This window comes from Mesoplodon bidens, assembly GCF_964165515.1.
Source record: "Mesoplodon bidens genome assembly, chromosome: 4".
NCBI classification, from domain to species: Eukaryota; Metazoa; Chordata; class Mammalia; order Artiodactyla; family Ziphiidae; genus Mesoplodon; species Mesoplodon bidens.
In genome coordinates, this window is record NC_138160.1 from 128,720,130 (window position 1) to 128,785,188 (window position 65,059).

Sequence of the window (65,059 nt, forward strand, 5' to 3'; positions counted from 1 at the left end):
CTTTCCCAGCAACAGCCACTGGTACGAATCATGTATATGCTCTACCCTTCCTGACCTTTGTCCACACAGCTATATGCTCATCCATGGATCCATTCATCCATACACTCGGCCATATTGTGTGGTTTTAAAAAACAGTAGTAAATGCTATTTATTGCACTTTGGGGCTTCGGGTTTACCACTTAATCACACATCTTGGAAGTCTTTCCGTGTCGATACATAGAGATTTACCTCAGTTTTTAAATTGCTACATTGTATTCATGAGATGAATGTACTATAATTTTTTTCACCATTCCTCTACAGTATGAACACTTTAGTTACTTGATTTTTCTCCACTGTAAACAACTGTGTGTTGCACAGTCGAGCACCTAAATGATTGTGCATGTGTGCCATCATCTGAGAGGGATCCATTCTGGATTGTTGGGTCTAAGGGCGGGTCCAGTAAAATGTGAGGCACTGTTAAACTGCCCTCCTAAAAAGGCTGTGTAGGGCTTCCCTGGTGGCGCCGGGATTAAGAATCCGCCTTAAAATCTCCCAGGCAGAACAGGTTTTATTGAGGGTCCTCCCTTGAACCATAATTTTAAATCTCTTCCACAAATTCTTATTTTGCAAAATAACTTAGAAAAGCCAGTGGAGGTCAGACGTACCTGCCTACTCTTGATCTCAGGAAAGTTGAGAACCACAGTGCAAGGCAGAGAGCTGACGGGAGAACAGCCAGGAGTCCTTCCTCGAAGGAAAACAAGCACTTAGTGAAGCTGGGCTCTGCAGTTGGCTGACTGGGGTTCCTCCGCTGTAGTGCTCAAGATACTTGACTTCTTAGCCAGCAAAACCCCAGAAGAGGCTGGAACAACTACCGTCACCAAACGCCTGCCGCTTCTTCCCAGCCTTTGTGGTTCAGGCCGCACACCAAGCAGCAGTCTTATCAGAGACTCGAGGTTGCGTAATGCTGCAATACTGGCTGCACCTGGGAAACCTGGGCGTTCACGGGAGATGAAGGAAAGCACCAGGACTTGCCAATCTGTGGCTCCAAACACCCTTTATTCCTTTGTAGGCAGCACCTGGGCACACGGGCCGCTTGTCCCGCCAACTACTCTCCACCTTAGTGCCTGTTCTGAGGGGTTAGCTGGTCCCCCGAGATTGGATGTTTGGGGAGAGAGAGCACGAAAACAAGCAACCCCTATGTCAAAGTCTTAGTCAATATCCCAGGTTTCAAAACCAAGAGCTGAGAACAGTCTATGGACTGCAAATCTCTAAAAAATTACTTTCCCTCAGTCGCCCATAAAAGCCTACGCACCACAAGGAAGAGTAGCCCCGCTCGCCGCAACTAAAGAGCGCCCGTGCAGCAACCAAGACCCGATGCAGCCAAAAAAAATACATAAATAAATACCCTTCACTTACAAAGAAAAAAAAGAATTCCCTGTAGAAGCCACAAAGGAGAATGGAGAGTCTCAAAGATGACCAGCTTGGATTTGAAGGTTCCCTTAGGAAACACTGAAAAGGTTTCCATTAAAGATGGTTGCCAAGCACTGTAGCCTAAACGTCACGCGTGCTGCCTGTCTGCCAAGAAATCTGTCCTGGCAGTTGCGAGACTGTAGCCACGGTGGTCAGAGGCTCCTAAGAGTTTTCCCCCGAGTGCTGAGGGCAGGCGTGCCTATTGCAGAGGGGCCTGGGAGAGCCCAGGCTCTGTCTCACGCACCACCTGGATAAACTTACCTCATGGGGAGGCAGGCGGGGGAAATGACAGGATCCCCTTGAAGAAACCGAAGTGAGGAGGCTGTCTGAGACTCAGAGCTGAATTTGAGAGAGGAATTCAGGAGTATACAGGTTGAAATACCCAAGCCCTGACTTCCTTTGTGGGCATGGTGGGGTTTCATCTTCCAGGTACACGATCGAAACATTTTACCTCCCCAGCAGAAATCAAAGACAAGCTCAGCTCAATGCCTGGGAAATTTCCAGGTAGAATACATTCCGCCCAAGAGCTCCATAGAGCATGTAGCCTTTAGCATCACCACCAATGCTTGTTCCTCTGGCAAACTTTCATAAACACACACACACACACACACACACACACACACACACACATATGCTGAAAAGCATTTCAGTGCTAATTCCCTGCTAGTTTGGCTCATGCAGAAGAGGCTTAAAACTCTCAGTGAGGAAAATGCAAATTGTCCAATTGTATGAAATTCCTTTAACCCAGACACCAGTTACGTTCTTCTGGGGTCGAGACTTACCTGCTTCATGCTCCCTCATTTCCCCTTTACCCTCTCGCCCCTACAAGGTAATCTGGGCTGGTTTAAGAATATATACTTTTTATCAGTACCCCCAGGTAATTATATTAGGCACAGGTGAAAACTCCAGACAGCTCTGTAAGGCAAGCTCTCTAGTCAGGAAGCAATGGCTTTTACCTCCTGGGTCAGAGGACCATCCCCGCCACCCATTAATCCAGGTTTAAGAAAGTTTTGCTATAGTCATCCAAGAAACAACCCCTATTAGCCAATCCTAATAAAGGAAACAGTCAGACATAGGCTAACAAAATGGAATAGGGCTCTAACCCAGGGATTGCGGTTCTAATCTGATTGATCCTTTAGTACCTCAGTGGTTACAAGCTTTTAGAGTGTCTCTCTTAAGGTGGGACTCTAACCCAAAATCCTGATGAGATTATTCAACAATACAGGCACAGGTGCATTTTAAGAAGGTTACTCACCCCCAAAGACATTGGATTTAGGAGCTGTTTCTTCTCTCAAAAGTGAAAGGAGCCCTGAGGGGCCTGGAGGGCCCCAGCGGGGAAGCAGGAACTCGACAGCTGACCCTCTAGATGAATTTGGTGTAGGTGGCCACTCAGGGTCTGTGGTGAGGGCCCACACTCCGCCAGGGGCTACAGTGCCTCAGGCAGGCTCTCACAAGACTGAGCCCCTTCATGGAGTCCAAAATTGTTACTGAGCAAGGGCTCGCTACACAGTGTGCATAAAAGCCAAGACTATGAGACTGGCCTTTGAGAGAAGGAAGAGCTTTATTATGAGTGTGACTGCCAAGGAGTCAGATTTGAGGGCCTTGCCTTGGTTGACCCCACGGATGAGGAGGAACCTTGGATATAGAGGGATGATGGTAAGCAATAGGCGGATGATCACCCACAGTGTTCAAGGGTCAGCTCTACACCAGTTAAAGGACACTGTCATACTGGATACAAAAGCAAAACTGAATATTTGCTTTCTACAGGAAACCCACTTTAGAATGGAAATTGGTGCAGCCACTGTGGAGAACAGTATGGAGGTTCCCTGAAAAACTAAAAATAGAGCTACCTTATGATCCAGCAATCCCACTCCAGGGCATACAACTGGAAAGGACGAAAACTCTAATTTTGTCTTTATTTCTAATAATCAAAAAGATACATCTTCCCCAATGGTCACAGCAGCACTATTCACAACAACCAAGTCATGGAAGCTATCTAAGTGTCCATCAACAGAGGAATGGATAAAGAAGATGTGGCATAGACTCCTGTTGTTTCCCAGAAGCTGTCAGGATTCCCACTTTCCAACAATCCTGCATTCTGGCAGAGCTTGGAGCGAAGAGCAGAGAGAATTATTGGAACAAGCTTGATCTCTCTTGGATGCCAATGAACCATCTCACGGGCTTCTCCATCAGGCTCTGACCTAAGACTCTCCCAGCCTGTTTGCAAGAGGTTAAGGGCCTCTCAACATCCGACATGTCCCTGACCCATCTGAAATGTGCAACACCTGGAGAACTTAACTTTCTAAAAACACACTAGCCTGGAAGGAAGAGCTCAGCCTCTTCTTTCGGGGAGGGACGTTTAGGTGACTATTCTTGAGAGAGCAGAACAGCAAGCTTTGTCCTCAGCATCTTAGCCCTGTGGGGCCCTGGGTTGCTTTAGTTCCTGCCTTTGCTGCTCGGAGATGGGTCAGCTTGATCATACCAATATGGTAATTGAGAAGATGAGAACAGAAGTGATGAACCTGCTGCAGTTTGGCTGGTTGGTATTAGAGCTGATTGAACCCCAGGCCCCCTGTGTCCCACTTCTGCAGATCCCACTGTTAGCAGGAGATGATCAGAATATACAAGTCTCACCACTTAGACCCTCTGTGACCCAGACCCTTTCCTCTCTTCAGCCCCATCTCTCCCTGTGACCCCATGGTCCATACTCTAGTGATAATTTTCTTTTTGTCATTAAAGTATAATTGATTTACAGCATTGTGTTAGTTTCAGGTACACAGCAAAGTGATTTGTTTAAACACATATGTTCTTTTTTTTCAATTCTTTTCTTATAATTAGTTTATTGTAAGATATTGAAAATAGTTCCCGGTGCTGTAACAGTAAATCCTTGTTGTTTATTTTATATATGGTAGTGTGCATCTGTTAATCTCATACTCCTAATTTATCCCTTCCCCCGCTTTGGTGACCATTAATTTGTTCTCTATATCTGTGAGACTCTTTCTGTTCTGTGAATCAGTTCATTTGTGCTGTTTTTTGGATTCCACATGTAAATGATACCATGTAAAAAAACAAAGATGTGAGATATATATACATACATATATAAACACATATAATGGACTATCACTCAGCCACAAAAAAGAATGAACTAATGCCATTTGCAGCAACATACCTACAGATTATCATACTAAGTGAAGTTAGTCACACAGAGAAAGACAATATCATATAGCACTTATATGTGAAATCTAAAATAAAATTATACAAATGAACTTATTTACAAAAGAGGAACAGATTCACAGACATAACAAACAAACTTATGGTTACCAAAGAGGAAGGGGGGGATAAATTAGGAGTTTGGGATTAACAGCTCACACTAATATATATAAAATATATAAACAACAAGGACCTACTTTATAGCACAGGGAACTGCATTCAATATCTTGTAATCACTTATAATGGAAAGGAATCTAAATTATATATATACACATATATAAATATATATATGTGTATATATATACCTGAATCACTTTGCTTTACACCTGAAACTAACACAACCCTGTAAATCAACTTTACTTCAATAACAATGAAAAAAAAAGAAACCACTTTAAATATAAAGACATAGGTAGGATAAAAGTAAAAGGATGGAAAATATATTCCATGTAAACAGTAATCAAAAAACCCAAAAAACCAGCTAGAGTGCTATATTAATATCACACAAAGCAGACATCAGAACAAGGAATATTTCTAGGGATACTGAAGGATATTACATAATGACAAAGAAGTCAATTATCCAAGAATACAACTATCCTAAATGTATATGCACCTTAGAAGAGAGCTTCTAAATACATGAAACAAAACTGAGAACTAAAAGAAGAGATAGACAAATCTCTGGTGACACATCTCTCTCTGGAACAGATGGTACAAGTACAGAGAAAGTAAGAATCTAAAACACCTGAACAGAAGTACAAACCAACTTGACCTGATATTTAGAGAATATTCTACTTAACAATAAGGGAATACAAATTCTTCCCAAGGAAACATGGAACATTCACCAAGATGTACCATATTCTTATGTATATGAAAAACCATTGGAAAATTTAAAAGCATAAAAAGTTTAAACATCTAAATCATACAAAATATTTCTTGTACCATAACAGAATTAAACTTGAAATCATTAACAGGACAATAACTGGGAAATCCAAACATATGGAAACTGAACAACACTCTTATAAACAACCCACGAGTCAAAGAAGAAACCCCAAGGGAAATTAGAAAATGTTTTTAACTGAATGAAAATATAATCAATAATCTGAGTCCTACCTTAAGAAACCAGAAAAGAACAAATTAAACCCATAGCAATTATAAGGAATAAAAGTGGATAACAGCAGAAATGAATGAAGTCCAGAAAATATCAGAGAAAAATCAGTAAAGCCAAAATCCGTTTCACTGGGGAAAAAAATCAATAAAATATTCAAGAAAAACAAAGCAAAACAAGAAAGACACAAGTTACAAATGTCAGGAATCAAAGAGGGGACATCATCCCCAACATCACCCTTTTAGTTTACAGCCACTAAAAGGATAATAAGGGGATACTATAAAATGCTCTAGGTACATCATTTCAACAAGTTAGATAAAATGGTCAAATCTCTGGAGAGAGAAAAGAAGATGCTTCTAGCATCACTGAGCTGGCCTGTCGGTCCTAAGGCGAGGATGAGAAACATGCGAGGCGGAGCTGCACCAGCTAAGGTACCTCTGCTAAGCCCAGCCTGGAGCAGAATCCCCAGTCGCCCTGTAGATGCATGAGTGAACCCTACTGAGTCCAACAAGATTAGCCGCCCGAGGTGTAGATGAGAGAGAAATAAATGTTTCTTTATTATTACTGTAGATTTGTGGGGTTTTATTGGTTTGAATGCTATAGAAGGGAAGCTAACTGGTAATGTATTGATCTGGGATAAATGCCAAGCCTGGGGAAGGTTGGGTTTTGCCAGGCAGAGGCAGGGGAGAAAAAAGAAAGGGCATTTAGAAAGAAATGAACGGCAAAGGCCATTAGCAGAGCAGCTAGCTGGCCACTGGCAGGTACAGAACCCAGGCAGAGAGCAGTAGTGCCAGGAAGCCCTTCCCAGCAGCATGCTATAGTCCTGTTGCCCCACAGTGCTTCCTGCAAGATAGTCATACATACAGAGGGATCTATTCTCCCCCCGGATGGAAGGCCCCCCCCACAAACCCTGCTCCCAATCACAGCCCCTTTCCCAGCAACAGCCACTGGTACGAATCATGTATATGCTCTACCCTTCCTGACCTTTGTCCACACAGCTATATGCTCATCCATGGATCCATTCATCCATACACTCGGCCATATTGTGTGGTTTTAAAAAACAGTAGTAAATGCTATTTATTGCACTTTGGGGCTTCGGGTTTACCACTTAATCACACATCTTGGAAGTCTTTCCGTGTCGATACATAGAGATTTACCTCAGTTTTTAAATTGCTACATTGTATTCATGAGATGAATGTACTATAATTTTTTTCACCATTCCTCTACAGTATGAACACTTTAGTTACTTGATTTTTCTCCACTGTAAACAACTGTGTGTTGCACAGTCGAGCACCTAAATGATTGTGCATGTGTGCCATCATCTGAGAGGGATCCATTCTGGATTGTTGGGTCTAAGGGCGGGTCCAGTAAAATGTGAGGCACTGTTAAACTGCCCTCCTAAAAAGGCTGTGTAGGGCTTCCCTGGTGGCGCCGGGATTAAGAATCCGCCTTAAAATCTCCCAGGCAGAACAGGTTTTATTGAGGGTCCTCCCTTGAACCATAATTTTAAATCTCTTCCACAAATTCTTATTTTGCAAAATAACTTAGAAAAGCCAGTGGAGGTCAGACGTACCTGCCTACTCTTGATCTCAGGAAAGTTGAGAACCACAGTGCAAGGCAGAGAGCTGACGGGAGAACAGCCAGGAGTCCTTCCTCGAAGGAAAACAAGCACTTAGTGAAGCTGGGCTCTGCAGTTGGCTGACTGGGGTTCCTCCGCTGTAGTGCTCAAGATACTTGACTTCTTAGCCAGCAAAACCCCAGAAGAGGCTGGAACAACTACCGTCACCAAACGCCTGCCGCTTCTTCCCAGCCTTTGTGGTTCAGGCCGCACACCAAGCAGCAGTCTTATCAGAGACTCGAGGTTGCGTAATGCTGCAATACTGGCTGCACCTGGGAAACCTGGGCGTTCACGGGAGATGAAGGAAAGCACCAGGACTTGCCAATCTGTGGCTCCAAACACCCTTTATTCCTTTGTAGGCAGCACCTGGGCACACGGGCCGCTTGTCCCGCCAACTACTCTCCACCTTAGTGCCTGTTCTGAGGGGTTAGCTGGTCCCCCGAGATTGGATGTTTGGGGAGAGAGAGCACGAAAACAAGCAACCCCTATGTCAAAGTCTTAGTCAATATCCCAGGTTTCAAAACCAAGAGCTGAGAACAGTCTATGGACTGCAAATCTCTAAAAAATTACTTTCCCTCAGTCGCCCATAAAAGCCTACGCACCACAAGGAAGAGTAGCCCCGCTCGCCGCAACTAAAGAGCGCCCGTGCAGCAACCAAGACCCGATGCAGCCAAAAAAAATACATAAATAAATACCCTTCACTTACAAAGAAAAAAAAGAATTCCCTGTAGAAGCCACAAAGGAGAATGGAGAGTCTCAAAGATGACCAGCTTGGATTTGAAGGTTCCCTTAGGAAACACTGAAAAGGTTTCCATTAAAGATGGTTGCCAAGCACTGTAGCCTAAACGTCACGCGTGCTGCCTGTCTGCCAAGAAATCTGTCCTGGCAGTTGCGAGACTGTAGCCACGGTGGTCAGAGGCTCCTAAGAGTTTTCCCCCGAGTGCTGAGGGCAGGCGTGCCTATTGCAGAGGGGCCTGGGAGAGCCCAGGCTCTGTCTCACGCACCACCTGGATAAATTTACCTCATGCGGAGGCAGGCGGGGGAAATGACAGGATCCCCTTGAAGAAACCGAAGTGAGGAGGCTGTCTGAGACTCAGAGCTGAATTTGAGAGAGGAATTCAGGAGTACACAGGTTGAAATACCAAGCCCTGACTTCCTTTGTGGGCATGGTGGGGTTTCATCTTCCAGGTAGATGATCGAAATATTTTACCTCCCCAGCAGAAATCAAAGACAAGCTCAGCTCAGTGCCTGGGAAATTTTCAGGTAGAATATATTCTGCCCATGATCTCCATAGAGCATATGGCCTTTAGCATCACCACCAATGCTTGTTCCTCTGGCAAACTTTCATAAACACACATACACACACACACACACACACTGAAAGGCATTTCAATACTAACTCCCTGCTAGTTTGGCTCATGCAAAAGAGGGTTAAAACTCTCAGTGAGGAAAACCCAAACTGTCCAACTGTATGAAATTCCTTTAACCCAGACACGGGTTACGTTCTTCTTGGTAGAGACTTACCTGCTTCATGCTCCCTCATTTCCCCTTTACCCTCCCGCCCCTACAAGGTAATCTGGGCTGGTTTAAGAATATACACCTTTATCAATACCCCCAGGTAATTATATTAGGCACAGGTGAAAACTCCCAACAGCTCTGTAAGGCAAGCTCTCTAGTCAGGGAGCAATGGCTTTAACCTCCTGGGGCAGAGAAGTCCCTCTGCCCATTAATCCAGGTTCCAGGAAGTTTTGCCATAATCATCCAACAACCAACCCCTATTAGTGAATCCTAACAAAGGAAACAGTCAGACACAGGAAAAGAAAAAGGCATGGGACTCTAATCCAGGGATTGGGGTTCTAACCTGATTGATCCTTTTGTACCTCAGTGGCTGCAACCTTTTAGAGTGTCTCTCTTAAGGTGGGACTCTAACGCACAATCCTGATGAGATTATTAGACAATACAGGCACTGGTGCATTTTAACAATGTTACTCACCCCCGAAGACATCTGATTTAGGAGCAGTTTCTTCTCTCAAAAGTGAAGGGAGCACTGAGGGGCCTGGAGGGCTCCAGCGGGGAAGCAGGAACTCGATAGCTGACCCTCTAGATGCATTTGGTCTAGGTGGCCACTCAGGGTCTGTGGTGAGGGCTCACACTCCACCAGGGGCTACAGTGCCTCGGGCAGGCTGTCACAAGACTGAGTCCCTTCATGGAGTCCAAAACTGTTACTGAGCCTGGGCTCACTACCCAACGTTCATAAAAGCCAAGACTATGGGACTGGCCTTGGAGAGAAGGAAGAGCTTTATTGTGAGGTTGGCTACCAAGGAGACAGATTTGAGGGCCTTGTCTTGGTTGACCCCACTGATGAGGAGGAACCTTGGATACAGAGGGATGACGATAAGCAATAGGTGGATGATCACCCACAGTGTTCAAAGTCAGCTCTGCACCAGTTAAAGGAGATTGTCATACTGGATACAAAAGCAAAAATGAATATTTGCTTTTTACAAGAAACCACTTTAGAATGTAATTTGGTGCAGCCACTGTGGAGAACAGTATGGAGGTTCCCTGAAAAACTAAAAATAGAGCTGCCATATGATCCAGCAATCCCACTCTAGGGCATATAACTGGAAAAGACAAAAACTCTAATTCAAAAAGATACATGTACCCCAATGTTCATAGCAGCACTATTCACAACAGCCAAGTCATGGAAGCTATCTAAGTGTGCATCAACAGAGGAATGGATAAAGAAGATGTGGCATACATATATATATATGAACTGTGGCATAGATATATAATGAACTAATGCTATTTTGCAGCAACATGACCTACAGATTATCATACTAAGTGAAGTAAATCACACAGAGAAAACAATATCATATATCACTTATATGTGAATTCTAAAATAAAATTATACAAATGAACTTATTTACAAAAGAGGAACAGATTCACAGACATAACAATCAAACTTATGGTTACCAAAGAGGAAGGGCAGGATAAATTAGGAGTTTGGGATTATCAGCTACACATTACTATATATAAAATATATAAACAACAAGGACCTACTTTATAGTACAGGGAACTGCATTCAATATCTTGTAATAATTTATAATGGAAAGGAATCTAAATTATATATATAAATAAATATATATATATATATATCTGAATCACTTTGCTTTACACCTGAAACTAACACAACATTGTAAATCAACTAAACTTCAATAACAATGAAAAAAAACCACTTTAAATATAAAGCCATAGGTAGGATAAAAGTAAAAGGATGGAAAAAGATATTCCCAGAAACAGTAATCAGAAAAAACAAAAAAACAGCCAGAGTGCTATATTAATATCAGACAAAGCAGATATCAGAACAAGGAATATTTCTAGGGATACTGAAGAATATTACATAATGACAAAGAAGTCAATTATCCAAGAATACAACTATCCTAAATGTATGTGCACCTTAGAAGAGAGCTTCTAAATACATGAAACAAAACTGAGAACTGAAAGAACACATAGACAAATCTCTGGTGACACATCTCTCTCTGCAACAGATGGTGGAAGTACAGAGAAAGTAAGAATATAAAAGACCTGAACAAACCAACTTGACCTAATTGATATTTAGGGAATACTCTACTTAACAACAAGAGAATACACATTCTTCCCAAGGACACATGGAACATTCACCAAGATGTACCATATACTTACGTATATGAAAAAACATTAAAAATTTTAAAAGCATAAAAAGTTTAAACATCTAAATCATACAAAATATTTCTTGTACCATAACAGAATTAAACTTGAAATCATTAACAGGACAATAACTGGGAAATCCAAATAAATGGAAATTGAACAATACTCTTATAAACAACCCACGAGTCAAAGAAGAAACCCCAAGGGAAATTAGAAAATGTTTTTAATTGAATGAAAAAATAATCAATAATCTGAGTTCTACCTTAAGAAACCAGAAAAGAACAAATTAAACCCATAGCTACAATAAAGGAGGAAAGAGGATAACAGCAGAAATGAATGAATCCAGAAAATATCAGAGAATAATCAGTAAAGCCATAAGCCGTTTCACTGAAAAAAAAATAATGAATAAAATATTCAAGAAAAACAAAACAAAGCAAGAAAGATACAAGTTACAAATGTCAGGAATTAAAGAGGGGACATCATCACCAACATCACCGTTTTAGCGTACAGCCACTAAAAGGATAAAAAGGGAATACTATAAAATGTTCTAGGTACATCACTTCAACAAGTTAGATAAAATGGACAAATTTCTGGAGAGACACAAGAAGATGCTTCTAGCATCACTGAGCTGGCCTGTTGGTCCTAAGGCGAGGATGAGAAACATGTGAGGCGGAGCTGCACCAGCTAAGGTACCTCTGCTAAGCCCAGCCTGGAGCAGAATCCCCAGTCGCCCTGTAGATGCATGAGTGAACCCTACTGAGTCCAACAAGATCAGCCGCCTGAGGTGTAGATGAGAGAGAAATAAATGTTTCTTTATTATTATTGTAGATTTGTAGGGTTTTATTGGTTCGAATGCTATAGAAGGAAAGCTAACTGGTAATGTATTGATCTGGGATAAATGCCAAGCCTGGGGAGGGCTGGGTTTTGCCAGGCAGAGGCAGGGAAGAAAAGAAGAAGGGCATTTAGAAAGAAATGAACGGCAAAGGCCATTAGCAGAGCAGCTAGCTGGCCACTGGCAGGTACAGAACCCAGGCAGAGAGCAGTAGTGCCAGGAAGCCCTTCCCAGCAGCACGCTATAGTCCTGTTGCCCCACAGTGCTTACTGCAAGATAGTCATACATACAGAGGGATCTATTCTCCCCCCGGATGGAAGTCCCCCACACAAACCCTGCTCCCAACCACAGCCCCTTTCCCAGCAACAGCCACTGGTACGAATCATGTATATGCTCTACCCTTCCTGACCTTTGTCCACACAGCTATACGCTCATCCATGGATCCATTCATCCATCCCCTCAGCCATATTGTGTGGTTTTAAAAAACAGTAGCAAATGCTGTTTATTGCACTGTGGGGCTTTAGGTTTATCACTTAATCACACATCTTAGAAGTCTTTCCATGTCAGTACACAGAGATCTACCTCAGTTTTTAAATTGCTACATTGTATTCATGAGATGAATGTACCATAATTTTTTTCACCATTCCTCTACTGAATGGACACTTTAGTTACTTGATTCTTCTCCACTGTAAACAACGCTGCGGTGCACATCCAAGCACCTAAATGATTGTGCATGTGTGCCATCATCTGAGTGGGATCCATTCCGGATTTTTGGGTCCAAGGGTGGGTCCAGTAAAATGTGGAGGCACTGTTAAACTGTCCTCCAAAAATGGCTGTGTAGGGCTTCCCTGGTGGTGCCGTGGTTAAGAATCTGCTTGCCAATGCAGGGGACACGGGTTCAAGCCCTGTTCCAGGAAGATCCCACATGTCGTGGAGCAACTAAGCCCATGCGCCACAACTACTGAGCCCGCACGCCTTGAGCCTGTGCTCCGCAACAAGACAAGCCACTGCAATGATAAACCCACACACCGCAACGCAGAGTAGCCCCCGCTCGCCACAACTAGAGACAGCCCGTGCTCAGTAATGAAGACCCAACGCAGCCAAAAATAATTAAATTAAAATAAATTTTTTAAAAAAAGACTGTGTAAATGTGCATTCCTATCAACAGTGTGTGGGAAACCAGCTACACTATGTTCTTGTTGACATTGGCTTTTACTGACCTTTATAGATGCTCCCAATCTGATAGAAAAGAAATGTTATTTCATTGAGATTTTAATAGGCATTTGTGAGGTTGATGGTAAAGTGATTGTTTTTTTAACATGTATATTGGCTATTTGGATTTCTTCTACAGATATCCTTGCCTCATTTTCCCGTTTGTTTCTTGTCTTTTATTGAGCTGTTGGCACTATTTATATTCTGTATTATGTCTATTAACCCTATTATCAGATACGTTGAAAATATTCTCCACCAATCCACCACTTCTCTTTCAAGTTTCTTTTCTGGTATCTCTATTTACACAGAAGTTTTACTTTGTTGTTGTCTAATTTGCTGGTCTTTTCATTTCTGGTTTCTGGGTTTTGTGTCTTGCTTAGGAAGGCTGAGCCATTAACTGTTTACAAGGCACTTTCATTTCCATTTTTTCATAGAGGCTTGGGCCACAGGGACTCAGTGAAGTGCATAGTATCTCCACTAGAGATAAGAAAAAGAAAGGTCAGAGTGGGTAAGTGATTTAACTCAGGTCACACAGTCACTTTGGGGAAGACTTAGAGGCAGTACTGGGATTCTCAGGGTCTCAGGCCCAGGATACCCCTCCCGGCTGCCAGGTCAATCGGCCAATACCATTCCCCACACACTCACAGCATTCCTGGAAGGTCACCTGCATACCTCTTGTAGTTAGAAAGCTGTAGCCCATGCTTCCCTACCAGGGAACAGATCTGTCTCCCTGGGGTACTCACCTGTCACTACTGTTCCCTGTCCCCCAACAGGCCTCCAGCTGTGTGGGGGCAGCCCCTGTGGCCCCCGGAGGCACCACGTCTCTAGGTCAAGCACTTCATCCCTTAGTGGTCCTCCTGGGACCTGGTCTCCCAACACATCAGGTCATCCTCACCCTCATCAGATCTTCAACAATATGCAGGGTCAGAAATGTGACATTAACCTTTTCAAGTCCAATATATTTGGAAGGAGACCCTTCGTGTGGTGACAGGGGCACAGTCAGATGGCATGGGGGGATAGGATGGAGAGGCTTCGAGGGTTTCCAGGGCAGTGACTTTGGAGCTGGTCCTTGGAGGAGTCCTCCAGGCAGAAAGAAAACCCAGGAGTGCGACTGGCATGAGGGCAGAGAGGGCGAAAAGTCAGAGCTCCCTGTGGCCAGCCAGAGGAAGGGAGCAGAGGCAGAAGTAGGAAGGGGCGAGGTCTAAGTGCAAAGTGTCCCTGACCATGTGGCTGGGGTTTTAGGCTTTATCCTACAGGCCAGGGTTCTTCATGGGAACTGGAAGAGGGGGGTACCTCCAAGTACAGTCTGGGTCCAAGTACAGTCCAGGGATCCCAGCCTCAGATTCACAGGGGTACCTGTTAAAATGCAGATTCCAGGGCCATCCCAGGCCTGTGGAATTAGAGGTGGGATATGGGAACCTGCACAGGAAACAAGCTCTCTAGGGAATTCTGATGCTTACTTGTGTCTGAGGCCATTGTCCTCCAAAGCCCACGGATGGCCTTGAGGAAAGCTGAGAATCTCTAAGATGTAGGTGAAGTTTGTGTCTGGTCTCAGGACTGGGCGCTCAGCTTCCACAATTCTCACAAAGTCCCTGACCTGGGCTGGCGGGGACCCCTCCCTGGTGGAGGGCATTGAGGTGGAGAAGGGATGTGGCTACCCAGGGGGATGGAGGTCACAGTGACCCTGAGGGGTGACCTAGGCCACCTCAGCAGAACCTGTCTCCGTCCCAGAGATCAGAGGAAGCTGTCACTTCTGTTCACCCAGCTATAACTCCAACAGTTTGGACTCCCTACCTGTCCCTGCCAGGCTGGCAGGGGTTCTCCCTATGCATCCCAAGCCTTCTGGGTTCACACCCGTCTCAGTTCTTTTTTCACTTGCAGGCCTCTGAGGTTTATCAGGTGCTCACCACATGTCAGGCAGCATGCCAAGCTCTCTTTGGAATTTTCTCACTGAATCCTCAACCCTAGAGGTAGGTGTGGTTATTATCCCAAGGCTCAGAGGAGTTAAGTCACTTTCACGAGGTCACACAGCTGGTGAGGGTTTTCCTGCCTCCTGAGCCTGTGGTATACCTGACCATTCTGATCCACTGATTTTAGATGTTTGAAGGATGAATGAATCAACAAACGAATGCTGTGTTCCAAAGCTCTGTGAGCAGGAAGGCACTCTACCCTCCTGGAAATATGGCATTTGGAGGCCTAACATCTTCCACATGTTGTTTATGTGCCAGGCACCATGCCAGGTTCTTTGCATATTTATCTCGTTTAATCCTCTCAACCAGGAGACCTGTTCTATTAATTATCCCCATTTTGCAGATGAGGAAACCAAGGCTCATAGAGGTTAGGCACTTGCCCCAGGTCCCAGAGCCAGCAGGGGACAGAGCTGGCTGCAAAGACTTTGCTAATGACCATCACAATGCACAGGGTGACCCTGGGTCTTTCTCAGATGTGAGGGTGCTGACCACCCATGAATGTGGGTGGGAGTGCCCTGGGCTCATGGGGTGACCCTGACTGGGGAAGCTGCAGTGATGCTGCCGGGAGGGTGATGAACAGGGACCCGAGACTGCCATGACTCCTTCCTGTGGCAGAGGAGTTTTGCAAAGGGTTTGCATGTCAGCCTAAACATTAGGATGTCCTGAAGCAACTGTGTGGGCCTGTCACGCTCCTGCACACACTGAGGGCCTGTACTTATCTCCCTGCCTGGCTCTTGGCTCCTGGCACCTCCGGACCCCATGGCAGGGAGAGCTCGGCCCCCACTCTCCTGACCACTCAACCCCAGCCCAGCCCAGCCCACGCCCTGGGATGCAGGCAGTTTCCCCACCAGGGAGAGGAGGGGCCCAAGCCAGGAGCCAGGGACCCACCATCAGGACACTTGGCTACCAGTCCTGCTTCGACCCCAGGCCAGAGAGGTTCTACTGCACCTCCCTCTAGGACTGAGGATGAAATGAGTTCTAGTATCTGGTTTAGGCTACTATGGGGTATTTGTTCCCATCTACTATTGCAGCCCAGCAGGGCAGATCAAGTCCACACTCTAGCTGAGCTTACAGGAGCCTTTGCGACCCGCCCACATCTGACCTCAGATCCTCCGCTCTCTCTACTCGTTCTCCCCAAGCTTTCAGCCCTGAACCCCAAGCTTTCAGCTCCAGAACTCGCCATGCTCTTTCTTACTGCTCGATGTGCTCCTGCTTCTGTCTGGACTGTGCTCACCCCTCCTCCCTTTGTCTGTCTTATACTCTCTCTGGCGCCCTGAGGTCACAGCACTTCTCAGTGGCAGGATGTTCTCAGTGAGGGAGGCGATTGATATAACGTTGTCCTGACACCCTCCACCTCCATCACAGCTCCCTGGCAGGCCCTGCATCTCTCCTGGTCTCCTTTACACCCTCTGCCCTTGGCCCACGCCTGGCAGATGGTGGGAGCTCAGTCAGTGCCGGATGCATGAATAAATGAGTAAATGTATAAACAAACGAACAGAGGGCAAAAGGAGTCCTCCACTCTCAGAAGCCAATCCATTTGGTGACTACTTCACGTGCCAGGCCCTGTTCTGGGCCCGGGAAGGAGAAGGCTCAGGGCAGTTTCCTGCCTCCAAGGCCCTCCCTGTCCTAAGCGGTGGTACTATAATGCAGGTGATAATACTGACATCAATCTATATTGCTATGATTTATCATCCAAATGAGGACCTTTGAGACCAAAAGTGGTGTCATTAGTAATTGCAGTAAAGTGGTTACTTAAGGAGGGGCTGTCTTGAGTCCCCCCTGTCCACTGGGCACTTTCTTTGTGCCAATCTCTAGACTAAACTCTTTGTACAGGTCATCTCATATGATCCTCACAATCACCTAAGGGGATAGCTGTAATTATTCCATGTTATAGATGAGGAAGGACAGGCTCAGAGATGTGTTCTGCCCAGGGTCACACAGCTGATAAGCGGCAGAGCTGGCTTTGAACTCAGGAACTCAGCCCCAGAGACCATGTTTTTAACGACCTGCCTTCAGCAATGGCTGGGGCTCTCAGAAAGGCCAAGGGTAGAGGGGACTGGCTTGGTTTTTGGAGCCAGACAGACTGGGAATCACATTCCCCACTCATAGCTGTGTGACCACAGCCAGGTCCATGGCCTCTCTGTTTTTTTCACCTGTAAAACAGGGGAAGGGTTACTAACTCAGATCCAGTGAGACAGTAATGCAGGTGAAGCGCATTCAACAAATATTTATCAAGTGTTGACTCTCTGCTTGGCCTTAGGGACAGTGCTGATCATGGCAGGCATGGTCCCTCCCCTTGGGAGCTCACAGCCTGGGGTGAAGATGAACTAGGACATCAGCGGCGTCACAGGACATCCTGGGAGCACTGAAGACAAGGAGGAGTCTGCCTAAACTGAGAAGGAGCTGGGGAGAGGTGCAGGGAGGAGTAGGGAATATTCTAGGAAGGAGAGACAGCATGGTAAAGGCTTGGAGGTGAGAGAGCACATAGGACACCAGGGGACTGAGGGTGTCCGGAAAACATGAGGGCCCATCAGAGGCATAAGCAAAGCACTGGGAAAAGAATCCACTTCCAGCTGAGTATTAGGAAGGCTTCTTGGAAGAGGTGGCTTTGGGCTGGGCTGGAAGTTAGAGCAGGACTTTGCCTTTCAGTCATAGAGGGCTGGGAGTCCTAGGTGGTAAGCACAGCACAGCACCCACAGAGATGCAAAGGTGGGGCTTCTACACAGCAAAAACTAACAATGAAAAGGTAATCTATGAAGTGGGAGAAAATATTGGCAAGTTATATATCTGTTAAGGGGTTAATATCCAAAATATTAGTAACACATACAACTCATAGCAAAAAAAAATCCAATTACAACATGGACAAAGGAACTGAATAGACATTTTTGCAAAGAAGATCTACACACGGCCAGCAGGCACATGAAAAGACGCACATCACTAATCATCAAGAAGTCAAATCAAAACCACAATGAGACATCACCTCACACCTGTTCTATTATCAAAAAGACAAGCAATAGGTGTTGGTAAGGATGTGGAGAAAAGGGAAGCCTTGTGCACTGTTGGAAGGTTGGACAGCTTGTGGCCACACAGGGGTAGACAGGCCTTGAGGGCAGATGTGGGGAGGGAACAGGAGAGGTTGGAGGCAGGTCAGGAAGGGCCTTGAAGACCACATGAGGATGTCTGGACTTTGTTTGTTGGCCTGCGGGGAGCCATCAGAGCTGTTTGAGCAAAGGAGAGCCAAGATCATAGTAGGCTTCAAGAAGATCAGTAACGGAGAAGAAAAACTTTCAGGCGTGGAAGCTGTCATCTTGTCCCTTCAGAAGGGGAACAACCACTCTGAGAATTCTGTGATTTTCCAGAAGCTTTGTTACTTCCCTGTGTTTGTGACTTTCTAGTTCCTTGCAGTGATTACCCACAAAACCCCAAACCAGAAAGAGACTGGAACTGCCCCAACCTTGTTAGGAGGCAAGGAGCCCCAAGCCGGTGGGGTGGAGGCATAGGGAGCTGTTGGAGAGGGCAGACAAGCATGCCAAAGGGGGACCAGAGAGAAGGGCAGGGGCTGAGCCAGTGGGAGGGGGACCACAGAGAGACAGTCTGGCTTCTGTGATGTCCCTGAGTCCCTGCTGGATCCTGAGAAGGGCCACCCCCTGCCCCAGGCTGGGCCCCCTTCATCAGGCCCCCAAAATCATGGCAGGTCATGGCAGATGGTATTCTGAGCTGTGGGAACCCATCACAGCCAGAGAAGCCCCAGAAGCCCCCTCCAAGGAGGAGCCTACCCAGGGAATTCCAGGAGCCTCACCCCGAGTGGACGGTCAGCACCCTGACTCCAAGACTCAGCCTGCTGCCCCCTCTGCGTCCAGGAACTGGACTCAGAGACTCCCTGAGAAAGGCAGTAGCAAGGACACCAGACCGGCAGGCATGAGCCTCCCTGTGTGTGACCTTGGGCCAGCACTTCATGGCTCTGAGCCTCAGCTTCCTCATCTGGATCTTCCCTTGGCATGTCTCCTGGCTGTACTGTGAACATCACATGGGTCCACTGATAGGAACCCACTCTAAAGGGTGAGGGACCGGGACAGAGTCAGGGTCTCAAGGGTCTCTTTTCTATATTACATATTTGGTAATAGATACTTTTTAGTGTAGGCGTATATTATATAAATGCTTTTATAAAAGTAATTTTAAATGACTATGAGGCTGAATGAGAAACTGAAATAGAAGAGGCCTTGTGGAGACAGGGCTCTAATTCAAAGAAGGGGCCTTAATGGGGGTCGTGGGGCCCCTCATCAGCTGAGGGTCAGGGCCCCTCAGCAAAAGCTTTCAGTCTTTCCCTGTTTTTCCAGGAACAAGGACGCTGGCTGTGAATAGGGTGGCGGAAGAATTGTGTAGTCAGTGGCTCATCGTCTGGCAGGAAAATTCCAGCTCACCCGTTCCCGTGGGCCCGCCTGAGTGGCGGGAGCCCGCAGAGGTTGACCTACGGTTCCCCCATCCTCCAGCTCCCGCACCCCTCTGCACGGGGGCCTGTGGGTTCCAAGCCCCCCACCAGACTCTTGTTTATTATGTTCACTTAGCCCTCAGACTCCCTTAGCTCTCTCCTCTCCCCCAGTGCTTTCTCCCGGGGACCCACAGACCCAGAGGTCTGGAGTCAGGAGACCGGGGCTGGGACCCAGGCTTCCCTACTCACCTGCCCTGCAACCCGGCCTGGGCTTCGCCTCCCCTAGGGCTGACCTGGGGGTCGGCCAGGCCCAGGCTCCTATCCCCTCCCTGCCACACCGACCAGATGACCTTGGGCAAGCCACTTCAACCCCCCGTGAACTGGTGTCCCCTTTGTAATATGAAGACAATAGTAGCCCCTGGTTCACAGGGTGGATGTAAGGGCAAATGAGAAAATGTGTGCAGCAACAGGACAGGCCTGGCACAGAGTAACTGTTCAGTAAGTGGGCACCAGCGCTCTACCCTCCTTTATCCCTTTGTGGCATCATTAGCTCCATTTACCTCTGGGGAAATGGAGGCCTAAGGCTGAATAATCCACCCAAGGCCCCATGATGGAGGCTTTTCCCACGGGCAAGGGTAATCCGCATCTGGAATGTGGTCGTTTACTCTCTTTACAGGGCAGATCTGGGTATGGCTTATTCATCTCCTACCACAGCCAGCAGAGACGGGGTCACGGGCTCTAAGGCCAGGACCCCCAGGAGGGTGGGCCCCGCAGCAGGCGGGGTTTCCCTGGGGGTGGCTCAACCGCCCCTGAGTTGGCGGCTGGGCCCGTGAGTCAGAGCTGCCCCACGTCTCTGTTCCTCTCCCCACTGGCAGCCACGGCCCCAGACTTCTGGAGGCAGTCCAGGGAGCCCTGTGGTTCCAAAACCAGGTGCCTGTCCCCAGAAACAAACTGAGAGGCCCCTTCCCCAGTTCAGAGTGAGCAGGGAATGGCCAAGGTCACATAGTGAGGTGTGACAGACCTCAAGCTGAAACCTGGTTCCACCTCAGGTGACCCCTCCCAAAGGGCTCAGGCAGGAGGGCCAGAAAGCCCCAGGCTGGGTCCAGGACCTGTGCACTCTGCCCTCGGCCCCTGGCAGCTCTATTGCCCTGGCCCCCTACTGCTGCCAGGTCTCCCAGGCCTGGCCTGGGCAGTGGAGCTGACATCCAGTACCGAGCCGGCCAGCAGACACCGAGATGCCTGGTTCGTGCCCGCCCCACGCCACCGAGCTGCTGCAGCCGTGGGGGGCCGGTCCGCACCCCTCTCCCAGCCTGGCTAGACTTTTGCTCTCAGAGACCCAGCCGGGCCGCCTTTCCCTCCCCTGGCCTTGTCCTGGTGGCTCTCACCCCACGTCTTCCTCCCTTCCTCTTCCTCTCTCTCCTTCACCCTCTCTCCTCTTTCTTCCTGCTCTCTGGACCCCTTGGGTGCTCTGTCCATCTGCCCTGCTCCTACCTGAGACACGACCACTACTCACCGGGGCCTGGGACCTGGACTTTAGCGGATGCCTCTCATGAGCCACACCAGCATCAATCTGGGCCCATGGGCAGAGTGGAGGGAGGGAGGGGGGTGGCCTGGCTTAACAGCCAAAGCCAAAGCACATGGTGGGGCGGAGTGGGGCTGGCGGGGGAGCGCAGGCTCCCAACCCAGAGCCAGGCACTGCAGAGCCGGAAGAGCCTTCTCCTTTCACAACCTGGAAAACCAAAGCCAGAGGTCCAGGTCACCCGGCAACCAGCGAGGAGGTGGGGGGAGTGTGAAGACCCCCGTCTCACAGATGGAAGCAAGACTTGAGCTGAAGGGCCCTGTGCAGGGATCCTACAGCTGGGCGAGTTCGGCTGCCCTACCCCACTCTTGCCACCTCCCGGGCCCAGGGATCCAAACCTGCGAGACACCACGAGGTCTGTGGGTGAGAAGCACCAGGTTTAATATTAAAATCTTTCTCTTAAAAAAAAAAAAAGTACACAGAGAAGAAAAGTTGATGGCATACAAAATAGCACTTCTGTTGTATAAATGTGAGTTAATGTGAGTCCTAAAAATACTTGTAAACCTAGGGGATTACATCTTTGGTACCGTAGTGAGAACCCACGCCCTCTCCTTGACCAGGCTTCGGGGGTCCTGGGGCGGGGAGGTGCCAACCAACACAGGGGGCTGGTGCCCAGAGGCACTGACCTTCCCTCACCCTCCATCCAGTCCTTCCCCTGCCAGCAGTCTTGGCCACAGCCCTCACGCCCCAGGTCCCTCCAGAGCCCACTGGGCTGGCAGACACAGTGAGGTGAGCATCCCCAGGCAGACAAAGCCATGTTCTTCAGTTTCTGCCTCAGGGTGGGGCAGCTGGCAAGTGGGAAGACACCCCCCAAAGTACCCACCTCTTGCGCCCCTTCCTCAGGTCCCCCATCCAAGGTTTCTTGTCCTTTCACTGTCCTCTAGGTCTGCGGCATAGACCTGGACAGCAGGCTCTGGAGTGGTGGGCTGTGTCAGGTGGTCTGACTTTCCTTCTCGGCCTCCTTTGCCCAGAATAGCTCTGGAGGTCATGTGGGTGCTGAAAGGGGTCCCACGGTCTCCCCATGTCCCTGGGGCAGCTTCTGGGGGCTTTCCAGGACACTGGCTGTCACTCAGAGTCAAGGCCTGGGCAGCTGGCCTTTGGGGACTTGCCAGGGGCCTGGGGAAGGGGCACAGTTCCTGAATGCCCGGAGTGTGCTGTGTAGTCTGGAACCTCCTCAGACCCCAACTAACCCGGGATAGAGATTTGGAGGGTTTATCTTTGCTTCATCTGGGCAAGTGTGCAACCCCTGGAACATTCTAGAATGTTAGTGCTGGCAGGGCACCAGAAGTCAATGAGTCCAACCTGCTCATTTTTCAACAGGGAAAACAGAGGGCGAGGGATTCCTCCAAGGTCTCTTAGCGGGTCCAATGCCACATTGGTCCACACATGTGGACACCTCTTGCAGGCACGTCAACACACTCATCACAGACGTGGGGCCCATCTGGCCCTGGAGACTCTGGTGAGTGGAGTAAGACTGGCAGTGATGAGGAAAAAGACCCCTGGATCCATGGGGCCAGGAAGACACAGACACAGGCATGTTATGGGGAGGTATACCCCAAGTGCCTGGGGCAGGGGCTACAGGCCAGGGTGTCCTGTCCTTGGCTCAGCCCCCAGCATTAATTAAGCTTGGAAGGCCCCAGACCAGCTTGGGCCTGGGAAAGCAAAGACTGGCATGGAGGGGAGGTGGCTTCTGGATGAGGCAACACTGTCCAAGGCCAGGCCCTAGCTCAGCCAGGAGCCAGAGATGCTAGGGTCCCTTCCCCAGCTCTTGGGCAGGAAAAAGTGCAAGGAGAGAGCTGCAGCTCCTTGAGGGGCAGCTGGCTGAACAGAAAAAAAGCTAACCTACCACCTCATGAACCTTGAGTATCTCCTCAGGGATTCCAGCCTCTACATCTGTCAGCCAGGGTGAGAATCCCAGACTGGGGGTTGCCAAGCCCACCTTTCCCATCTTACAGATGGGGAAACTGAGTCCCCTGGGAGAAGCCTGGCTCAGAGTCACATACGCTCTCCAGAGGCAGAGGACCGGTCATGGTCCCTACAGTTCTGTTACCTCCTAAGCCAGCCCCAGGGGTCGGGGTGTGATGTGCCAGGGGCAAAAGCTTTCCAGAGGGGACAGCTGATGGGAACAGCCTGGCTGTTGGGAGGCTGGGCCAGGCCAGGAGGCGCAGGGTGCTGGGAGGTAGAGGGGGAGCTTCGGGTAGGGCAGGGTGGGGGCCAGCCCCTACAGGAAGCTGTCCTCCGCCTCGGCCCGAGGCCCAAGGCAGCTGGAATCCGGCGGCCGCTTGGGCTCTGGCTCCACCTGGGACTCAGGCTGGGGCTCTGGCTCTGGTTCCTCTTGGGGTTCCAGGGGGCTGTCACAGGAGATGGTAGAGGAGGTGTTGACTTCATTCAGGGCGGAGCTAGAGGTGGAAGGCAAGTGAGTGAGAGGCTGGGAGGGAACCACAGTGAAAAAATAACAGCATTAACGTAGAGCTTTCTATCTATCCACCCTTGCAGCATGCACCTTACACATTTTAACTCACTGAATCCTTGTAAAGACTATGCAAGGCAGGCGTTGTGAGGAAAGTGCAGCTCAGAGAGGTTACATCATTGCCTTGCATCACACAGCGGGTAAGTATAGGAGTTGGGACTTCAGAGCAGATCGAGTTGATTGCTCACCCGTCAGTGTCTCTCTCCTGCATGCCTGAATGTATAATGATCTCACTTAATCCCCACAACAACCTCCAAATAGAAGTACTCTTACTGTTTTCAGTTTACAGTTAAGGAAACTGAGGTCCAGAGAGGGGAAGCAGCTTGTCTGAGGGCACAGAGCAGCACCAACATTCACACTCCAAGCTGTTTGAAACTCTGAGCTCAACTCCTCTATACATTGGTTACTTGGAGCCTTGGAATATTAGCTTCTCAAACAGTGTGGGGAGGGCCTTCTAAGTCTTATGTGTGCTCCTAGTGCACGTGGAGAGACAGGCTCGCAGAGTAGATGTGCGGCCGGGTCTCACGGCAGCTAGCGGCAGAGATGGAGCTGGAACACAGTTTGGGGCCCCTGCCATTTCACCATAGGGTGGGTCTTGTTTTGGGTGTGGGTCTGCCCACATGGGGAACATCTAGTCCAGGCGACAGCTGGCCTTCCTCCAAAGCCCTCCCCTTACTGTAACGTCACATCCTGAGGCAAAAGAAAAGCACGGGGCTTCCCTGGTGGCGCGGTGGTTGAGAGTCCGCCTGCCGATGCAGGGGACATGGGTCCGTGTCCCGGTCCGGGAAGATCCCACATGCCGCGGAGCGGCTGGGCCCGTGAGCCATGGCCGCTGAGCCTGCGCGTCCGGAGCCTGTGCTCCGCAACGGGAGAGGCCACAACAGTGAGAGGCCTGTGCTCCGCAACGGGAGAGGCCACAACAGTGAGAGGCCCACGTACCGCAAAAAAAAAAAAAAAAAGAAAAAAAAAGAAAAGCACGAATCTCCTCCCCAGTCTGAATTCTGGCCTGAACTTCTGTAGGTACCTCTGCCTCCCTGTGCCAGGCTCCCTGGGGTCCTCAGGGCATGGTGCTAAAGGACAGACCACAGGGCTGGCGATGACCATAGAGCAATACATGGGGTGTTGGGGATGCGAATTAGATTTTCCTCTTTTCCTCCTTAGGGCTAGGACAGGGCCTAGAGAGGGGACAGAGTAGATGGCCTGTGGAGGCTCCTTTAAAGAAACAGCTACCTTACAATATATCCCAGGCCCCTTTCTCTTACCAGCCTGCCATTTCCACTCGAGGTCATCAAAGGTCAAATGAGTTCAATTCTCTCTTCTATTCGCTGGCAGGAATAAGTACTCACCCTAGGGAACTTACTTCTAAGGCAAGCCTGATGGCATGAAGGCACAGACACACACACACACACACACACACACACACACACACTATGCACACTACGGCTTTGGGCTGCAGGTCAGAATGGCTACCTGGCAAGGCTGGGGGAACCCTCCAGTGGTCCCTCGTCAGCAACCTCGGGTTTGGGGTCAGGCAGGGGGATGATATAGTCGTTGTCACCCTCGTTGGGCTGCACGGCAGTGTAGAGGACGGAGCTGGTGTCCAGGCGGGATCGGAGGCCATTGAAGCCGGGCAAGCGGGCTTGGGACCGAAGGATGGCTGGGTGGTCGCTCCTCAGAAACTCCTCATCCACCTGCTGGTACTTCTGCTCAGCAGGGCAGGAAGAACCGGAGACACAGGGAGGGTCAGACCAGAAATGCCTTTAGGGATCATCTAATGGGCAGATTCTGACCCAGCCCCTCCCGCCTCATGTACATAAAGCACCTGGTGCTCAGAGAGGAAGAATTGCCCAAAGCCACACAGCTGAGCTGCTCTCCTACCTGGCCTCTCACCAGACAAGATGAGCTCAGGGTCACTCAGGGAGGGGACAGTGATCGGACTAGCACCCACAACCCTAACTCTTCCCCCACTTCAGGGCAGACAGGCACGGGCTCTCCGCCTGCCATGGCCTCCCTCGCTGGGGCCACAGTTTCCCTCGCTACTGAAGGGAGACAACTCTCTTCCAACTCACTGGTCCTGGAGCTGTAAACAGATGTGGTTGGGAGTGGGCTTAGGAATGGACTGAGGGAAAGGGCTGTGTCTGGGCCAAAGGACACGTGCATCCCCCTCACTGTAGCTTCGTAGTTGGGCAGGGAGGGTTTTAAGGCCCTGCTGGCTCCATAAGCCTTGTATGAGCCCGCCACAGGGTCCAAGTGGTCAGGCCCTCAGCAGTCATCTCGCCTGGGGTTGTTCAAACTTGTGACGGAGGCCCAGGACTTGGTCTGGGTGCAAAGGCATGAGGAAGGATGCAGGATGAAGGGGGCTGTAGGCTTCCTGCCCCCGCTTTAAATTAATCAGCTTCCACATAGGATTTCACTTTAAAAAACTCTATGCTGCTAAAATAAACTACACTCACAGCTCCAGCCCATCCCTTATTAGTACCAACAGGGAAACTGAGGCCCAGAGAGGGGAAAGGAGGGCCCCCCAAATACCAGCATGTCACACAAAGCCTTGTACCCTGTGTCTACTTCTGGACCAGAACTCTCCGTTCCCCACCCCAACCCTGCCTCAACATACCTTTTTGTAACCCTCGCCCAGCAGTCTCTCGAGAAGCAGCACCAGCTGGGAGAAGGGGGGTCGAATCTCAAACTTCTCTTCCCAGCACTTCTGCATGATCTCATAGCTGGGGAGAGGGGCAGAGGGGTCAGGGTCTCTGGCTCAGGGTCTGCCACCTCCCAGACCAAGGGGAATAATGAAGAGTTAGGAGGGGAGGGGTTTTTCCATTACTGCACCTGCATGCTCCCTTGGGAAGCCCTCCCACCATCCTCAGTTCAGTGGTCCCATGGGATTGATCACACCTTGGTGAGCACATGACACGGGCATGGCCAGTAGGCATTTTTATCCCCTTAGCTCAGTGGCTGGTTTTCTGGATGGGAAGGTGACCCCAGCTGAGCCCTTGACAGTCACCTCTGGACCTTCCACTGGAACTACGGTGAAAGCAGCTAGGACGTAGCCATTTGGACGGTGCCAACCTGAGAGTGAGGCTGATGCAGAGGAGGGCAGAGCCCCGGGGTAGGATGAGAGAGTGTGGACGATGTCTTATGAACAACAGGATCCAGCTATACCTACATTTTCCTACATCTCTGAACTAATAAATCTATTTTCGGCTTAAGCTGGTAACGTGGGATATCTACTGTTTGCACCCAAAGTATCTTCCCAAGTGCTCCACTCACATCTCGTCAGAGGCGTGGGCAGGCTGAGCCATGCGGTAGCCCCGCTTGATGGCATTGTAGAACTGCTCGTTCATGGGCAGCTCTGGGTACGGGGTGCCACCTGTTAGGGAGCAGAGACAAGAAACACAGGCTCAGGGGTGTCGGAACAGTGGCAAGAATCTTCTTCCATGGGACAGGGAGAGGCACACCAACCCCGGCATCAGTGAGGGTGCAGTGGCCTTAGCATTGGGAAATATGGGCTCCCTCATAGGCTCTGGACAGAGACTGCATGCCTCCCCAGAATCAGAGAACCAGAGAACACCGGAGCCAAGCAGGCTTTTTGATGTCACTGTCCAAATTCATCTCTACTGAGATGGGGAGGTAGAGAGATCCAGAGAGGGCAAGAGACTTGCCAAGGTCACACAGTAACAAGAAAGAAGCAGAGCTTCTGAGCCCTGTCCCAGAGCCCATCTCACAGCCCCACCAGGATGAAGGTGTGAGCGGTCAGGGCGGACGCTGTGCCGTGAGGCTGAGGACTGGAGGAAGAAGGAAGTGTACCCAGGGTGAAGATCTCCCAGAGCAGGATCCCGAAGGACCACACGTCACTCAGGGTGGTGTAGAGGCTGTTGAAGATGCTCTCGGGGGCCATCCACTTCAGAGGCAGGAAGGTCTGTGGGAGGGCAGAGGCTGCTGAGTGCAAGGAGGGGCCGGGCCCCACTCTGCACCTGGGAGCCGGGAGGAAGCCTGGCAGTTCCCACCCCCAGCTCTTTCTCACTTCTCGGTCCCTGAGGGCCCATCTCTGCTGGTGCTCGGTTCCCACGCCCATCCCAGTGCTGGTCAGAGGATCAGGAGGCTGAGTTTCTTTCCGCACAAGCTGGGGACATGGTAACCCCCGTCCATGAGGGAGAGCCCCAGGGTCTGAGGCTCCTCATGGAACAGGCTCCCCTTCTTGACCCCAGGAGAGGCCCCTGCTGAGGGGAGGAAGAGACGTGCCAAGGTGTCACCCAGCTCTCATCCTAGCTGCCTTAGATCTCTGGGGCCCAGTGTCCCTCCACTTCCGTCCCTATGCGAGAAGTGGGGACATGAGTGGGAGGCAGGATGGTCACCTTTGAACCAAATACTGCCTGCCGTCTACTCATCTGTCTTAGCCTGTCACCTGGGCTTCTTCCTCTGTTCACCATCGCTCCTGGGACAGCACATTTGGCCTGTTGCCCCTTCAACCTCCCCAGGACCCTTTACAGCTGGTCCCTTGCCCCCTGCCACGACCAGCAAATCTGAGCCTCCGGCCTACCCCACGGGCCTCGGCGTCTCACCCCCATCCCATGCACAGCTAGTGGCTCCCCTTACCATCCCTGCACACAGGGCTAGGCAGGCAGAGCCCATCGCCGCTGGGCAGGTCAGGCCACGAGAACCCTGTCCTGATCTCCCATGAGCCACAGCCACGCGAACCATGAGGACGGGGGAAGGCACTCACACTGCCTTTGGAGATGTAGTTCGAATCCCGCATGATGTCACGAGCCAGGCCAAAGTCGCAGATCTTGACCAGTTTGCCCTCACAGATGAGCACATTCCTGGCTGCCAGATCTCGGTGGACACACTGGGGAGGGAGGAGACAGGAGCTGAGACCGTGGCGGGCAATTCTGGGGAAAGACTCTCCATGTCAGGGGCTTTGGGAAATATGCATCGCTGCTCAGGTGTGAGGGGCCACCAGGTGTGAGGGCATTTGCCGTCCTCACCCACCAGAGGGCTGCCGTACGGGGGGCCATGTACTGGGAGCACCCTGGCTGGCTGGGTGACCCACCTCCCCAGGACCCCACTGTGCTCACTGTGACCACACATACATTCTTGGAGGCCAGGAACTCCATGCCATTGGCCACCTGGTAGCTGAAGCCCACAAGATCCGTGTAGCTAAGTACTGGGGACTCGTTGATTAAAGTCACCCGGCAGGTCCTCTCAGGAGCTAGGGAAGAGCAGAAGGACACCCACTGTCTTGTGTCTCCCTGGGGCTAGAGAATTCCTGGCCTTTGGCTCGTGGAGGCTGAATGTCCCAGAGAGAAGACTCCTGATCCTCTAAGCCTCCCACAAAAGGAAAACAATTTCCAAATATCTAACTTAAATTCTCCTTCTTTATCAGAGCCCTCATTGGCCAGAAAAACTTTTGGCTTTAGCCCTGGGCCACCTTTGCTCAGCCTGGCCTGCCTGCTCTTTAGGGACTCCAGATCAGCCTGGCACCTGCAGACCACTCTTCCCCGAGGTCCCAGCAGGTCAGGCACCCCTGCGCCCACCCAAGCTCCTCCCCTCCCTGTGGGTTGTGTATGCATCTCTGGACCCAGAAACAGGGAGTTCATATTGGGGTTCTACCACACAGCAGCTTTGGGCAGGTGGCTAGCCTCAGTTTCTGCATCTGTGAAATGGGCACAAGGTCACCTTCCTAGCAGGGTTGTTGCCAGGCTGGGCAGAGGAAAGTTTTCAAAAAGAATGTATGACTACATGGGACTTCCCTGGTGGTGCACTGGTTAAGAATCTGCCTGCCAATGCAGGGGACACGGGTTCAATCCCTGGTCCGGGAAGATCCCACATGCCGCAGAGCAACTAAGCCCGTGCGCCACAACTAGTGAGCCTGCACCCTAGAGCCCACGAACCACAGCTACTGAAGCCCGCGCGCCTAGAGCCCATGCTCCACAACAAGACAAGCCACCGCAATGAGAAGCAGCCCGCGCACCGCAACGAAGAGTAGCCCCTGCTCGATGCAACTAGAGAAAGCCCGTGTGCAGCAACGAAGACTCAATGCGGCCAAAAATTTTAAAAAAAATTTAAGTTAAAAAAAAAAGAATGCATGACTACCTAGGTGTGAGAACCCTGTGCGCACCCACCGGAGGGGACGTAGTTATCATAAGGAGCCATGTAGTTGGAGGACTCGATGTCTGCGTATTTGACGTCCCCTTTCATGTCCAGCATGGGCACGTAGTCCACTGACTCATCTTTGCTCATGTCCATGTAGCCACCATCGCTCTCCCCAGGCAGGGACACATGGCTGGGGGCAGAGGAGCGTTACAGAAGGAGAAGCGCAGGCTCTTCCCTCTCTCCCCCTTCCTGCAAGGCCCCATCACTCATGCATTTCTTCTCTCCCTCACTCTCGCATGCCCACACAGTCCGTCACAATATGAATGACCATGTACTGAGCCCTTCCAGCCAACCTCAGATCCACCCTGAGCTGGACGCTGGGTCTGCCAAGATGACCTAGGACCCCGGGTGTGTCCTCAGAGAACTTACATCCAGGGGTGATTCCAGCACCCCAGGACCAGGGTCACAGGAAGGGCCTATACCCAAGTGCCTTCCTGTGGCCACTACAGCACCATCCAGCCACGATACCCTGCAAGTGGGCAATGAATCGCCTTAATGCCTCTGCCTGCAGCAGCAGCTCCCCCAAGAGCTGCGGGACTATGTACACATGTGTCTCTAGGGTTAGCGAAAAGACTGGAAGGAAATCAATCAAAATGTTGGGGAGGACACGGGTGAGTTTTAATGTCTTTTAATGCTATTCTGAACTTACTCTTGCCTCTGCAATAAACATGTATAGCTTTTGTAATTAGCAAAGGAACAAAGAAATGTTATTTTTGGAAAAGAGAAAGAAGAAAAGGGATGAGCTGCCCTGGAGGCACTGGAGAGACTGGTGTGGGGAGAGGGGGAGGCTGTGGCGAGGGAGGAGTAGAGTGTGGACCCCCTACAGAGGGGGTCAGCCTGGGACAGGAGGGCCCCAGGTGCCCCCGGTCGAAGACAGGAGAAGATGAGATTGGGTGGGGTGAGGGGTCAAGGGGGTCACCCCCTCTGAGCCTCCAGAGAGCTCAGTGCAGAGCCTGGCACACCACGGACAGTCAGTAGGTGGTAGCGGATGCCACCATCATCATCACTGTTATTGTTTTGCCCACCTCTGGGGTGGCCAGGGGCCAGGTCTTAAGCTGGCTGGTGAAACAAGTGAAACCTGGTTCCAGGAGTGGCTCTGCCGGCCCTCACCTCAGCTTTCTGTCCTGGACAAGGAAGGAGGGAGCAGGTGCTCCTCAGGGCTCCCCACAGATTCAGGTCCCGCCCTCCCTCCAGTACCTGGGCAGCGGGAGCCCAACGGGCAGGGCGTTGCTGTAGAGCTCAGCGCTGGGCGGGCGGCGCTTGTTGGAGCAGCGCTGCAGAAAGGTGTGCTTGTTGCGGTGCAGGTAGTCCACCAGGTCGCCGTAGCGGCAGTACTCGGTGATGATGAAGATGGGCCCTGCAGAGGGACAGGCTCAGGGACAGTCCCCGCGGTTGGGGGTCTTCCCATCAGGGCCATGAGGCTAATGATGGGTTGCACGTGGGTCAGCAAAGAGGCTTAGGTGCCAGGCAAACCTGGACTTTCCTGACCGTGAGCAAGGCACTTAGTTTCCCTGAGCTTTACTTTCCCCATCTATTAAATGGGGCTAGTAATACCCACCCCAAAGGGCTGCATTGAGTATTCATGAGACAATGCCTTTGTCAGCTCAGCTCAGTGCCTGGCAAGTAGCAAGCACAGGGTTAGCTGTTATTGATAAAGCTGATTCTGGAGCCCAGGATACAAAATAAACAAAGGTAACTGTTTATTACCAGGTTACTGTTTAAATTCAAACATGATACATTGACTTAAAGTCAATCAGTGGCAGCTTAAACATACTGGTGGGATCAAAAATTTTGAAATGTGTGATCATTGCAGACATAAATTGGCCTACGTGCACAGCGTACTTCTGTATTCTCTTTTTGTTGCACAATACCGAGGAAAATCCCAAATCTCACAATAAGCAGCTGCAAATAGTGATAACATTTTTTTTTTGCGGCCTAACTTGTAATCAGAGCTTCAAATAAACATATTTGGCTGGAAAGACCTTATTCTATGATCCGAGTGAAAGCAGCTCACAGTGAGCAAGCTAGTTGGTGGGCTCCAAAGGTGGGGCTATAACTCATTTCAGTGTCACGTGAGCTGTCACTTTTTATAGTTTGTAAAAGGTATTGTAAACAAATAAATAAGTAAAAATAAAATAAAATGTATCATGAAAATTTTTTAAATGTCAGAGAACCCCTTGATTTGGAAGCCGCTAGGGCTGGTGAACTAAAGAGTCCTTTGGTCTTGAAGGTGATGTGATTTGGTGACCTGCTAAATCCCACATCCATCTGCCTCTGTCAAGTGAGGGCACTAGAGAGAGTGGGCACGGACCCTCCAGCTGGAGTGTCCTGTCCGTAAACTGAGGAGGGGGCGGGGAGGGGACAGGCCTTGGCCACTGGCACTTCCCCAGAATCCTCTAGGGGTGGGTTGTACCTCCTTTCGTGCAGGCCCCCAGCAGGTTGACCACGTTCAGGTGGGGCCCGAGGTGACTCATGATCTTCAGCTCCGACATGAGGGCTTGCTTCTCGCTGCTGCGGGCTGTGGCTGAGGGAGAGAGGGGGCCCTCAGGCTTGGTCCAGTCACTGAGGCCCCACAGACACCCCACTGGAGCCTATTCTGGCTCTTCTGTCCCAGGCTGTGCTGTAAGACTCAGGTGGCCGAGGGTGATGAGGACCCGTGCATAGGAGAAGAGGAAGGAGGATGGGAGGAAGATGGAGGAGGGGAGGAGGCTCCCAGAGGAGGGGGCAGGTGAGGAAGCCTCTTTCCCAAAGCAGAATTGGGAGTGCTGCTGGCTCTGGTGTGACTGCCCTTCCTGTGCCCGGGGAGGGGGCAGGGGAGAGGTAAGGGAGGGGCGGGTTCCCAGGACTCACATTTCAGCATCTTGACGGCCACTTTCATGGTAGCCTGCGAATGGCTCAGGCCGTGAGCCGTGGCCTCCACCACCTGCCCAAAGGCCCCGGAGCCCAGGGTGCGTCCTGGGGATGAGATGATCTCTCAGCTCCTGGCACACTAGGAAGCTGCACCCCCCTACACTCTCTGAGGTCAAGCTAGACATCCCTCAAGCCACCCTGGACTTAAGGTGTTTCTCCAATGGTCACTCCTAAAATCACAGTGCTTTGCAGACCTTTCTGGTCTCGCCTAAGTCCTGCCTGCTTCCTGGCCCCTCTTTAGTCCCTGGAGGCCTTCTTCTCCCCACAGAGGGGAGCACAGCTCCTCCATGCTCTCTCAGCCTCTCCAGCTAGACTAAGCGCAGGCCTGGCACTCAGCCTGCCCTCGACTAATACTTCCTCTCTCGCCACGAAGGGGTCCCATCTCACACTATCATTGGATCATAGGACCTCAACACTGGACGGTCCCTGGGGGATCATCTTGCCGCCACCGTACAGAGGGTGGGGCTCTAGGGCCAGAGAAGGCAAGACGTCAGCCCTAGGTCTCAAAGCTAATCGTGGCAAGGCTGTGCTCAGACATCAGTGCTCCCACCCGCCTCAAGTCCCCAGACTGCCACTTGAGGCCTCCCTGGGCTGACCAAGCACAAGCTGGTCCCGCGGCAGCTCCCAGGTGGAGTCGTAAGGCAGCTGCATAGGGTCCACGTAGATGTATTCATGGCCATCAGAGCTCACAGATTCAATCACTTTCCATCGGATCTCATAGCGTGGCTTCTGCAGGACCAAGACAAGGGGTGGATCATCAGAGGGGGACCACTAGGTCCAGCTCCTTATGAAACAGGTGGGACAGGAAAACCTGAAGCCCAGAAAGGATTAGGGGCATATTTGAAGCCATATAGCAAGTTATCAATAGAGCCAAGGCCTTCATGGGCTCCACGGAACAGATGTCAGGGGGAGGTGCTGAGGAGCAGCTGACAGCTGAGGGGCAGGCTCATGAGAGCCTCCGCACCAGCTTCTCCCAGAGCCTCGGCCGCTCCTCAGATGGGAAGACAGGAGCAGGCAGCCCTGGAAAGTAACACAAGGCCGGGACATTCTACTGGATGTGGATGACCCCTCCCCATACTGGATCAGTCACAGCAGGAATCTCAGAAAGATATAACCTTAGAGTGTTGAAATCATAGGATGTTGGAGTCACAGGATTGGAATCTGAGAATGATAGAATCATGGGGTGCTGCAATCCTATGGTAGAATCATGGAATGGTGAAATCTCAGAACAGTTCATTGAAATGACAGGTTTATAGGATTAGAATGCCTTTCAGCAGAAGCCTGGGAGTCTCTGTGGGTCAGTGTTGGAAGAATGCTGGAGCCCGTGCAGTCCACCCTGAAGGTCCCATGCCCCGTGGCTGCGATGGGCAGGGATGATGCCCGAGCAGGACTCTGGATGGAAAGTGGGGTGCACAGCAGAGACAGGGCACCCTGGATGGCCTGGACCAGGCCCATGTTGCCCAGGCTGCTGGGGTTGAAAGCAGCTCAAACACCCAGCATTACTCCACACCTGAGCTCCATGCTGGGCCCCGACCATGGCCCGATCCTCCAGCAATAGGGGATGGCAGGGGGGTCCATGCAAAAAATGGTGTGCCAGTCTGCACCCATCAGGCAAGGGTGGGGCTTACCTTCTGCCAGAGCATGATGAGGATGATGAGGGAGATGATCGTGAGGACCACCAAGGCCAGGATTGCCGAGATGACCACCACCTTGAAGGGTAAGGCTGGAAGCAGAGACAAGAGCTGCTTATGAGCAAACAGGGCATTTGGCAGCTCCCCTCCCTTCAATCCACCTCTGGCACCACAAATCCCTCTCTGCCCATCCTGCCCAGAATGGAACCAGCCCCATCCCCCTTTGGCCTATGATGTCAGACCCTTAGCCTCTCCCCTCTGGGCCACACCTCCAGCCCCTTGCATAAATACCCCATGCCCTTCAGTAACTACCCCTGGATCACTACTGGCCTCCAAATCCCTTCAGCCCTTGCCAGGGTCAGTCTGGCCTGTCTGCCATAGCTCCAGGTTGGATGCCAGCTCCTGACAGCTGGGCTGTGGTTTACCTCTCCTCTGAATCCACACCCTCACTGGGGCTGTCACTGCTAGGACAGAGCCTGACTGAGAGGCCAATGGACCCAATAACTGAGCACCCATAGCCTGAGACATCCAGACTGCAGAAAGGAGCCGGTTTCCTCTCCCATAGTGATGGTAGTTGTAAAGTACATCAGGGTGTGGGCCAGGGAACTGGGGTAACCAAGTAGGGCCAACTCTGGGTACCCCCCTCGAAGCCCTGAGTCTCCTCTACCCCCAAAGCCTCAGCCTCTTTGCTGCACAGATACCCACTCCCTCCACATCCACCCTAGCCAGACCCTCACCTCCCCTGTCCTGCCCCTCTGGCCACCCATGAAGCCCCCTGGGAACTCACTCCCTCCTCCTGTGTCACCCACCTGCCCTTCTCTGCTCGCTAGAGAGCTCTGTCCCTCCTCCTCAGGGACTCAGACCAACATCACTCCTCTCCTCCTTTTCCCCATCCTGGGAAGGAAGCCTGCATCTTCTAGGGAGCCATCTCCAAGTAAAAAGAGGGGCCTTCATCCAGCCATGGAAATTCCCCGTGGGCTGGTACATGGCTTCCCCCTCAGTGGCACACAAAAGTTTTACTTCTGCTTTGCTCAGAGCTGGTCTGCAGGTGCCCACTTGCTCAGGGATATGTGTGCATGTGTGGGAGTGTGGGTGAGATAAGGCATTAGAACCCATCACCCATCCCACCACAGGGCAGGGGGAGGCAGGTCTGCATAGAGCAGTATCTGCCTGTACAAGCCCATGGACCTACCTAAGTGTAGGCATAAGTGTGTCCAAAACACCTTGTACAGCCTTCATAGCTCTGCTTGCACTGGCTTCTGCCTTCTCCTGTAGCCCCCTCCCTTACTAGTCCCCTCCCCCTTATCTCCTCCCCCAGCCCCTAAATATATACACTCTGTTCTCCAGCCAGGTTGAATTCCTTTAATTTCTCTGAACCCACTTTGCCTCTGGGCAGAGGCTGTTCCGTCGGACCAGAGCACCATTCCTCACCAGGCTAACTCTAGTTATCTTTCAGGTATTGACCTAAAGCTTCCTTTTACCAGGACACTTTCCTGAATCCCACAGCTGCGTATGGAGCCCCTTCTCCCTTTAGGCTTTCCCCCCAAATGCTGACCCCCACAGTGAGGTTGCCTAGTTCCTTGTCTGCCTCCTCTCTGGACTTTGGGCAGTAGGAGGACAGGCAGGGCTGGGCCTTCTCCAGTGAGAAGCTGCGACCCTGTGGCTATTTACTGAATGAGCAAATAGGTGAAAAAATGAAGCACATGCACACAGGTCCATGCATGCACAGGGACTGGCAGGTAGCAAAAGCGTCTGGGCACTGTAGGGACTGTTCATACGGATAAAAATTCTGCATAGATGTGTACCTGCTAACAGACATGCGTGGCACAGCAAGCATATATGTACGGGAATTGGGTTGCACAGTTTTACAAAAAGGTGTACTGCATCTCCGTGCTTACAGACATGCACTATGCCAGTGTGCACACGTGCACGGGAGTTGTACATTGTTTGCACACTTGTATGGGGATTGTGCACCTGCATGTACACGCCTACAGACGTACACACGTGGGTTTATATACCTGCCTGGGTATTGGGGTGCTCATGTACATGGTTTACAAACATACCCTCAGTGGGTTTACACCCATAAACATGCTTGTGTACATGCTTACAGACACACGCTCTAGCTTTATGCGTGTATGTGGGGATTGGGCATTCTTCATTACACGCTTTACAAATCTACACTTGCAGGGTTTGCACCCATGTCCAAGGATCAAGCATGCTCGCGTACACAGCTTAGGACATACAAACAGTGTACATACAAAAGAAGATAGCACTGTTCATTGTCATGGTTTATACACATACACTCGTGGATGTACACACGTGTGCCAATATTGTGCAAATGCCTAGGAAGCTACACCCACAATGCTCCTGAATGCCGTGGCCCTGAATGCTGACGTTAGCCTGCTGTGGGCAGTTCCAAGGCACAGTTTCAAGTACAGCAGGGTGGAGGTGGGGCTGAGGGGTCGTCAGGGGCTACGGAGGATGGAGGACTCACAATGTGGCACCACGGTGACCTCCTGAACGTCTTGGCCCAGGAGGTTGTGCAGCGTGCAGCGCACTGACAGCGGCTGATCCACACGGCGCAGGCGCAGTGTGCTCACCACCTCGAACTCCTGCTCCTCTGCCCAGTATGTCACGTTCGTCTCCAGCAGGCTCTCCTCCTCGGAACTGTTCCCCAGAGGCGTGGGAGGCAGCTCCAGCGGACACCTGCCGGAGAACCAGCCAGGTCGGTTTCCAGTCCCTTGCTTCCCTATGCGGGTGGGAAAACTGAGGCCAAAAGCAGGTAGCGCCACGCGGTGGTGGTAGAAGGCAGCTGGGCACGTCCAGTTCCTTTTTCCCACTGCCTGGTCCTGAGCTGGTTCCTCCCGTGATCCCTCAACTGACCAGCAGGGGCGCTCCTACCCCAGAATTGAGAACCTGGATTGCAAAATCCACTCCCTTCCTTTGACCCTCAGGGTCAAAGTAAGGAAAGGCGACAATTTAGGTCATGCAGAGCATCTCCAAGAAGCCACATGTTCTAGGATATGGCTCTAGCCTGGAACAGTGTTCCCAGAGGAAGGTGTTGGACTAGATGACCTTCATTGGGTCCTTCCAGTCAGCTATGGGTACCCTGGGAGACCCTGGCCCAGGGTCTGCTCACCTTTTGAGGTCGCTGCAGGTAGACCAGCTGAGGTGTGGCTGGGGCATGCCCCGGCCACGACAGCGGACTGTCTGCTCCCCGCTGGCAGGGTGGCTCTCGCTCAGCTCCAGCACACGGACAGGCACTGCAGAGAGAGGGGCACGGGCCAGGAGGTGGAGAGGTCAGGATAGACAGTAAGAAAGGCCCTCAGGGAGGACCTGGTCCAGAGTCTCCCTTGGGGGGAGGGGAGCTTCAGACTGCAGGTGAACATTAAATACCAGGAATCACCATGTGAAAACTGACAGATTTCCCTTCTGGGTACTTCAAAGGGAAAATCTCAGTAGGGTGCTAGTCTGTCTTTAACACCTCTCTGAGATTTGCTAATCTTCCCTTTTAACAAAGAGAGGGCAGGCCTCAGGATCAGAGGCCTGGACCTGCAAGAACATGGAGTTAGAATTTAATAGCACTGTTTTGTTTTCTCAGAGTTTATTTTAGTGGTTGCTTTATACATGTGATGCTGATTTTCCGTCTACAGTGGAGAAGTTCACTTTTCATTCAAAATAAATTTATTTTTAGAAAGTCAATTCACAAAACATTAAGTCATTATTGTGCCATTTCTCTGCTCAAAATCCTGCAGTGGCTCTTCATTTCAGTCACAGTAAAAGCCAAAGTCCATACAAGCGCCCAGGAAGGCCTACACGATCTACCCTCTCCTGTCCCCCCAACTGCCCCATCTCAGCTCTGACCTCATCTCCCACCGCTCTCCCCTTCACTCTGTTCTGGCTACAGAAGCCTTTCTGCATTGCTCCTGCCTTTGCACTGCCTGGTGTGCCCTTTCCCCAAATAGTCACTTGGCTAATGCCCTCATCTTCTTCAAGTCTTCACACAAATGTCATCTCCAGGCAGCCAATCTTGATCATGCTATTTGAAATTGTAACTCTCCTCAATCCCCTGCCCCCAGGACTCTCTACCCTCCTTACCCAGCTTTTCTGTTTGTTTGTTTTCTTTCACAGCACTTGTTACCTTCTAACCTTGTACATGGTTTGCTGATTTTTCCCCTTTTTTGAATGTTTATCTTCCCCGCACTGGGATGCAAACTCCACAATGGCAGGGCCTCAAGAAACTTGAATGGACTGGCATATTGTAGTTGCTCAATAAATATCTAATTAGTAGTATAGTGGTGTGTGAGAAGGAAAAATCATGCCACTGGGATGTGAATGCCTGAGGTTTTGTAAACACCAATCTAGCCCAGTGACCTTCTCGTAAAGCTGGGGAAACTGAGACCCAGAGAGGGGATGTGCACACAGCAGTGGTCAGTGTCAGAGCCTGGCCTAGAATTCAGCCTCCTGAGTCCTGGACACTCTCTTCTCCTCCTCCTGTGGGTGGATGGACAGTGTAGGAATGGCGAGAGAATGGGGGTGGGAGGGTCAGAGGAAGGAAAGCAGGGTGGAAGGCTCCTCACCGTTGACCTGTAGCTGGAAGGAGAGCTGGGCTTCAGCATCCTCATGGAAGGCCCGCATGGTGTAGCGGCCAGCCTCAGCCACCTTCACCCGCACCAGTGTCAGTTCCGACACATACCTGAGGAGGAGGACAGGCCAGGAGACCCAGCTATCAGAGCTGGAAGAAGTCCTACAGCCCCCTCCTTTCTTGTAAAGACAGAAAAACAAGGTCCAGGGAGTGGAAGGGGAGTGCCAAGGTCACATGGGTCTCAGTAGCAGTGCCAGGACTTTTGAATCCCCACCCATAGGCAGCTCCAGTGAGCCAAGAGGGAGGGTTAGGACGGATGGGGTGGGGGGCGTGGTGGAGGGGAAGCACCATCTCCATCCGTCCACATCTCATCCCTTTCAGAAAGGCCTGACACTGCTTTATCCTAACATGCAGCGCCTCAGGTCAGCCTGCTAATCTCCAGCCTCAGGGCCACCATTCTTGCATAGGTGGCAGTGGCCTGCCTGGCACCCTCTTCTCCAGTCTCCTGCCTTTTTCTCTGTGGCTGCTTCCTGCTGACTCCACCCATCACAAGGACAACTAAACATCTGGGTGATCGTATGACCAGCGTCCGTTTTCCCCTCTAGATAGGAAACTCTAGGAAGGCTGGAACTGTCTGTTCTGGTCTATGCAGCATCCCCAGTGCCTGGCACAGGCCCCTGGTATGGCGCCTGGCATGTAGTAGGCTCTCAGGAAAGATGGGCCTCGATAGGTTTGTCAAGTAGCTTAAGGCTGTGGGCTGCCTGCCGAATGCAGAGAATAATAACTTCAAGAATGAAGTGGATAGGCAGCTGCTCACCGGGTCTCAGACACATTGCGTGTAGACAGCGCAACCTCGCCGGCGCCGGAGTCACCCAGGGTCCGGTTGTCCTTGAACCACATGACAGTGGGCGGCGGGTAGGCCTCAAACACCACCTGCAGTGTCCGGCTGCGGTGAAGCTCCGCGAACTGTACAGGGTCCAGCTCTCCCAGCAGCCGCACGTAACCGCTCTCTGCAAGGGGCGGCCGTCAGGGGCGGGGCTGTGCCCGGCCTCCAACGGGGCAGCACCTCCGGGGGGCGGGGCCTCAGGCTTTAGGAACTGAACCAGCGATGGAGTTACCTGAGTTGGGGTTCAGGTGGGGACTGTGATGGACTGGAGCAGGAGCCGAATTTGGGGCTGATACTGGTTTGGGGGCTGGGTTCAAGATTGGGACTGGGGTTGTAGTGCTCTTTGGTGTGTTCTGTCTCAGGATTGTGGCGGAGATGAGTTACAGCCTGGCTGAATTTGGGGATGGGGCTGCCTGGGCCGGGGGGGGGCAGCTGGGATTTAGAAATTGGGTTGGGGCTCGGGTTCTGGCTAGGTGGGAAGTCTAGGTTGGGATTAGGATTGGATTTGGGGCTGGTACTGTGCTTTGGTTTTGGTTTATCCTGAAAAGGGGGCTTTGCTTGGCACTAAGGCTAGAGATGGATTAGAACATGGCTGACAGTATCCCAGGGCTGTGACAAGGTCTGGGTCCAGTTCAGACTGAGGGCTGGGGGTAAGCCTAAGGCACACACCGACCACGGTGACATTGATGGCCTTTTCATCTCGATGGTCGCTCACGCTTTCTGATACATTGCAGATGTAGGTCCCTGAGTCTCCAAGCTCAGCACTGGGGATGTGCAGGATAGAACGTATGTGGGGCATTTCAAAGAGGAAGTCAGTCACTGGCTCCACCAGCCGCCCACTCTGTAGGGAAAGTTGGGGCAAGCCACCCACATCAGGAAAGGTCCATGAAGTCAGGCTACAAGCTGAAATATCCATCCCTGCCTGACCCTTCCTCCAACCCATGGCCCGGCATTACCTCCATGCGTGGGTATGTCCACTCAAAGTTGACAACCTCATTCCCAGTCACAATGCACATGATGGTGATGTTCTCCCCTTGGCGGACCACAGTCTGCACCGCATTCACTGAGACATTGATGGATGACACTGGTGGAAAGAGACTGGCTTAGGACTGAGGAAGTCACCCCCCAGCCACCAGCACATCTGTTTAAGGACGGGGTGGGGGTCCAGAGAGGGAAGGGATAACTGGTGTGAAAGATTCACTCTTTCAACAAATATTTATTAAATACCTACTATTCTAGGCACTGGGGCTTTAGCAGGAAACACAACAGACAAAACTCCTGTCCTCATGAAGCTGACATTCTAGAAGGGGTAACAATTTTGAAATCAAAGTACTCTCTGGGCATCTGAGTACAGAAGAAATTTATTGAGCACAACCACATACTCTCCATCTTTTGTTTTATTTAATCTTCACAATAATCCCACTAGGTAAGCAGTCAGTATTATCCCCATTTTACAGAGGAAGCAGCAGACTCAGAGAGATTATGTGTCTTGTGCAGTCACTCAGATGGGAAGTGGCAGAGCTGGGATTCAAACCCCACTGATTCAAAGCTTGTGCCTTTGCCCACCGCAGTATACAGCCCAGCTCCACCACTAATGCTTCCTGTGACCTTGGACGTACTCCATCCTCTTTCTGAGCCTCAGTTTTCTCATCTGTAAGATGGGGCAACACACCTGCCTTCCAAGGCTGTAGTGAGAATTCAGTGAAAAATGGAATTGCACACTGTATTATCCGAAAAGGTCTGTACCTCTGTGGAGGGTCATACTTGCCTCTGCTGAGCACCAGGCCAGAAAGGGGGCTCACCCTGGAGGCTGTAGACATAGTAGGCGTCCGAATCCACCTCCCTGTCCCCGATGGTGGTTTTGCAGACGTAGGTCTTGTCCTCAAAGGTACCAGAGAAGCCACGTTGGTGGTCATAGGCGATGGGCAGCGGGACATCCACCTTCTTCTCATGCAACGTCACCACCAGTCTCGGATCCGTCACTCGGCATGGAATTGTGGTCTCAGTTATTTCCGTGAGAAAGATGAATAGTTCCTCGGGGTCAACAGGGAGGAAGCCCACAGTGGGATCTGCCATAGGTGAAGCCAAGAATACAAGTCAGAGGAGCTGGGTTTCTGGCTATGCCCTGATTTTCTCTGTTACCTTGAACAAGTCTCTTTCTCTCTCTGGGCCTCAGTCTACCCACTACAGAATAAGCGTGCTCTCAGAGGTCCCTTCTAGCTTTAGCATTTGATAGGGCCAGCACTGGCCTGAGAAAGAAGATCAGTTGCAAGTTGAAGGGCAGCTGGTACCTGGAGCTCGGAGAATGGGGAAAATGAGATGTGGAGGCCAAGAGGGTGCATACTAGAACCAGCTGAGAATGCAGAGTTCTTGGGAACCAGGAATGGGGTGGGCTGGCAGGGAGCAGACAAATATTCAGAGCAAGGGGTGGGAGTGAACATACTCCTGCACTGAACCAGGCTGGATTCCCTGATTCATCTGCATTTCTGAGACAGCTGTGTTTCACCATATCAGCAAGGCACTTTCTGAACTTCCCCCAGATGCCTGCAGTTGTGAAGAGGAATAAGGGAGTGAGTACACAGGCCGGGGGCCCTCACCTGGCACAAAGATGTAGAGTCGTTTTCGCTCACTGGCCTCCAGCCCGTGGGAGCCTTTGTAGGCACAAAAGTATTCTCCTGTGTCTAGCCCAGTGACATTGGTCAGTGTCAGCACGCTGGAGAAGGTGCCGTCTTGGGTCGTGGTCATTTCCTGTGGGGGCTTCTGGGACATCCGTTCCCACACCACTGGAGCTGGACCCGAGCAGGTCAGAACAAAGGTGCTGGAGAGATTGAGGACAAGCTCTGGCCCCGGGGGTGTGATGACCAGGCCCCAGGAGGCCTGTGGTCCCAGCAACAACAGCAAGGGCAGCAACAGCACCTGGCCTTTGGGAGAGGAGGCATCAGACGTCAGGGCACAAGAACATCAGCACCTCTCCCCGACAGCTGACCCTGAAGAACACACCTCCCTAATCCACAGAGAACACAGACGGGAACCCATGGCTCTGAGACCTGCTTGCCCAGAGCCTGGTCTCCAGGGACTCCTTCTGGCCTCCTGGCCTCTTGACCTTAGTTCCTAGAGACCCCCAGCCTTGGAGTCCTTCTGCAGTGCAGCTTTCAGGCTGCAGGCATGTTCTCTCAAAGGCATCAGGAAATCCTCGGGAAGCAATTCCCAGGCCTCCAGTTCCTGCATTACTTCCCAGGTCACTTTCTGAGCCTCTTCCCTGCAGCTGCCCCAGATGTCCAGCTTCTGCCCCAAATCCCAGAGATGGCCCTCCTTGGGGAAGTGGTGGCCAAGGTAGTCCAGAGTGAGGCAGACTGGGGCACGAAAGATATTGAGGCCCCTGGAGGCTGAAGGGGACTGGGGATCGGGGGATGTCAAGTGATTGGTTTCCCCTCCCCTTGCTGATACCCCCCGGGGAAGGATTCTGTAAGCCTTGCCCTCCCTACCCTGGCCCACTTCGGCAGGGAACATGAGGTGAAAATAAGCACCCACTTAGACAGGTGGGTGCTCAGCCAGTGGGTCAGTCATCTTTGGGTGGGCCTTTGGCTGGTCACTGATTGCCTGGTCAGCATTGATTGCCTGGAGAAGCCCACCCAGACTTGGGAGCTTACAGCCAATGAAGGGTCCAGGCAGGGTAGGGGAGTCCCCCACTGGAACCAGACTGGCTGGACTAGTACCAACAAGTGCTGACAAGAGATGGGAGACGAGGGTGACTGTTAGGGAATGGGGTGGGGACTGCTGGTGAGGGGACATGTGGTGTGGAGGGCCAAGCCAAGGATTTGAGCTGATGTCTCTGGGCAGGCAGAGGTCGACTGAGGCCTCTGAGCTGAGGGGTGGGCAGTGGAAAGAGGCCTCCACTGAGAGCAACTGGAAAGGCAGGGAACTGAAGGTCAAGAGCAGAGCAGTGCCCGGGCCCTGGTGCTGGCATGCACCACCCCGCCAGCTCCAGATCCTACTTAGATGGCTCCCCAGGGCCTTCTACCCCTGTCCCGAGTCTACCTACCTTCGAGGACAGGAGCTCGCATGGCACTCGGAGGCCGCATGGTATCCTGCAGAGTTAAACAGGGGTCAGGGCCCAGAGTAGCCAGAGGCAGCGCCAGGGCCCATCTTTGCCTGGGTCCTGCAGAGTAAGCCCCAGCCTGAGCCACCCAGCCTCTGGATCCCTCGGGCTAAAGTCAAAGGCTACTCAGAGCCCCCACCAAGAGGGCACTCATGCCCAAGGAGCTCCCTCCCCTGTGCCGGGCCCATTCACAGGGTGCCTGGACCCTGCTGTGGCTCTGCCTCTACCTCCCTGATGGCCTCGGCTGAGCCCCTTGCTTCTCCCTGGGCCTTGGTTTCTCTGTATGTATGTGGGGGGCGGGTCTTGGGCTGGATGGTGTCCAGGGGCCCGCCAGCTCTAACAGCCTGTCCTCCGGGTGACAGTTCCAATACCAGGCTCTTATCTGCCAGGACAAATATTTGGGAAAGTGTGATGAAAGGCCTAGGGGAGAAGGAGGGGGTAAGCCAGAACCCGGAGAACTCCCACAGCTCCACAAGCACAACAGGAAATGGAGGCGGCGTTGGGGAGGGAAGCGGGGGCTGTGGAATGTGGGGGGCACCCCCCCCCCGCACCGGCCCCCTTTACTCAGCCCCAAGCTGCCCAGGGAGGCCCAGGAGGGAGGGGCCGGGGGCTGGGCCCAGGGGAGGCCACCCCGCACAGCACGGCTTTGGCGGTCCTTGGAAACTGTTGAATCCAAAGCCCCTACCCACACCTCCAGGGTCCAGATGGGGAGAGTGAGGCTCTGAGAGGGGAAGAAGTTTACCCGAGGCTACACAGCAGCGCTTGTCCTGGAGGGAGACAAAGGGACTGGAATGATAGAGGTAGAAAGACAAAGACGCCGAGAGACAGAGAGAAAGGAAGCACCGGGTGATGGAGGCAGAGGGAGACAGAAGCAGGGACATGGAGAGAGATGGATCGCGCTGCGTGCGTCTTTGCCCTACCCCTGCCCTTGGCAGCCCCAACCGAGGGTCCAAAATAACCATCAATAGCCAGGCTTGCAAAGGTCTGACTGCAGGATCAACAGGAAGAAGGCCAGAAGTGGGTGGGGGTCATAGAGCAAGAAATGTGGGAGAGACCAGGTGACAAGGCAACCGGGAGAGTGGGGCTCCTGCCTTCCCTGAGTGGCTGCCCTGCCTGGCCCGGCTCCTAAGGCCACACACCGATTGCTCCCACTCCACTCTCATCTCACCCCTTCCAGTTCCCATGCCAGGGCGGGGATCTGGGTTTGAGCCCCAGCAGGGCTACCTCCTGCACCGTCACTCTCTCAGTGGCCTCAGTCTCCAGCTCTCAAAATGGGACGATGGCAAGTATACCACTTACAGGGCTGCATTTACACATTAGTCATGGGACACAGGCAAGGGCTCTGGCTTGGGGATCGCTGGTCTCAGCTCTGCCCAGCGCCCTAAGAAGCTCCCTGAACGAATCTGCTCTCCTCCTCATTCTCCCCATCCCTTCAGACCAGCCTGCCTGAGGGTCCCCTCTCCCAGTTGCTTTAGACTCAAAGCCCAGCCAATCTGAGGCCCCCTCCACAGTGCCCTCCTCTCCCATCCCTCCTGCCCCAGCCCTCCAGCTGGATGCCAGGCCTCTTCCAGCAGGAGGGAGCAGCGCCGTGGCGGAGCCAGCATCCACCACAGAGGCCTATCTGTCCCTTGGTGGGTGCCCCTCTGGATCCCCCCTTCCTACCAGAGATCTCAGCCAAAGAAAATCGTTAGCAGCGGAGGCTGGGGGAGGGGGTCATTTCAGCCTCCCTGCCCCTCCTCTCCTGGCCTCCCTGGCTGGCCACACTGTTTATTATTCTAAAGGAGGAATTTGGTCGGCTGGCCTGGAGATGGGAGGTCACGGCAACTAGGACTGGCCTGGCTCTGGAAGGCTGTGGGCTGGGCCCCTGGGCGGGCAAGCGGCCTCCCCCACCACCCCCGACCCTGGCTCCTCTCCTGCTAGGCCTGGCGCTAAGGGGGCTTAGAGTCCCTGAGACTCTGAGCTGGGAGGGGCCTTCTTGAACGGGCAGCAGAGGCCCAGAGACGGACAGAGTCATGGCCCAGTCACACAGCGAAAAGACAGAATCAGGCTGCAGGGAGAGGACGGGCTGGGCACAGGAGCTCAGGGAGAGTGCAGCCACCTTTGGGAGAATATGGACAACCAGGGATCTTGGACTGGCTTCTCTCTTTATGAAATGAGCATTTCACATGGGGCTTCAGACCTACTCTGAGACTGAGTGTGTCTCCAGCCCTCTCTGGGACTCAGTTTCCCCATCCACACAGGGAGAGGTTTGGATGGGTCATCTCAAAGAGCCATCCTGCTCTAAAACTGCCAGAGAGAAGATTCTGATCACTATTATTCCTGCCGGGGTGGTTTGGGGACATAGGGACTGATGAGAGGAAGGGCAACATTCCTGAGGCTGACGTAGACTGAGAATCCATAACCCATCTCATTCCATGGATTCAATCCCCTGACCATTTGGTCCCCGATTTGCTGTGTGTACTTTGACAAGTTGCTTCCGTCTCTGGACTTCAGTCTTTCAGGTGACTTCCAGACAAATAGACGGGTGATGTGGACACTCAGGAGGTGGCAGGGGGAAGCGTGGTGTGGGCCACAGGCCGGTGGACTGGGAGGAACCAGAGTGGGGCTTGGGACATGACCTCCTGGGCCATGTTGGATGATTCCCTGACACCCCCAGTTGTCCATCCAATGCCTTATAGACTTCTGTGCTTCCCAGGGGCTGCTGTATTTCCAGCCGACCCCAGAGGGGCCCAGGTGGCTGATAGGCGGGTGGAGGACTTGCCTGTGACCACTCCCCTTCTTCAGGGGCAGGGCTGCGCTCCAAGGAGGAACCACCTGGGACAAGGTGGGTGTCATAGCCAGGGAGGAGGCATCCCCCTTCCTGTCACACTCTCCTGCCTGGGGAGGCCCTTGGAGCAGAGAGAGGGAGGGGACCCTCAGAGATCCCCCCCTTTGCACATGAGGCGAGTTCTCGTGATTCCTCCTATTTTGGCCAGGTTGGGGGTATAGAGGTCCAAAGATGAGATAATTGCCCAGCTCCTCACAGTGAGTCAGAGGGAACCCCTCCCTTGGTCCAGGGGAGAACCCCAAGTGAGCAGAGGACCCCAAGCCCAGGAGAGCAAGCGTGCTTGAGGAGTCACTGTGAGAGCCCCAGCCTTCTCTCCTTCCTGCTCATACAAGCTTCCACTCCTTTCCCACCGCCTTAATCTAAATAAATCCAGTCCATCTTGGCCACATCCGCTAGCAGCAGCTTCCCTCCCTCGGGGTCCCGAGGCTCCCACGACACAGGCAGGCTGGGGGCGGGGGTGTGCTGCATGGCTGCCAGTGGGGGAGGCTTGCACACGGAGAGCACGTGCACACACAGCACAGGCTCCTGCCTACGCGCTCGTTCACACACTGCTCTGAAACACACCCGTGTGCAGCGGGCCCTGTGTGTGCCCAGCCCTCACGTCGGCACCAGACACGTGCACGCCCACACATGCACACACGCAGCTCCACGGCACCCAGACTGCAGCCTCTGTGCTCTCCCACGTGCCCATGTGAGGTGTGCACATGCACGGCAAGTCACATGTATACCCGGCACAAGCAAAGCTGTGCACATACAACACGCATAGAGCATGTGCACACGGTACCCCAAACTCACCTGAACACACGTGCACATGCGGGCACATACAAGCCACAGATCCAACACGTGTTGTGTACGTACTGTGCCAAGTGCTGTTCCGAGCACTTGACATAGATCTACTCACTTGTTCCTCAGACAACACTGTGAGGTAGATACAAGGATCGTCCCATTTTAGATGGGGAAACTGAGGCAGAGAGAGCTTACGGAAGTTGCCTAGGAACACAGAGCAGAGACTGAGCCAAGGCGGACGGCTCTGCCACCATTACTCTGTTTACTGGGTTTGGCTGGGCTGAGGCCAGCGGGGACGGATGGAAACAGACTGGACTGAGATTTATCCAGCCCAGAAAGACAGGACTTGGTGATCTGATGTAGGAGGGCTGGAGAGAGAGGTATCCTGAGTGAGCCCCACCCCTATGTCTGGCTTAGAGTACTAGCGGGCAGGAGTGTGTGTGTGCTGGGGGCACAATACCATTTTCTGAGATGAGAATGTGGCGGAGGAAAGGGTTTGGGAGCTGGCACTGAGCTAGTTTAGAAGTTGGAGGGGCTGCGTATCTGAGTGGACAGAGGGACACTCAGTCTGGAGGTGGGGAACAGGCTGGGCAGAAATAGCAGTGAAATGGGGGTGGGAGGAAGCCCTGCTCCGGGGAGAAGCGGGTGCTTGAGGCCAGCAGTCTTGGGCCAGGGATGCTCTGGATAAACAAGATGCCAGAGGGAGGAGGAGGCCCGGTCGTGGGGTCAGAGTCTTGGAATGTCAGAGCCCCGAGGCCCTCAGGAACCAGCTATCTGATCCAGCCCCCTTACCGTGCCCCACTGTACAGATGGGGAAACTGAGGCTTGGAAAAGGACAGGGATAGGTCTCAGTGTTTTGACCTAGGCAATCCTGGGCTCAGTTGGCCAATGGGGTGCTGAAGCACACCTGACTGGGCAGCCCCTGCCTCCAGCCCCGGCTCAGATGTGAGGCTGGTGGCTCAGGGCCTAGGGTTCCAACCACAGCTGCTGCTCCCTCCCTTCCCACAGGATACCAACCCCCCTTGCCACACACAGACCTTTATATCACCTTCCCTGCATTGTCCCAGCCTGGCGGGGATTGGAAACAGACTCAGAGGAGGTGACTTGCTAAGTTGCTGGCAGAAGGGGGACACAGACTCCGGTCTCCTGCCCGGTGGTCTAGTCCTCTCTCCTCCACACCACAGACACTTCACAGCCCCTGACACAAACTTCGGGGACTGATCCCTGGCTGAGAGTAAGGGATGTGGGTTCTAGCTCAGCTCTGTCACCTGCTTATATGGTCCTGCCCCTCTCTGAGCCTCAGTTTCCCCATCTGTACACAGGGTGGGCAGGGCTGTCCTAGGAACACTTCTGGGGCTGACGTGGTGTGACTCTCAGGACCCTGCTCTGGAAGAAGCTGTGCTGAGTTAGAATGCTGGGGTGGGGGTAGGGTGCGGGGGAGGGGCCCTAGCCAGGATGTCATGACTCAGCTCGAAGAAGGCAGCCAGCTTCAGTCCTGGGCGTGTGTAGGGGCAAGAGGCATCTGGAGCTGGAGACTGAGTCTTCCCGCCAGCGGTTGGGAAAGTACAAGAGTGATGGCAGAGAGTGTGACCCATGTGGGCTGAGTTTTAGGTACAATCTTGCAACACAGGTAGGGGAACCCCATCCTGGGAGCCAGGAAGGAGAGCAGTTTCCGTTGGGTTGGGAGATAGTTACGGGCAGCGGATAGAAAGCTGGGAAGGGGCGGAGGCTATGCGGCTCTCACCTGCCCCTCTCAATCCGATGCCCCTTCTGCCGCTAAAGGTTGAGCACTCCACCCTACACACTGAATCTCCCCACAAACCTCAGGATCACATGGAGGTCAGAGAGGGTGAGCAACCTGCCCCAAATCACACAGTGATGCAGCTTGATCACCCAGGCCCAACTCTCTGCCACGCTGCTTCTAGACCCAGAGGACCTTCCTGCTTTCCAGGTACCTATGAGGTCTCCCAAACAAAGCAGCAGAAATCAGCTAAGCTGGGGCCTGGCATGGGATCCAGCTGGTCTGGAAGTCCAAGTGAGTGGAAGAACAGTGCTAGTTCCATGGACCGTCAACCGGATGCCCCTACCCCTGCCCCCTCCAGGAGAAACTTGGTGGCCTCTGCCTGCCCCATTGTACCAACCCCTCCCCTATCACCTCCAGTCTGTCCCCTCCTGCCTGTTCTCACACCCTAACCAGAGGAACATTTCTGATGTCCCCATCTGACCATGTCCTTCCCTGGCGCCTCCATGGCTCTCCATCTGCCCTCAGTAAAGGCCAGCTTCTTAGCCCAGCCTTTAAGACCCTTCAAGCCCTGGCCCTGCTGACAGACGGCTCATCATGACGGAGGGGGGAGGATGCTGTCCTCCCAGCTCCCCAGGGGCCCAAGTGAGGCCCCCATGCTCTTGTCACTCACTCTGTGCTCCTCTCCCCAGGAGGCCTCCCCAGGGACACAATGGAAAGAAATGACCTATTTTCTGGAAGTTCAAAATAAGACGAAACATCTGTCTGGATCGGAGTCAGGCTGATAAAGAAAGGGCTGATCCCCCGAGTCCGAGCCCCCGCTCCCGCACACCCCCTCACCCGCACTTGGGGGTAGGGGGAGCAGGCCAAGCTCCTTGGAACAGTTCATGGGAAAGCGCTCAGTGTGTGCCTCATGTCCGCTGGGGGCCCAGGGGAGGGGGCCTGGGTCCCCACACGGGCTGGGAAGCAGTCCTGAGAAGGAGGTCAGGGAGGGAGGGAGGCCCACTGCACACGCCTGTCCACCCGCCTGCCGAGCAAACACTGCTTGCCTCCCCTGGCGCCTCGCTGGCCTCCCTGTTCATCCCCATGGCCACTCCCCGGCCCATATGGCCTGGCTCTGCCCAGGCCCAGTGATCCCTGCACTAGAGTCCTCTGGATCCCAGCTAGGCCCCAGTGGCCCCTTCAAAAAGGAACAAGGACTTAGAAGGCCTTGAAAATAACAACAAGAAGAAGAATAACTACCTACGATTTAGTTCTTATCACCCAAAGCCTGGGCTAAGGCCTGAATGTGAATGATCTCAGAACAATCCATGACATCAGTGTTGCTTCCGCATTTTACACATGAGGAAAGCAAGGCACAGAGAGGTCAAACTGTTTGCCCAACGGATTTCACCAGTACTGGAGCTGGTGCTCGATCCTGGGCAGACTGACAGCACACAGGCTCAACACTCATGTGACAGCCTCTCTCAGGCAGGGGGCAAAGGTGTCAAGCTTGTGCCTGGCACACAGTACGAGCTCAATATACAATTGACCAGGTTTATTCTTTCACCCTCTGTTTTCCAACCTCTCCTTCAGTCTCCTTCAGCCAGGTGAACCTGGCAGGATAAGGGGGGAGAAAGTCACACCATCTTTCACAGAGCCCTATAATCTTAGGGCTGGGAGGGGCTGTAAGTACTCCCAATTCACATCTCCCCCACCCTCTCTGCAAACAAAGGGGTTGTCCAGCCTCCAATTGCACACCTCCCATGATAGGGATCTCACTACCTCACCCGCAGCCCATTCCATTCTTGGACAGCCCAGGATCCTCAGAGGTCAGACTATTTGAAAATTTTTATTCCATTGAGCACAATCTGTCTCATCGTATCCTCTACCCATTGGTCCTGCTTCCATTCACCAATGCCAATGCCCCCCACAACAAGGACGTTTTTCTTCCCATTCGTTTTTCTGATGCTCCACAATCCGAAAACAAACAAAAGCCCTTACTAATTCAGAGCTAGGCACTCTGCTAAATGAGATGACCTGGGGATTTTGTTTTATCCTCACAGCAATCCTGTGAGGAGGATATAATCATTATTCCCATTTCACAGAGGGGGAAACTAAGTCTCAGAGAGGTATGGCAACTTGCCCAAGGTCACACAGCCAATAAGTAATAAGCCAATGATAAGCTGGGATGCAAACTCAGGCCCATCTGACTCCAAACCTGTATCCTTAACTGCTCTGCTAGACTGCCTAGCTTCTGCCCAGAAACAGGTCTGATCACAGAGAAACACTCCCACATGGGTTCACCCTAATGGGGTCCACACTGAATCCAGGCTCTCAGGGATGAGGGATCCTCAGAGGTTACAGTCCTGTCCCTCCCTCACTGAGGGGCAGAGTGAGCCCCAGGGATCTACCCCAGCTCACCCAGGAATTTGGAAGTCAAGTAAGGGTAGAACTCAGAACCTTTCTGCGATGTCACTGCAGAGTCTGAGGGTCAGCATCTAGGCTGAGGAGAGAGGAGTCTCTGCTGAGGACAGCCTGGGTCTGGCAGAGGCAGTGCCCAAGCAGGTCTCTGGTCTACCATGAGGCCTGTCCCAGACACCTCTGAGAAAGAGCATCCCGGTAGTCAGGCTAGGTGCGTGGTCAGCTCTGCCACAGGCCTGCTGTGCTCAGGGTCCAGGCCTGCCCCTGCTGAAGCTCCAGCACCCCTTCCACTGTTCACAGAGGGCCTGGGGGCCTCTGCAGCTGCAGAGTTCCAGGCCTCCACCATCCCTCAGCTGCCCTCCCTGAAACCCGCCCCCCACAGCCAACCCCCAGAGTCTCATCTCCAGCCAGTGCCATGGCAACGAGGAGCGTCAGGCCCTGGCAGCCAGAGGAGCCCCTGAGAGGGGTCCCAGGCTGAGGCTGGGGAGCGGGGCGCAGCAGGCGCAGACAAGCAAACCTTCTGTTCCCCTGGTTGCTGCCAGCCCGAGATCAGCCCTGGGCCAGGGTGGGGGCCACACATAGAATGGTTCTCAGAGCCAAGTGGGCAGGGGGCAGGCCTCGGCCGTTCAGACTGACCCACCAGCACGCGGCCTTCCCCCCCAGCAGCCCAGGGCCCGCACATCGGGCAGGGCAGCTAGCTAAGGAGAACCTGCCGCTAATTGCTGCCAATTACGGAGCATTGAGATTCCCCTCAGAGCCCTCCTGGGCAGCAGAGCCAGAGGGGAGAAAACGCCCACGTTTCACTCCTCTCTGGCTTTCCCAGCATCTGTTTTCACCCCTTCCTCCAGTCGCCCACCCCAAGTCTCCCACTTAACTGTTACTCAGCCTCCCTGAGCCTCGGGTTTCCCATCTGTAAGTCAGGTCTCGTCATCGAGTTGTCAAGGCCTTTGAATGAGTTAATACAAGGAAAATATTCAGAGCAGGGCCTGGCGCCCAGCCCTCGGCCAAGTCAGTGGCCACGTGACTGTTCTTCATTCACTCACGAGAGAATAAGTCACTCACTCATTCACTCACTCGCTGGCCTTGAGACCCCGCTAGGCTAAGCTTGTCAGCAAAGGATGCGTGTGGGAAATGGGGTGATGGGAAAGCCAGGAAGGGTAGCTGCGGTTGTTATTGGTATTGTCAGCAGGCTCAGCTTGGGTAGGGTCGGGTCTCCTCCTGGCGCACTCCAAGGATTTAAAGGCCAACCCAGGACCAGAACGCAAGTCTAATGACTCCCAGTCGACTGTCTGCCAACCAGCTCTTTCTTCTACCTTTGTCTTGGCCTCTTAGTTTGATTTTTCACAAATGAGGAAACCCATCTAACAATGTGGGGGATGTCTTCAAGTTCCTCATATGGGATTAGGCATACAGTAGGTGCTCAATAGATGCTTACCCAGCATGAGAGATCAAATGGCTGTGTAGAGTCAGCTCTTCTGGTTCTCAGCTGCCCCCTAAAAACTCAGCACTCCCTGGGCTGGGAAACTGGGATAGGCAGGCGATGGTGACCCTTCCCCTCCAGGGAGGTGATGGGATGGGCTGGTGAGGGGGTAGCACAGATATATGGGACCCTGATGCCAGCAGGCTGTGCCTGACGCCTCCCGGGGCAGTGAAAGCACATGGAGGGGTTCAGCCAGGCCAGGGGCCGCAGTCCCAGCTAGAAGCCATTTAATCCAGGTCAAAGTCCCAGTTCTACTACCTCATAAACATGTGACCTCTCTGAGTTTAACTTCCCTGAGTCCCAATTTTCTGGAAGACAGCAAAAGAGATATCCTTTTCCATTGCTGTGAGGGTTAGAGATGATGAAGAAAGGCTCTTGATGTATAACAGGTGCTCAGTAAATGGTAATTATTATGATTACAGGACGATTTCAAGGGGGGAGAGGGTGGCCTTGAGTTGGGTTCTCTGGTGGACGAGGCCAGGGAAGGGTATTTCACAGAAGCTCTGCATGAGCAGTTACGGAAGGGGGAGATCACAAGGCATCCGGGTGGTGGCAGAGAGAGATCTGTTAGGATAGAAACTGGGGCTCTTCAGCAAAGAGGCAGGGGATGGGCAGAGAAGGAGGGCAGAGGCCACTCTGGGAAAAGTTTGGGGTGCTGAGTAAGGACTTGGGCTCTGCCCTGGAGGCACTGGGAAGCCAACTTGTCAGGGTATTGACAGTGAGAGTAGGGGGCTAGCTGCTGGTTGGGCAGTGACAATGGCACAAGTCCAAGCCTTTATGGGGATGGGGGCCTCTCACAAAGGAGAGTGAACGGAGTAGGTTGGCATTTTGTGGGAGAGCATGGATTAGAATGGGGACAGTGGAGGCAGCGAGACCAGTCTCAGGGATGAAGCCATCTCACACCCAGCCTGAACTCCCTGGCAGGACCAGCTATATAATTTGCGGGGCCGAGTGCAAAATATAAATGCAGGGACCCTTGTTAAAAGACTCTTCAGCATTTCAAGGCAATGCTAGACCCTTCTAAGCATGGAGCCCGCTGTGACTGCACATGTTGAATGCTCATGAAGTCACCCTTGCTCCCTGGACTAAAGGGGAGGCCATCTGTCTGTCCATCCATCCATCCATCCATCCATGCAGGCAGCCACCAACCTGTTTATCCATCTCTCCATACACTTATTTATCACTCTTTCATTATCCATTCAGCAAAAAGGCCCCAGCCTGGGGGCTGATAAGGACACAAGTACAGTTAAGACAGGAGTAGCCCATGGTCCACTGAGTCACACCTGAGCCTTTACCTTTAGGGCTTCAGGGACAGGTCTGTAAATCTGAGCCCTGCCCTCTGGGGCTGACTCTGGAACTTCCCCCTCCGCCATCCATGACCACTTAGGCTCAGCCTCAGGAGTGGAGAAGCTAGAAGAGGGCGTGTCACAGCCCTTATGATTCCACTTCCCAGGACAGAAGGTAACCAGAGCAGCAACAACATGCGAAATAGCCACACAAAGGCTGGCAGGAGTTCTCAGGGGCTAAGAACAGAGCTGGATGGAACCTCTGGGGTCACTGAGCTGTCCCCTTGCCCCCCACCCCATCACTTTATGTAAAAGGAAATTACGGCCAGAATGGAGAAGTGATGTAACCAAAGGTTCCACGGTCCACAAGACTACCCAGAGGGGTTCCCATCCCTCATCAGGATGGTGTTGCTCCTTTTCAGCCAAAACTCTGCCCTATGGCCTCACCCCGGGGAGAGCTGGAGCCTAAGCCCTGGACCACAGAGGTGGATGGTGAAGATTCAGCACATGCACTGGCACAGAGGAAAGTCCAGACCTGCAGGCCAGGTCCTGGGCTGAGTGCTATCACGGACAACCTGTAGGACCTGAGGCACGTCCCTCCTCTTCTCTGGACCTCAGTTTCCCGTGCATATAGTAAGGAAGTTGAGCACAGGGATCCCCATAATCCTTTTCACTTCTGACCTTCAGGAACTATCTGACCCCCCTGGCCCTGCTGCCCCTACCTCCCAAGCGACAACCCTTTCCATCACAGGGCAGGGAAGCTGGTACCTCTGGCAGATGAAAGGCTCTGGACACCTGAGACATTAAATAGCTCTGATCTGAAGGGAGGAGAAGAGAGGGTACTAATGCAGTTAAAGCAATACACTTTGATTTTCAACCTCCTGCAGTAGGCTGGGCTGGGGCGTCCCAGAAAGCATCTGGGAAAGGCGGATCCTGGGGTCACGGCCTGGGGGGTTCAGGAAGCTCTTCTGCCTGAGGGTTCTGGGTCTGAAGTCTTGGGAGGGCCTTCTACACTGGAAGAAACAGTGTGTGAATTCCACACTCCTTCCATTAAAGGTGGGTCTCTGCATCCATTCCCTTGCCTCTGGAGCCCATCATTCATTCATCTACCATGGGTCAAAGCCTTGCTTCCTTTTGAAATCAGAGCCTATGAAGTTCAAAAATCAGCAAAGGGTCACAGCATCCACACACACACCCTCACAGGCAGTCCTCCTGACCCTCCTTCCTCAGTATCCCAGGAAAAGAGGGCTGTGGGCACTGGGAAAACACGACCTCAGAGCTCCCCAAGAAACTGAGTGCATTAACAGGCCGCTCTGATTGTCAGAATGTCCCTCCTCCTTGTTATAGGGCACCGCTTTCCATTAGAGGTCATCGATCCTGACCACTTTCTGTAATGTGTAGAAAAAGGGTAAGAAAAAACCCTTTCACTGTGAAGTTAAATATGCATGATCCCTGAGTACACAACAGAGCTTGTGCAGCTGCCAATCTGGGCTGGTGTGGCTTGGAATCCTGGAATTGTTTTAGGGCTGGAAGGAGCTCAGAGATCATCTTGTTCAACCTCCTTGTTTTACTGATGGGAAAACTGAGACCCAGAGAGGGACTGACTCACCCACAGTCGCACAGGATGGGTTGCCGGGTCTGATGACCACCTCTGGACCTCTGAGGGGCACCACAGCCGAGACCCAGAACCCACCCAGCCTCACATTCGTGGACTCTGGAGTCAGAAACACCCGGTTTAAATCCTGGCTCCATCACATCCTGGCTGTGGGACTCTGGGCAACTGACTTAACCTCTTAACCTCTCTGGGCATTTCTTCATCTGTAAAATGGAGAGTTTATATCCACTCCTTGAGGTGGTTTGCGATGATTAAATTAGTTCAGCAAATATTTATTAAGCACTCACTGAATGCCAGGCTTGTTCCAAGCGCTAAGGAATACAGCAGTGGACTTGATGGTAATGGATGTAAAGCACAATGAAAGTGCTCAGAGAGGGCTGGTCCCAGTTCTGTCATCCTGCACACATGGCTTCCCAGTTGAGGCGTTACAAGCTCTGATGCTGGGGAGACATGGTGGAGGGTTGTGGGAGCTGTGGAAAACAGGGCAGGAAGATCTCCCCCTTCCAAGGGTCCACTGCCTGCAGGGTTCTGAACCACGTGCGAGAAATGGGGTGAGGGGGTACATTTCAGGAATGTCTGGGGCCTCTCTCATTCCTTCCTCCCTCCTCACCACTCAGTAGCCTGTCCTGAGCAAAGCACCCCGAGTCCCCTCCAGAGTCCCCTCCTTCAACCGAGAAGGCAGCTGGTCTCAGAACAAGACTGTGTCTGGAGGATAGAGTTGAGCCTTTAGCACACCCATGGTGCCCAGGTCCCTTCCCTTCTGTGGGTATAGCACTTCACGAGGTGCAGACCAATTTCACAGCCAGGTCGTCCCGTGCAGGAGGCGGGGAGAGCAGCTGTTCTCTCTTAGCCTTTGGCATTAAGTCCAGCCCCAGGACATGCAGGAACTGTGCTAAGCACCTTATCTGTATTATTACTTTGTGGACCCTGCATCCCACCCTACTGCTCACAGAGGAGGGGCCTGACGCCCAGAGAGGCAGAGCGCTAGCCCAGGGTCACACAGTCAGCCAGAGCCAAGCGGGGCTCATCAGATGCCAAGCCTGGTGTTGTTTACCCACCATGCTCACTGCCTTCCAGATGCGGACGCAGCAAGAAAGAGGACATGGGGGCCTGAGGTTGGCCACACAGTGGATTTGAGTCGAGCCAGGACCAGAGCTGGGTCTCCTGACTCTGAATCCACGGTGCTTCCCGCTGCCCCACATCTGTGGGCAATTAGAAGTCTCAGCTCTTCTTCCCACAGAGGAGGGAGGGCTGCCCGATCACCACTGAAGGGAGGGGACTCACCAGATGGTCTCCTTCCTCACTCAGGACCAAGCCAGGGCCCGGGTGGACCTGGGAGCAGGTCAGGCCTGAAGCTAATCCTTCTGCTGGAGAAAGTGCTGGAGCCAGGAGCAGGCTCTGTGGGAGGATGGAGACTCTCTGCTCTGACCAGGGGCTCCCTGGGAGCAAGGGGGTTAAGTTTTTGGTTTCAGGCAGACCTCGGCCTAAATACCAACTCTACCAACTAACTGTGTGACCCTGGGAAAGTCAGTTAGCTTCTCTGAGCCTTCTTTTCCTTGTCTTCAAAACAGGGGTAAGACAATAGCCAGGACATGGAAGCAACCTAAATGTTCATCGACAGATGAATGGATAAAGAAGATGTGGCACACATATACAATGGAATATTACTCAGCCATAAAAAGAAAGGAAACTGAGTTACTTGTAGTGAGGTGGATGGAACTAGAGTCTGTCATACAGAGTGAAGTAAGTCAGAAAGAAAAAACAAATACCGTATGCTAACACATGTATATGGAATCTAAAAAAAAAAAAAAAAAAGGTTCTGAAGAACCTAAGGGCAGGACATGAATAAAGACGCAGATGTAGAGAATGGACTTGAGGACACGGGGAGGGGGAAGGGTAAGCTGGGACGAAGTGAGAGAGTGGCATGGACATATATACACTACCAAATGTAAAATAGATAGCTAGTGGGAAGCAGCTGCATGGCACAGGGAGATCAGCTCCATGCTATGTGTCCACCTAGAGGGGTGGGATAGGGAGGGTGGGAGGGAGATGCAAGAGGGAGGGTATATGGGAACATATGTATATGTATAGCTGATTCACTTTGTTATACAGCAGAAACTAACACACCATTGTAAAGCAATTATACTCCAATAAAGATGTTAAAAAAACCAAAACAAAACAGGGGTAAGAATAATACCGATTCCAAAAACCCGTTGTGGGGCTCATAAGGCGTACGAGGTTCCAGGCTCTGTGCCCAGCACAGGGTAAACACTCCATGATGGTGACCAACATGGTCTGCATGTCCCCAAGTGCTGTGGATTCAGGGCCCTGATGCCTGGAGGCAGGGGAGGACTGCCTGATTTCAGAAGATCTCGTTAGAGGCCTCTGTGCACTTTGGGATCACAGAGGCAGGGGCACTCCCCCGCCTTGACATATAGGAAAATGTCTGGGGGACACACATAAGGTTCTGGAAAGGCACCTGAAGGAAGACAAGAGGCCTGGGTTCTGGGCTCACCCTTGGGAGCACAAGGCCTTCAGTCAGTCCCTCCTCCCCTTCACAACCACATTTTCTCAGCCCCACTGGCCTCCTGGGAACACTGGGGCCAGAACACAAGATGGGGAAGCCTGGGGCCCAAACAATCTCTGATGTGTAAACAGAACACGAACAGAAACAGAGGGTCAAGCAACAAGGCTCCAGGATGACGGGCATGGTAAGCTCTTGGAAGACTAGAAGAACCTGGGAAGGCTGCCTGGAGGAAGTAGAATAGGGAGGGTCCTTGAAGGAAAAGGGAAAGTGGGAAGGAAGCGCATGCCCACTGTCAGGATCATGAAGATTCCTTCCGGGAATCCTGGGATCTGACCGGCAGGAACACAAAGCCCAAGTCTGTTGTGATGGGGCAGGGAGGTTACTACCTCCCTGAGCTCTGCCACCTACTAGCTGTGTGGTACAGTTTTGTGGCTGCTGTGAGCCTCAGTTTCCTCACTCGTAAATTGGGTATAAAATCAGTCCCTGCCTCTGGATTTGCTGGTGAGCGTTACAGGAGATCATGCTTATAAAACACTCCACATGGTCCTGGCATGCAGTAAGTGTCGATCAGTGGCAGCCGCTATTAGGAGTTTGGGCTTTCTATAGGCACCTTCTACTAGGGAGACTCACAGAAGGAATCAGATTCATATTTAAGAAGGAGGGAGACAGTGAGGAGGCCTGAGCTGCTGCCTGGGACCAGAGGAAAGGGCCCAGCAGCCAACCCCCCTTCTTCACAGAGGGGCCCCCAGATCTGACTGCCAGATCCCAAACCCCCGGCCCAGGCTGCACGACTGTGACTGTTAGCACGGGCCTGCCATGGCCCCCTCGCCTTCGCACTTTCCCAGCCGCTGGGGGTTTGGAAGGACATCTTAGGAATCTGGAAAATTTGCAAATCCATTTAAATCCTGAGAGGTTGCCTGGCGGCCGACTGGCCTAGAGCCAGACAGATTCTTAGGGACAAGGCTTGGGCCCAGGGACAGAGGCAGTGGATCTGAGGTCCCCGTTCCCTGCTAGGTCCTCTTGCCATGTACCCTGCTGGCCATCTCTCAATTCCCCTCTCACACCCCTCCCAGCTCTCCCCGCCACCCCCCCACAGGCTGTGCTTTGCTTTGGAGGTCCCCCCAACCCTGCTCGGCACCCAGAAACCTCTGAAATTTGTTTGATGAGGGCAGGGGGCACCGACCCCAGAAGCAGCCTGAACAGTAGAGAGCTGGCTCCTCCAGCCCTGATGTCGCCGACAGCCTCCCGGCCTCCTCCCATCTGGTTTGGTTAAAAATATTTTCCATTTTTTGACCTACCCAAGAAGGCGCAGTCTGGGACAAGGGGACAGGACAAGGGGCTGGGGTTCCCTCCTCTTCCCAGCACTTACCTTGCTGCTGATGCCTTCTGAAGTGTGGGCAAGGTCCTGGGCTCTGGGCTGTCACCCCCTCCAGGAAGACCTCCTCACTTCCTACCCTCTCCTGTTATCGGAAAGACTTTGCTGGACCCGAAATTGGGCAGCGGCAGGGTAGGAGGGCAGTGAGGACTTTTGCAGGCTCCCAGAGCCTCAGGAGAATGGAGGGAGTGAGGGGCTACGGGGGTGAGGAGTGGCCTCACTCCCAAAGCATCCCTCTGGAGGAGCAGGGCTGCCAGGAGGGGCCGCCCTGGATCTGCCTGTCTGTATCGCTGGGCACAGGCTGCTGCCTGGTGCCGCTGGTCAGAGGGGCCCGGGCGCTCTCCTAGTCCCTCCTCTCCGGCTCCAGACTGGGCGGGCAGGGACTGCGGGCTGCTGGCAGCCCCAGGAGCTCACACCACCGTGGGCTTCCCTGCCCCCCCACTTTGGGGGAAAGGCTGCAGGGCGGCCTCTGATTGGCTCAGCTGGGAGAAGGGGGGCTGGGGGCGGGGAGGGTGGACGCGTGCGTCTGTTTTCAATTTTATTTCCCCCTCCCTCTTTCTTTTCCCCCAAGTTTCTTGTTTTTCTTCCTCTTTTCCCTCTGCTTGCTCCCTCCTGTAGCCTGCTCACTCAGGATGTGAGGAGATGTTTAGAAATTCCGCAGCCCACGCCAGCCAGCCGCTGAGTCACTTTTATTAAAGAGTGGCCCGGCCCCACTCACCTGATGCCTGTCTCGAGTGGCAGACTCCCCTTGCTGTGGCACCTGGGGCTGGGTCCCTTCTCTGTGCCTTAGCTTTCCCATCTGTAAAAAGGAGCTCTGATAACCTATCCGGTTGATTCCATCGACATACATTCCTTAAACAAGCTTGTTGAGCACCTACTATGTGCCAGACACTGCTGGGTGTTGGGATGCAGTAGTAAGTTACAGTCCCTGACCTCAGGGCACCTAGGCTAGTGGGAGAGACAGTGCCCAGGGAGGGCAGGGGGGCTGAGAGTGCATTTAGAGGGGCACTCGCAGAGGCTTAAGGGAATCAGAAAGGGCTTCTGAGAAAAGGTGACTTGGAAGAGAGAAAGCCCTTCTGAGGTTATCAGTCACTTCTCATAAGAAGAAATCAAGGTCCAGGAGTGAATTAGCACAGAGAGAGAAAGAGACATGCCCAAGGTCATCCAGAAAACTTCAGATTTCCAGACATCTTCCTCCATCATCTCAAAACCCCTGGAGTACCAAGAAAGAATTATTTCCTCACTGTATAGACAAGGAACTGAAGCCCAGAGGAGTGAGATGAGCTTCGCAAGCTCACACAGCTATGGCAGAGCTAGAGCAGAATCACGCCTCATGAGTCACATGGTGGAACAGATACAGGTGATCTGACCCCAGCAGAAGACCCACACTGCAGTGTCAACTGGCCCTCCTGTCCCACCCTCTTCTTGGGTTATCCCTTCCCCATCTCTCATTCATTTTCGAGTGCCTGTTGCGTTCCGTTTCCATCCTCTGCACTAAGGTCTGCCAAGGTTCCTCCGGGAACCCCTGGGCTTCTCACCCCCTCACTTTTTTTTTTTGTGCGGTACGCAGGCCTCTCACTGTTGTGGCCTCTCCTGTTGCGGAGCACAGGCTCTGGACGCGCAGGCTCGGCGGCCATGGCTCACGGACCCAGCCGCTCCGCGGCATGTGGGATCCTCCCGGACCGGGGCACGAACCCATATTCCCTGCATCGGCAGGCGGACTCTCAACCACTGCGCCACCAGGGAAGCCCCCCCTCACTTCTTCAACCATCATTTCCTCGGATCAGAACACGTCTCTAATCACAGACTCCTGACCAAGGGCCTCATTTTAAAAGGACATAGAGTTGGGTTGTGTCACCCTGCCGCCATTACTGTACACATGGGGAAATGGAGTCCCAGAGAGGGGAAGAAAGGTGTCCCAGGTCACACAGGTAGAGCCTGACTCTGCCCAGAGCTCCTTCCATCCTGCCCTCTGTCTACACCCTTTTCCTCCTGGGCCTCACCCCAGGTTCCTGTTCATGGGGGGAAGGAGGCTGGGATTTCATGCCAACCACGGTAACCTATCTTGCACTCATTTCTTGGTCTTGTCCCAGTGGGGACTGCCCAGCAGAGCATCTGGCTGGACCACACAGAGGGAGAAGCGTTCTCAGACAAGCTCCAGGCAATGTGGTGGGGGCCGTGAGAGCCTCCCAAGAGAGGGGGCCTGGTCCAGCTTGGTGGCAATGGAGTCACAGGGGAATACGGGTCAGGTCTTCCTGCCCAAAGGTTCCATCAGTCTTTACAACTTCCCTCCAGGCATTTGCCTTGGCCATTCACCTCTAAAGCCTTGGCCCAACTTCTCGGACCAGGTCAGTGCGGGAGAACAAGGAGGCATTTCAACTCCCAGTACCCAAAATAGATAGTCTGAGAGTCAGGAGACCCAGCTGTGCACTTCTTGTGTGGCCTTGGATAATTACCATGTCCTCTCTGAGCCTCAGTTTCCCCATCTGTTCATAACACGGGTGGACTCACTGTGCCGGAGGGCCCTTGGGATGCTTTGTCTAAGTGTCTTAGAGGTGGACTCTAGCTAGGGAGAGGAGGCTGGTGGACCCCAGGGCAAGGGGACAGCTGGGGGCCAGAGAGGCAGCACAGAGGGGAGGGGGCGGCCGCTGGTGGCTCCCCTGGGAAGCTGGCGGCTGCCGGTTTCCGGCCAGCCCAGGCATCCGGCTGGCCCATCTGGAATCACTTAGCCCCTACCACCATTAACCCTTGGCAGGCACCAGGACTGTTATGCCTCCTCACAGCTGAGATGGGGTTGGGGGATGCAGAACCACATGGAACACCACAGGGCACTCACTGAGGGCTGGACAGTTGAGGAAGAAGGGCCATGATTGACAGGGAAGGCTCTGGAGCCGGAGACAGCTGGGTTCAAATCCCAGCTTCTGCAGTTCCAAGCTACATGATCTTGGGCAAGGCAGTTAAACTTCTCAGCCTCAGTTTCCTCCTCTGAAGAATGAAGATAATTCAAGGAATGACTTGAAAGACTGTTGTGATTTGTAACGCACACCTCAAGGGCTAAGTACAGTGCCTGAAGTGTTCTTGAAATAGTGTGTCTCCCCCATTTCAGCTGTAGCCCACCACTGTGCATCCCTAGGCTGAGCTCTCCGCTTTCTGGGCCTCAGTTTCCCCTGTGTACTCTGAAGGAGTGTGCAGTGGGCAATGCAGTGCCGTCACTCTGGGGTGGTCAGCGTGGCCCCCAGCCCCACTGGGGACAGGATAAGCCACAAGTAGTCTCCCACCTGCCCAGATGCTGGGAGCCTGGTCCAGCCTCCGACAATCCTGTCTTGGGAGAGGCTAGGCTGAGAGTGGGTGGGCGGAGCGTGGAGCGTGGGGAGCACTGCCTGAGGTGAAGTGGGATGGGATACAGAGGGAGGGAGGAGCCGCAGGCCTTGGGGTTCAGCACGTCCCCTTCCCACTGCACAGTGTCATGCTCGGGGATTAAGAACCTGGGCTCTGATATGGGTAGTTCCAATCCAACTCTGCCACTTCCTAGCTGTGTGATCCTAGACGAATTACATGATCTGAGCTCAAAGAGCCTCAGTGTTTTGAGCTGTAAAATGGGGTTGTTGAGAGGCCTGAATAACACCTGCACCGAAGCTGTTTTGTTCCGGGACTAGGGCAGAGTGAGAAAGCTCCACAGAAGGTGCCTGATTCTCAGGTGTCTCTGGGAGTTGCTGTCACAGAAGTCCACCATCAGGGCTGGAGGGAAGCTGGTCCAACCGCTGCTACAGCCAGGATGCCTGAGGCCCAGTGATGGAAAGTGACTGTGATATGAGACCAGGACGGACACCCAGGTTCTGGTCTAGACTCTCAGGCTCATGTTCTTCTCTGAAGGAGGGAACTGGGCTGAACTGAACCTCCTCAGCCCCCCAACCCACGCTGCCTAGAGCCGGAAGCCAGAGCTCTCCGTGGGGCGGGGGAGGGGGCCCGGAAAGGGCGCCTGAGTGGGAGAATTCCCAGTAGGCCAGCTCAGTGCTCGCTCAGGCAGCCCCAGCAGCCACCACATCTGGCTCTCCCACGCTCCCGGCGCTGCCCCCCCTCCCAAGCTCCCCCGGCCTGGGGTGAGGATGCAGCACACATGTCCCAGGCATTGGCACAGTCATCTTGGATGTCAGGGCCTGAAGAGTCCTAAGAGCGACAGGCGTGGAAACTGAGGCCCAGAGAGCAGAGGGGACTCGCCTGAGGTTAGCAGAGACAGAAGGGGCCTGGAATGCAGGACTCCTGACCCCCAGCACTGTGTCCTTCCTCCCTGCACACCCTGAGCAGGTAGGTCCCTGTACCTACAGGTGGGGGAGTGAAAAGAGGCACACAGTGGAAACTGCCCCTTCCCCTCCTGGACACTCAGCATAGTGGCTGGCTGGTGGGGCAGAGGGACCAGTGGCGGCTTCAGGCCACATTCCCAACCTAGATTCCTAGAACTGCTTATGCTGGCCCAGGCTGTCACCACCAAGGCCTAACAAGGGCTTCAAGACCCTGCCCGCCTCAGCCTCTCCCCAGCCTCCAGCTGGCCTTGGTCTCAGTGCCCCAGGGAACAAGAGTGTCCTTCTGGTACACAGATGGCTCAAGGATCATCAGAACAGCAGGGCCCTCAGAGGCCACATATCTCCCCCTCACTGGATAAACTGGGTCTCAGAGAAGGCCAGAACCCTCTTGAGGGAACACAGCGGGTCTGGAATGGGGCCTCTGACTCCCTGGCCCTTCTGTTTCTCCCACCATTTATCCATGCAATTCAAGTTAACTGAACACCTGCTATGTGCCCTGCCCTCATAGAGCTCATAAGCAAACCACAAATTAATAATATAAAAATTGTGACAAATGTGATAAAAGAGTCAGAATAACAGGCTGGGTAGGTGGGGTTCTTGTTTAGGTAGATTAAGGCTTCTCTGGGGAAGACATATTTCAACTGAGATCTGAGGTTAAGAGGCCACCTACAATGCAGGGGCAGGAACAGTGTTCTGGACAGAAGGAACAGCATGCACAAAAGCTTGGAGGCCAGAAAGAGCCTGGTGTGTTTGAACAGGAAGAAAAGAATGGTTGAGGCACAGAGGAGACATGATGGGGAATAGGCTGGAGAGGTAGTAAGGGGCCCTGTGGGCCCGACAGGAGTCTGGCTTTTGTCCTGAGGGTCAGGAGGGGCCAGTGTAGGATTTTAAGCAGG

General features: G+C 52.6%; 1 protein-coding gene across 3 annotated transcripts; it reads right to left on the reverse strand.

Annotated features, from left to right (window-relative positions):
• Positions 1 to 21,444: 21,444 nt before the first annotated feature.
• Positions 21,445 to 60,265, reverse strand: PDGFRB (platelet derived growth factor receptor beta; the record flags this gene model as incomplete). Of its 3 annotated transcripts, none has more annotated exons than XM_081230924.1 (23): positions 21,445 to 23,487; positions 25,029 to 25,261; positions 26,173 to 26,278; positions 26,829 to 26,928; positions 27,366 to 27,477; positions 28,282 to 28,404; positions 28,649 to 28,767; positions 29,681 to 29,841; positions 30,909 to 31,068; positions 32,125 to 32,235; positions 32,562 to 32,666; positions 33,218 to 33,350; positions 34,250 to 34,344; positions 36,747 to 36,958; positions 37,392 to 37,515; positions 38,833 to 38,948; positions 39,655 to 39,847; positions 40,393 to 40,564; positions 40,680 to 40,807; positions 41,526 to 41,792; positions 42,321 to 42,644; positions 43,766 to 43,811; positions 59,857 to 60,265. In XM_081230924.1, the coding sequence occupies 22 exons, from the start codon at positions 43,803 to 43,805 to the stop codon at positions 23,310 to 23,312; spliced, it is 3,312 nt and encodes a 1,103-aa protein (XP_081087050.1). In that variant the 3' UTR covers positions 21,445 to 23,309. The 3 variants fall into 3 exon arrangements, with proteins under 3 accessions (XP_081087050.1, XP_081087051.1, XP_081087052.1); XM_081230925.1 differs by lacking the exon at positions 59,857 to 60,265 and adding an exon at positions 52,455 to 52,508; XM_081230926.1 differs by lacking the exons at positions 42,321 to 42,644; positions 43,766 to 43,811; positions 59,857 to 60,265 and having other exon boundaries at positions 41,492 to 41,639.
• Between the last annotated feature and the right edge of the window lie 4,794 nt (positions 60,266 to 65,059).